The sequence below is a fragment of the Triticum urartu genome, chromosome 3, assembly GCF_003073215.2.
Source record: "Triticum urartu cultivar G1812 chromosome 3, Tu2.1, whole genome shotgun sequence".
Lineage (NCBI taxonomy): Eukaryota > Viridiplantae > Streptophyta > Magnoliopsida > Poales > Poaceae > Triticum > Triticum urartu.
The window spans coordinates 563,056,184-563,127,889 of NC_053024.1; the positions used below are offsets into that span (position 1 = coordinate 563,056,184).

Sequence of the window (71,706 nt, forward strand, 5' to 3'; positions counted from 1 at the left end):
CAGTGAAGAAAGCCGAAAACTTACTGTCACAATAAGCGTAAAGTGGTCAGCAATCCGATGACAGTGTTAAATGACGGGCCATTCATAACAATGGCCGAAGTGTTTACGGCTTGACCTCGACTGTCGCCGAACACTACCGGGGGCTATTAACTGGCCTCCCAAACTAAATCCTCGATATTTTGCTCTTACATTAGAGCTGAGGCTGCATAATCATGCTTAGCATGATAACCCAAAGAAAGGAACCGATAGCGGGACTATTTTTTTGGAAGATATTTCTTATGTTGAACAGTAATATAACATATCTCTCTGCATACCTTTGTTTATAAAACCGTATGGCCAGATTGCCTTGTTTGTCTTGCCCTCATAAAGGCTTTATAAAGTAGGACAAACACTTCTCGGCTACTGGCCGAGGAGGCGGAAGCCGATGGTCGGTCAATAAAGTTTTGTACAATGCGGATCCGAGCATTAATGACGTAAAGTACTTGGATACATAGATTCATTACACATAATTTATGATTTTACTATGGATATCGATCCTTAATTCGTCCACCCATGCCCGCATTAAGGCTCGGGCACTACTGGAGTTCGGGCTTATTATTTACAAATATTAAAGGGGCACATCGATCCCGTGATCTGGTGTTGCCACCCGACCAGTGTCTCGGGGGCTACTGCATTGCCTGTCCAATGCAAAAAAAATTAAGTGTAATACAGTTTCCGAGGAGATTCTGATCCTCAGGTTGGTTGGCCGCACCCAACCCGAGTCTCGAGGACTGAGCACGCCGCTTTTTGTATCCCAAAGTATTCTGACGAGCTAGGACTTGATCCTCAGACCGATTTTGCAAATCAACCTGAGTCTCAGCGGCTACTGGGATCAGCGGTCTTATGTCATCCTTCATGTGCATCTCGGGTTTTAGACCGATACCCACCTTGAGGGCTACTCGCTATATATATCTCGACAGAGAATAAATTGCACCAATCAAAAATATTGACAAAAATCGGCCCACATTCGGGGTGGTGTACCACCTCGGAAGCAGTCGGGCATAAAGCTCGGGTGCTAGTGGCTGGCTCCATAGAGGGCATTTCCGGCATTAAACTCGGCTAAACTCCTTCAAACTTCTTTGAACCAAGGTGATTTACGACACCTCGGATACAGTCCAGCGTTGCAGCTCGGATACAGTCCGGCGTTGGAGCTCGGATACATAGTCCGGCGTTGGGGCTCGGATACAGTCCGGCCTTGGAGCTCGGATACATAGTCCGGCGTTGGAGCTCGAATACATTCCGACGTTAGAGCTGGGAAGCGGTCCGGCGTTGGTGCTCGGCTGCAAAAGATACCTCGAATGCAGTCCGGCGTTGGAGCTCGGACGCAAGAGGACACTGCCTCCCGGGAACAACTTCAAATCCGAGGTGTGTCATAAAAATAACAAGACATTGATAAAGGCCGGAAACTTAAAGGGGCTCCTTGGATACCCGACATGTAAACCTGTCGAATGCATTTTGGCGATCCTCAAGATCAAAGATGAGAAAATTTGTTGAACCAGTTTTCAAGACCGACGACCGAAGATGAAGAACGGTTCGGAAGAATCGAGGAGCGTCCCTAACTTGAAGACCGGTTCAGGGGGCTACTGACGGTTTCCTGGACTAGGGGGTATTCACCACGTCGTCTCCCGATCTGTTAGATTGGGCCGAGAACCCCATGGCCGTATACTCATGGGCCAGTTTGGACAGCTGCCGCATACAAGGAAGATTCCACAAGACTTGGCGATCAAGACAAGGACTCCTCCTCACCAGCGTATTCGGTTAGGACTCTTGTTATCCTAGGCCTCTGGTGCATTATATAAACCGAGGTCAGGCTAGTCCATAGAATATATACATACAATCATACCATAGGCTAGCTTCTAGGGTTTAGCCTCTCTGATCTCGTGGTAGATCTAATCTTGTACTACCTATATCATTGATATTAATCAAGCAGGACGTAGGGTTTTACCTTCATCAAGAGGGCCCGAACCTGGGTAAAACATCGTGTCTCATGCCTCCTGTTACCATCCGGTCTAGACGCACAGTTCGAAACTCCCTATCCGAGATCCGCCGGTTTTGACATCGACAACAATGAATGTTTTAGGACAGAGGACTAGCTGACGGATGGTGCGAGTAATCTCGACCCAAAGACTGCATATAGCTCACCATAACAAGCAATTATTATCAGGCCTCTCAACAAATCTCACCTCACAATCTGAACACACAATACAAATGGACGAGAACAGGGATGTAACACGTCTGATGGTATGATCTACAACCTCGCAAACTCAAATAGCCAGAACGGCGAACCAGAGAGCTACGAGCCCCAGTGCGGCATAGCCCCACTGTGCATGCAACGCGGCAGCTGAGTCCGACGACATCGGCAGAGAGGCAGCTGGCGAGGACATCGGCGCCACCGTCGCGAGCGGGAAGTACGCTTCCGCAGGGTCCACCGTGGGCGCAGCTGGAGGCGGGGAGTGCCTCTTCTTGTGCCTCTTGTGCCCTGCATGCCTCGGCGGCTCAGCCGCGGGTGCCGGAGCCGGTGACCCTGTCCTCGGAACCGGTGACGGCGGCGTAGGTGCCGGTGGCAGCTGGGGCGGCGAGCTGGGTGCCGTGGGCGCAGGGCGGTCGGCGACCTCCACCTCCAGCTTCATTCCGTTCTGGCAGTGGCCCGGCCCGCCGCAGATGAAGTAGCGCTTCCCCGGCGCCGTGAGCGCGATGGTGGTGGTGCCGCTGTTGTCGATGATGACGGGGTTGGCCGTCGAGCAGGCTTCGTAGTCGCCGGCGGTCACTTCAAGGACGTTGTGGTTCGTGTTGTACTTGAATGCTGCACAGTTTTGTCGCAGAAGAACGTTAGCAGGAACTGCAATGCAGAATCACAACCAGTTTACGTCGTGCGTGTTGATGATACTCACTCAGGGTGTCTCCGGGAAGAAAGGTTTGGGCCGAAGCCCAGGACTTGTAGTCCGTCTTTCCCTGCCAGCCGCCGGTTGGGCTGCCGACGATGTAATCGGTGGCGGCCACAACGTGGACCAGTGAAACCACCGTCACCGCGGCGATGCAAACCGCCGCCTTCACCGCCGCCATCTTCATAGCAGAAGGCATGCTCTGGTGTCTGAGGTAGGTAGCCGTAGAGGTGCACCCCGAGCCCTATATATAGGGCAACCGCAACCAGCGTGCAAGAGACAGCTAGAGCTTCGTGTGTCGGCAGACCAGAAGAGGCAAGGGAAGGAGTTGGTACGCGTCACAGAAGAGAACAACCAGTAGAACAGATCCACGTTTTGGAGCATGCGCCATCACCCTGTGCATACGTCCGTTTCCTGCGTGCAGCCGATCATGCATCTCTCGGGCGCGTAGAGGCTGCCGCAACGCGCCCGGGCGCTGGCTGACAAGCGATTCCGGCCGCAGTGGCCTGCCCACTGGCACCGGCGCACGGCAGCGGCATGTTCCGGGCGGTGTAAAGTAACAGGAAAGAATGTTCATACGAGCCGCGGGTGGCGCGTGCGCCGGCCGCACGGCGCCTTTTCACCGCTGCGTGTATGGTGGTCACGCGGGACATTCCCCTCGTGAACGGGCAACGCTACAGTTCGCGCTGGAATCTACGCTGGCGCATGATCCGGCCAAGAGCGTGGGGAGTGGACGGTATGGAACACTCGAGAGCACGGCGCGGTCCTCCAGAGCATGTGCGATCGGGCCGCAGCGGCTGCCGGTGGAGCGAGGACGACGGAGATGGCGCCAACCGATACATCCCAGAGCGTGCGCCCAAGGCGGAGGACGGGTGCGGTGGATGCGCGGCGCGCGCGTCCAAGTTTCTTCAGGCTTGTTTCTTCACGGCGCCAGGTCATGTCAGAGTTTCTTCAGGCTTGTTACTATTTTCAGATTTTCTTTTTCATATTTTACAACGTAGCGAACTCAGCAGTCTGAGGATTTCTTCTTCTTCCTTTGGCAGGGGAGCTTTAAGCCCATGTTACTGCCCGTTCGTGTCCTGCGCCCATACACGATCTAACTGCGCCGGAGCAAACAAGCATGATGGAGCTGATCGCCAAGATGCTAAGAGCATCTCCAGCCGCACCCCCAACAGGTCTCTCCAGGTCACTTTTTCGGCGTCGGCGTCGAAAAAACAGTCCAGTCGCGTCTCCAGGACGCCGAAAATCGTCGGTTCGGCCCTTTTTTCCGCCCGGCGGTGACAGGCCAAATCCGGCGCACTGGGGAGCAGTTGGGGGCTCCGGCGCAAGTAAAAAACGTGGCTGGCCCACACCGTCAGGGGAAAAGTCAAGGTTTTCTTCCCCGACTCGCCTCCCACCCCCCGCGCCTCGGCCACCAGTAGCTATATCCCGGCGCCGCCCGCCGCCCTACACCGCTAGATAGCCATTACCCGCCGGAAAAATAAAAGCGCTTCGCCGCGGCAGCCCCTCCAACAGCAGTTGGGCGTTTCCGGCCGCGGAGGCGCGGTTTAGCGGCGGGTACACGCCCAACGAGCGCAAGGTGTTCGGCGATTTGCCTGCCTCGGCGATGGACTCGAATGACGAGGAAGCGCTCGCCGCGCTGCTGGAGGAGGAAGCCGAGGCCGACGTCCAGAAAGAAGAGCATCTCATGGTGCTCGCCGCCCTCGCTCAGCTGTTGGTGAGCAATGAAAAGCCGCGGCGAGGTGGCTCGGCGCCTGGGCGGGTGAAAGCAAAGAACCGGCATCGTCTCGAAGGCTACCGCATGCTCTACTCTGACTACTTCGCCGATGCTCCACTTCACGGCGAGAAAACATTTCGGCGCCGTTATCGGATGAGCCGAAAGCTCTTCCTCAGGATTGTAAATTCCATCCGGGAGTTCGACAACTACTTCAAGTGCAAGATGGATTGCACCGGCGCTCTTGGATTCACCTCCATCCAGAAGTGCACGACAGCGATGAGGATGCTTGCATATGGAGCTCCCGGTGATTCACTCGACGACTATGAGCGCATGGTCGAGTCCACCAGCATAGAGTGTTTCTACAAGTCCTGTCGGGCAGTGGTGGCAGTGTTTAGACCACAATACTTGAGAACACCCAATGCGGAAGACACTGCTCGGATCCTAGCACAGAATGCAACAAGAGGATTTCCTGGGATGCTTGGAAGCATCGACTGCATGCATTGGAAATGGAATAATTGCCCATTTGCTTGGCAGGGGATGTACAAAGGCGCCAAAGGCGGTTGCAGTGTGGTGCTTGAGGCGGTGGCCACACAGGACCTCTGGATTTGGCACTCCTTCTTTGGTATGCCAGGAACTCACAATGACATCAACGTGCTGCAGTGCTCTCCTGTCTTTGCCAAGCTTGTTGAAGGTCATTCTCCTCCGGTGAACTTCGAGATCGATGGGCGGCACTACAACAAGGGGTACTATCTAGCTGATGGCATCTATCCGAGATGGTCGACATTTGTGAAGACGATCTTAAACCCTGTGCCAGGAAGCAAGAACGCCTGATTTGCGAAGGTTCAGGAGGCTTGCAGGAAGGATGTCGAGCGGGCATTTGGTGTGCTCCAATCTCGATTTGCTGTTGTTCGGTACCCCGCTCAGGCCTGGTCGAAAGATCAAATGTGGGAGATTATGACTTGCTGTGTCATCTTGCACAACATGATCATCGAGAGCGAGCAAGAAGACCCAGTGTTTGACACTGAACAATACTACAGGCAGGGTCCTCTAACCGAAGTTGATCACCAGCTACCGGCAACCTGGACTGCCTATCTCAGTATGCGTTAGGAGATCCGAGACCCACAGGTGCATCATCAACTGCAGCAAGATCTGATAGAGCATCTATGGAGGCTGAAGGGCGACGCCGGGCGCGACGTGTGATGAAATATTAGTTTTTATTTGTTGAACTATATAATTTGTATTGAACTATTTGTTGTAGTACTATTTTGTTGAAGTATTTGATATTTTTGTGATGAAATATGTGATAAAAAAATTTATGTGCATAATTGAACGCCGAACAACGGCGAACCACGCCGAATATGGGCCTATTGTCGCCCATATGGGCCCTTTATTCACCGAAATGGGGCTGAAAAGTGGGCCAATTTCGGCGCCTGGGGGCGACGACTGGGCGCGAAACTGCCCCCAGCGCCGATTGCATCGCCGGCTCGCCCCCAGGGGCGCTTTTTATGCGTCCTGGGGGGCAAACGGCTGGAGATGCTCTAAGGACTAGTATGAGTGAAACCCTGCCCGACTTTCTGATAGCACCCCCGATCAAGAGTTCAAGACTGCTGAAAAAGAATAGCACAATATAGCATGTGAGCAATGTCTCGCTAAATAAATAAATGTATAATGCTTTACTTGCTGGGGAACGTAGCAGAAATTCAAAATTTTCTACGCATCACCAAGATCAATCTATGGAGTAATCTAGCAACGAGGGGAAGGAGAGTGCATCTACATACCCTTGTAGATCGCTAAGCGGAAGCGTTCAAGTGAACGGGGTTGATGGAGTCGTACTCGTCGCGATCCAAATCACCGATGATCCTAGTGCCGAACGGACGGCACCTCCGCGTTCAACACACGTACAGCCCGGTGACGTCTCCTACGCCTTGATCCAGCAAGGGGAGAAGGAGAGGTTGGGGAAGACTCCATCCAGCAGCAGCACAACGGCATGGTGGTGGTGGAGGATCGCGGTTCTCCAGCAGGGCTTCGCCAAGCACTACGAGAGACGAGGAGGAAGAGGGGTAGGGCTGCGCCAACAGGGAGATTGAATCGTGTGTTGGGCTGCCCCTTTGCTCAAGTATATATAGGGGGAGGGGAGGGGCTGCGCCCTCACCTAGGGTTCCCTCCCTAGGGGTGGCGGCAGCCCCCAGATCCCATCTGGGAGGCGGCCAAGGGGGAGAGAGAGGGGGGCGCACCTAGGGTGGGCCTTAGGGCCCATCTGCGCCTAGGGTTTGCCCCCTCTCCTTTTGAGGACGCCTTGGGCCTTGGTGGGAGGCGCCCCAGCCCACATAGGGGCTGGTCCCTTCCCACTATTGGCCCATGTAGGCCTCCGGGGCTGGTGGCCCCTCCCGGTGGACCCCCGGATCCCTTCGGTGGTCCCGGTACACTATCGGTGATGCCCGGAACACTTCCGGTGGCCAAAACCATACTTCATATATATCAATCTTTACCTCTGGACCATTCCGGAACTCCTCGTGACGTCCGGGATCTCATCCGGGACTCCGAACAACATTCGGTAACCGCATACATACTTTCCCTATAACCCTAGCGTCATCGAACCTTAAGTGTGTAGACCCTACGGGTTCGGGAGTCATGTAGACATGGCCGAGACAACTCTCCGGTCAATAAGCAACAGCGGGATCTGGATACCCATGTTGGCTCCCACATGTTCCACGATGATCTCATCGGATGAACCATGATGTCAAGGACTTAATCAATCCCGTATTCAATTCCCTTTGTCCAGCGGTATTGTACTTGCCCGAGATTCGATCGTCGGTATCCGATACCTTGTTCAATCTCATTATTGGCAAGTCTCTTTACTCATTCCGTAGCACATCATCCCGTGATCAACTCCTTGGTCACATTGTGCACATTATGATGATGTCCTACCGAGTGGGCCCAGAGATACCTCTCTGTTACACGGAGTGACAAATCCCAGTCTCGATTCGTGCCAACCCAACAGACACTTTCGGAGATACCTGTAGTGAACCTTTATAGCCACCCAGTTACGTTGTGACGTTTGGCACACCCAAAGCACTCCTACGGTATCCGGGAGTTGCACAATCTCATGGTCTAAGAAAATGATACTTGACATTAGAAAAGCTTTAGCATACGAACTACACGTTGCTAGGCTAGGATTGGGTTTGTCCATCACATTCATTTCTCCTAATGATGTGATCCCGTTATCAAACGACATCCAATGTCCATGGTCTCAGGAAACCGTAAACCATCTATTGATCAACGAGCTTAGTCAACTAGAGGCTTACTAGGGACCATTGGTGTTGTCTATGTATCACACATGTATCTGGGTTTCCTAATCAATACAATTCTAGCATGGGATAATAAACGGATTATCATGAACAAGGAAATATAATAATAACCAATTTATTTGCCCTAGGGCATATTTCCTCCCACTTGCACTAGAGTCAATAATCTAGTTCACATCGCCATGTGATTAACACTCACAGGTCACATCGCCATGTGACCAACATCCAAGAGTCTACTAGACTCAATGATCTAGTTCACATCACTATGTGATAAACACTCTAAGAGTTCTGGGTTTGATCATGTTATGCTTATGAGAGAGGTTGTAGTCAACAGTTCTTGCCATATTCAGATCCCTATGTATTTCGCAAAACTTTATATCGTAGATGCTGCTACCACGTTCCACTTGGAGCTATTCCAAATTGTTGCTCCATTATACGTATCCGGTATCTCTACTCAGAGCTATCCGGATAGGTGTTAAGCTTGCATCGACGTAACTCTTTACATCGAACTCTTTATCACCTCCATAACCGAGAAACATTTCCTTATTCCTCTAAGGATAATTTTGACCGTTATCTGGTGATTCAGTCCTAGATCACCTTTGTACCCTCTTGCCAGACATGTGGCAAGGCACACATCTGGTGCGGTACTTCAGCATGGCATACCGTATAGAGCCTATGACAAAAGCATAGGGGACGACCTTCGTCCTTCCTCTTTCTTCTGCCGTGGTCAATCTTTGAGTCTTACTCAACTTGACACCTTACAACTCAGGTAAGAACCCCTTCTTTGACTGATCTATTTTGAACTCCTTCAAAAACATGTCAAGGTGTGTGTTCTTTGAAAGTATCATCAGGCATTTTGATCTATCTCTATAGATCTTGTAAGCAGCTTTATTCAGGTCTTCTTTTGAAAATCACTCTTCAAACAACCGTTTTTGCTTTCCAGAAATTCTACATTATTTCAGATCAACAATATGTCATCCACATATACTTATCAGAAATGTTGTAGTGCTCCCACTCACTTTCTTGTAAATACAAGTTTCTAGCAAACATTGTATAAACCTAAAAGCTTTGATCACTCCATCAAAACATATATTCCGATTCCGAGATGCTTGCTCTAGTCCATAGAAGGATTGCTGGAGCCAGCATACCTTTTAGCATCCTTAGGATCGACAAAACCTTTTATTGTATCACATACAACTTTTCTTACGAAAACTGGTAAGAAAACTTGTTCTAACATCCATCTGTAAGATTTAATAATCGAAAAAATACAGCTAATGCTATCATGATTCCGACGGACTTAAGCATCGCTACGGGTGAGAAATTCTCATCGTAGTCAACTCCTTGAAGTTGTGAAAAGACTCTTTCCCACAAGTCGAGCTTCATAGACGGTAATAATACCGCCCACGTCTGTCTTCTTCTCAAAGATCCATTTATCTCGATGGCTTGCCGATCAACGGGCAAGTCCACCAAAGTCCATACATGGATCCTATCTCGGATTTCATGGTTTCTAACCATTTGTCGGAATACGGGCCCATCATCGCTTCTCCATAGCTCGTAGGTTCATTGTTGTCTAACAACATGATATCTAAGACAGGATTACCGTACCACTTAGGAGTAGTACATATCCTTGTCGACCTACGAGGTTCGATAGCAACTTGATCCGAAGCTTCATGATCACTATCATTAACTTCCTATTCAACAGATGTAGGTGGCACAGAAAACATCTTTCTGTGTTGCATCACTCTTTGGTTGAAGTAAAGGTTCGACAACCTCATCAAGTTCTATCTTCCTCCCACTCAATTCTTTCGAGAGAAACTCCTTCTCGAGAAAGGACCCGTTCTTAGTGACAAACAATTTGCCCTCGGATCTGAGATAGAAGGTATACCCAACTGTCACCTTTGGGTATCCTATGAAGATGTGTTTGTCTGCTTTGGGTTAGAGCTTCTCCGGCTGTAGCCTTAAGCATCGCAGCCCCAAACATTAAGAAACGACAACTTTGGTTTCTTGCCAAACCAATGTTCATACGACGTCGTCTCAACGGACTTAGATGGTCTCCTATCTAAAGTGAATGCAGTTGTCTTTAACGCATAACCTCAAAATGAAAATGGTAGATCGGTAAGAGACATCATAGATCGCACCATATCTCATAAGGTTCGATTACGACGTCCGGAAACACCATTACCCTGTGGTGTTCCAGGTGGCTTCAACTGTGAAACAATTCCACAATGTCTTAAGTGATTGCCAAACTCATAACTCAGAAAATCCCCTTTTGATCAGATCGTAGGAACATGATCTTATTGTTATGATGATTCTTAACTTCACTCTGAAATCGCTTGAACTTTTCAAACGTTTCAGACTTGTGCTTCATTAAGTAGATATACCTATATCTACCCAAATCGTCAGTGAAGATGAGAAAATAGCGATATCCACCGCACGCTTCAATTCTCATTGGATCACACGCATCAGCATGCATGATTTCCAACAAGTCACTTGCCCGTTTCATTGTACCTGAAAACGGGGTCTTAGTCATCCTGCCCATGAGGCATGGCTCGCATGTGTCAAGCGATTCAAAAACAAGTGACTCCAAACATCCATCGACATGGAGTTTCTTCATGCATCTTACGCCAATGTGACCTAAGCGGCAGTGCCACAAGAAAGTGGTACTATCATTATTAACTCTACACCCTTTGGCGTGAACATGTGTGTTACCACGACCGAGATTCAATGAACCATTCACATAGGGTGCATGACCATGAAAGGTATTATTCATGTAAACAGAATAACCATTATTCTCTAATTTAAATGCATAACCGTATTGCAATGAACATGATCTAATCATATTCATGCTCAACGTAGACACCTGATAACTTTTATCTAGGTTCAATACTAATCCCGAAGGCAGATGGAGCGTGTGATGGTGATCTCGTCAACTTTGGAAACACTTCCAACACACATCGTCACCTCGCCCTTAGCTAGTCTCCGTTTAGTCTGTAGCTTTTGCTTCAAGTCACCAATAATAGCAACTGAACCGGTATCCAATACCCAGGTGCTACCAGGAGTACTAGTGAGGTACACATTAATAACACGTATATACTTTGAAGTTGCCAGCCTTCTTATCTACCATGCATTTGGGGTAATTCCGCTACCAGTGACTGTTCCCCTTACAATAGAAGCACTTAGTCTCGGGTTTGGGTTCAACCATGGGTTCCTTCACTGGAGCGGCAACTGGTTTGCCATCCATGAAGTTTCCCTTCTAGCCCTTGCCCTTCTTGAAACCAGTGGTCTTGTTAAACCATCAACACTTGATGCTCCTTCTTGATTTCTACCTTTTGCGGTCTTAAGCACCGCGAACAGCTCCGGGATCAACTCCATCCCTTGCATGTCATAGTTCATCATGAAGATCTAGTAGCTTAGTGATAGTGGCTAGAGAACTCTATCAATCACTATCTTATCTGGAAGTTTAACTCCCACTTGATTTAAGTGATTGTAGCACCCAGACATTCTGAGCACATGCTCACTAGCTGAGCTATTCTCCTCCATCTTGTTGGCAAAAGAACTTGTCAGAGGTCTCACACCTCTCAACACGGGCATGAGCCTGAAATCCCAATTTCAGCTCTTGGAACATCTCATATGTTCTATGGCGTTCAAAACGTCATTGGAATCCCGATTCTAAGCCGTAAAGTATGGTGCACTAAACTATCAAGTAGTCATCAGGATGTGTCTGTCAGGTGTTCACAACATCCACAGACGATGTTGTAGGGGTTTGCACATCGAGCGGTGCATCAAAGACGGCAGCCTTCTATGTAGCAGTGAGGACACTCCTCGGACTACGGACCCAGTCCGCATCATTGCTTACAATATCTTTCAACTTAATCTTTCTCTAGGAACATATTGAAACAGGGAGCTACAACGTGAGCTATTTATCTACAACATATTTGCAAAGACAATTTAGACTATGTTCATGATAATTGAGTTCATCTAATGAACTCCCACTCAGACAGACATCACTCTAGTCATCTAAGTGAAACATGATCCCAGTCAACTAGGCCGTGTCCGATCATCACGTGAGACGGACTAATCAACATCGGTGAACATCTTCATGTTGATCGTATCTCCTATACGACTCATGCTCGACCTTTCGGTCTTCTATGTTCCGAGGCCATGTCTGTACATGCTAGGCTCGTCAAGTCAACCTAAGTGTTTCTGCTGTGTAAATCTGGCTTACACCCGTTGTATTCGAACGTTAGAATCTATCACACCCGATCATCACGTGGTGCTTCGAAACAACGAACCTTCGCAACGGTGCACAGTTAGGGAGAACACCTTTCTTGAAATTTTAGTGAGGGATCATCTCATTTAAGCTACCGTCGTTCTAAGCAAATAAGATGTAAAACATGATAAACATCACATGCAATCAAATAGTGACATGATATGGCCAATATCATTTTGCTCCTTTTGATCTCCATCTTCGGGGCTCCATGATCATCGTTGTCACCGGCATGACACCATGATCTCCCTCGTCATGATCTCCATCATCGTGTCTTCTTGAAGTTGTCTCGTCATATATTACTTCTACTACTATGGCTAACGCTTTAGCAATAAAGTAAAGTAATTACATGACGTTTAAGTTGACATGCAGGTCATAAATAAATTAAGACAACTCCTATGGCTCCTGCCGGTTGTCATACTCATCGACATGCAAGTCGTGATTCCTATTACAAGAACATGATCAATCTCATACATCACATATATCATTCATCACATCCTTTTGGACATATCACATCACAAGGCATATGCTGCAAAAACAAGTTTGACGTCCTCTAATTGTTGTTGCAAGTTTTTACGTGGCTGCTATAGGTTTCTAGCAAGAACGTTTCTTACCTACGCCAAAACCACAACGTGATATGCCAATTTCTATTTACCCTTCATAAGGACCCTTTTCATCGAATCCGATCCGACTAAACTGGGAGAGACAGACACCCGCTAGCCACCTTATGCAACTAGTGCATGTCAGTCGGTGGAACCAGTCTCACGTAAGAGTACGTGTAAGGTCGGTCCGGGCCGCTTCATCTCACGATGCCGCCGAATCAAGATAAGACTAGTAACGGCAAGCAAATTGACAAAATCGACGCTCACAACAACTTGCGTTCTACTCGTACATAGAAACTACGCATAGACCTAGCTCATGATGCCACTGTTGGGGAACGTAGCAAAAATTCAAAATTTTCTACGCATCACCAAGATCAATCTATGGAGTAATCTAGCAACGAGGGGAAGGAGAGTGCATCTACATACCCTTGTAGATCGCTAAGCGGAAGCGTTCAAGTGAACGGGGTTGATGGAGTCGTACTCGTCGTGATCCAAATCACCGATGATCCTAGTGCCGAACGGACGGCACCTCTGCGTTCAACACACGTACAACCCGGTGACGTCTCCTACGCCTTGATCCAGCAAGGGGAGAAGGAGAGGTTGGGGAAGACTCCATCCAGCAGCAGCACGACGGCGTGGTGGTGGTGGAGGAGCGCGGGACTCCAGCAGGGCTTCGCCAAGCACTACGAGAGACGAGGAGGAAGAGGGGTAGGGCTGCGCCAACAGGGAGATTGAATCATGTGTTGGGTTGCCCCTTTGCTCAAGTATATATAGGGGGAGGGGAGGGGCTGCGCCCTCACCTAGGGTTCCCTCCCTAGGGGTGGCGGCAGCCCCCAGATACCATCTGGGAGGCGGCCAAGGGGGGGAGAGAGGGGGGCGCACCTAGGGTGGGCCTTAGGGCCCATCTGCGCCTAGGGTTTGCCCCCTCTCCTCTTGAGGACGCCTTGGGCCTTGGTGGGAGGCGCCCCAGCCCACATAGGGGCTGGTCCCTTCCCACTATTGGCCCATGTATGCCTCCGGGGCTGGTGGCCCCTTCCGGTGGACCCCCGGACCCCTCCGGTGGTCCCGGTACACTATCGGTGATGCCCGGAACACTTCCGGTGGCCAAAACCATACTTCCTATATATCAATCTTTACCTCCGGACCATTCCGGAACTCCTCGTGACGTCTGGGATCTCATCCGGGACTCCGAACAACATTCGGTAACCGCATACATACTTTCCCTGTAACCCTAGCGTCATCGAACCTTAAGTGTGTAGACCCTACGGGTTCGGGAGTCATACAGACATGGCCGAGACAACTCTCCGGTCAATAACCAACAGCGGGATCTGGATACCCATGTTGGCTCCCACATGTTCCACGATGATCTCATCGGATGAACCACAATGTCAAGGACTTAATCAATCCCGTATTCAATTCCCTTTGTCCAGCGGTATTGTACTTGCCCGAGATTCGATCGTCGGTATCCGATACCTTGTTCAATCTCGTTACCAGCAAGTCTCTTTACTCGTTCCGTAGCACATCATCCCGTGATCAACTCCTTAGTCACATTGTGCATATTATGATGATGTCCTACCGAGTGGGCCCAGAGATACCTCTCCGTTACACGGAGTGACAAATCCCAGTCTCGATTCGTGCCAACCCAACAGACATTTTCGGAGATACCTGTAGTGAACCTTTATAGCCACCCAGTTACGTTGTGACGTTTGGCACACCCCAAAGCACTCCTACGGTATCCGGGAGTTGCACAATCTCATGGTCTAAGGAAATGATACTTGACATTAGAAAAGCTTTAGCATACGAACTACACGATTTTGTGCTAGGCTTAGGATTGGGTCTTGTCCATCACATCATTCTCCTAATGATGTGATCCCGTTATCAACGACATCCAATGTCCATGGTCAGGAAGGAAACCGTAACCATCTATTGATCAACGAGCTAGTCAACTAGAGGCTTACTAGGGACATGGTGTTGTCTATGTATCCACACATGTATCTGAGTTTCCTATCAATACAATTCTAGCATGGATAATAAACGATTATCATGAACAAGGAAATATAATAATAACCAATTTATTATTGCCTCTAGGGCATATTTCCAACAGTCTCCCACTTGCACTAGAGTCAATAATCTAGTTCACATCGCCGGTGGGCGCCCTCGCCGGCCGTCCGCGCTTGCCCGAGATCCGCGCTCGCCATGGATGCAGCTCCGCCGCCCGCGCTCGTCAGAGATCTGCGGTCACCATGGATGCAGCTCCGCCGCCCGCGCTTGCCATGGATGCAACTTCGCCGCCCACGCTCGCCATGGATGGATCCCGCACCTCGCCGCCCGCGCACGCCATGTATGCAGCTCCGCCTTGCTGGTGATTGACTGGTTCCAGCAAATAGAATTGCCCGTTGTAGCATTTTTCGTTGTTTGTTGTAGCAAAATGGAGACACGGTTGCAGCAAAAAAAAGCGTCGCTGTTTTCGCTGGTTGTAGCTCGCCGTTGCAGGTAGCAACATTTGCATAATGGACGGATGTAACAAAACCCGTTGCCGGACGTAGCAAAAGCCTACGACGGTTGCAGCAAAAATGTCGTCGTCGCTGTCGAGCCTCGCAGCTCAGCCATGACGGATGTTGCAAAATGTTATGCCGGTTGCAGCAAAAAGTGATGCTAGTTGTAGCAAAACGCAACGCCGGCTATGTGTTGTAGCAAAACGTGATGCCGGTCGTAGAAAAATGCTATGCCGATTGTAGCAAAATCTATGCTGGTTGAAGCATGTAGCAAAACTGCAGCGTTTTATCATCTTCTTCCACCTTCAGCCGTCGCTGGTTGAAGCTTTCTTATTTTCATAGTGTCTAGTTGTAGCTTTCTCTCTCAATGGTTGGAGCTTTTTCCAGCAACCGTTGAAGCTTTTCTACCAAAAGTTGTAGCTATTTTCTTTTTAGCAGCGCTTGGTCAAGGCTTTTTGTGTCGTTCCGGTTGAAGCTTTTTTCATCAAAGGTTGTAGCATTTCGTGTCAACGGTTGTAACTTTTTGGCGATGGCGCTGACCGCTTGTAGCTTTCTCTACATCAGGTTGAAGCTTTTCATCTAGGGGGATGAGGCTTTTTTTTAAACGGTTGCAACATGAGGGGGTGCGGCGGTTCTGCAGAAGCCTTCGGTGTCGTCCATCGCCGCCCGGCTCGTCGTCGGCGAGCAGAAGCACGAGGCGTGTGGGAGTTGCAATCGACGAGAATGGGATTGGTCACCAGCCTTGCTAATGGCGAGCGGGGTTGCAAGCGTGGCGGGATGAGATCTGCATCCATGGCGGGCGGGGATTCGATTTTCCATGGCCGACGGCGAGCTACTCACGCGCTGCAGTGATGGAGGCAGGAGATGCGGACATCAGCGCTGCGTGCTGCAACGATGGAGGCAGGAGACAGGGATGGGGCGAAATCCGCGGAACTGGGGGACGGATGGGGTGGGATCCGCGGGAGGTTGAAGAAAAGCAACGATTTGGATGGCCTGCATCCTACATGCCGCTTTGTGGATGGCTGGGGCAGAGCGCGCGTAGACGCGACCGGCGCAAAATTCAGCCGGCGCGCCGTTGTCAAACATTTACCATTACACTATCATACAAAGATAACAAAATCTTACCTCCAGTTAAGTCGCAATGCTCTGTCTGCAGGTTTTTCTCGCATGTTACTTTGGTTTTGTTTGTAATGTACCAGCCGCAATGTCCCACTTTTTTCAAAAAGAAATGTAGAATTTTTTCACGGGCATTGTACTATCATACAAAATAACAAAATCTTACCTTTAGTAAAGCCGCAATGATCTGTTTGCAAGGTTATTTTCGGATGTTACTTTTGTTTGTTTGTAGTCTATACCAGTTGTAATATTATTTTTTAATGTTAATAAAATAAAAGTAAGTAAATATTTTAGATTAATTTATTGGTTTTATCTAATATTTGAAAACTTTTGGAATATGTAAACATTTTTTGAGAAGGAGTAAAAGTACTTTCCCTGAAATATTCATTTTGGATTTTCTCTGATTCTTCAGAGTGTTCAAACACAATCTCAATTCATTTAATAATTGGAAGGTTTGAGTATTTATTTGATGCTTTTAAATATATGAACATTCCAATTCAAAATGAAATCAAAGAGCTGGTTTATGCAATATTAAAGAATTGGAAATGATTTAAATATTATATTGATTATTTTATTGATTTTAAAATTATATATGTATACCTTCGAACTATTTTACAAAATTATTAAAATGACTGATATAGCCTTTATTTTGGAAAAAAAAGTTATTTTTGTAATGTATTTGGCCAGGACGTATTTTTCCTAAACTCTAAATATTGTGTGTTATTTGGAAGTTTTTGCGTATTTTTAGGATTTGAAATGGTGTTATTTAGTGGTCATATTCAAATTATTTTAGAATTAGAAAATACCTTTGAACTTTTTGGGACAACCATTACTGTACACATGCGGCCTGTCAAACGTCGCCCACGCTACATATCACAGTGCCGGCCCAGCCCTACTGATGTGACGGCCCTACTCTCTCTCTCTCTTTCTATGAGAGCAACTAGTTAACGAGCGCTCCTTCGGGAGCTTCGCAACGATCAGTGTCACTTGGCGCGTTCTCAGTCATTCATCACGTGTCGCGTTCTGAACGTTTCCTTCGAATTTTTTTCTGCACACGTTTTCAGCTTTTAAACATTTTTTTGTTTTTTTCGACGTTTTGATTTTCCCCCGGTCTTTCATAGCTTTTCGATCAAAACAAATTACGCGAAAAATGCGTTTTTTTTTATTTTATTTTTCGCGAGAGTTGCGGTTTTTCTTTCATGAGAGGTACGATTGTGCTTTAGCGAGAGTCAAGGCCGTGCCTTTCGAAAATGAAAAAAACGCGTTTTTTATTTTATTTCTTTCGCGAGAGTCACGACCGTGCCTCTCAGAAAGAGAAAAACAAAACGCGTTTTTCTGTTCTTTTTTCTTTCGCGAGAGTCACGGTTTTGCTTCTGCGAGAGGCACGGTTGTGCTTTCGCGAGAGTGACGACCGTGCCTCTCGGAAAGGGAAAAAATACGCGTTTTCTGTTGTTTTTTTTTTGCGATAGTCACGGTTTTGCTTCCGCGAGAGGCACGGTTGTACTTTCGCGAGAGTCACGGTCGTGCGTCTCGGAAACGAAAAAAAAGTGTTTTCTGTTTTTTTTCCTTCCACGAGAGTTACGGTTTTGTTTCCACGAGAGGCACGGTTGTATTTTCGCTAGAGGCACAGGCGTGCCTCTTTCGGAAAGGGAAAAAATCCGTGCTCCCGGTTCTGTTTTTTTCGTCCGGTTTTTTTGTCTGGTTTTTTTCGCGAAAAAAAAGTTTGTCAAAACCTATCAAATGAGATCTAGTTTTGAAGATCTCGACGCGAAGAATCCAACGGTGAAAACGGTTCGAGATTTGAACGCACGGTTTAAGAGATAAAACATTTTAAATATACGGATCTACGAAAAAAAACTCTCAGGTTGCGACAAGTGACACGTTGCGTGTGCGCCACTTGTCGTGATCTGGGAAGGTGAAGTATTATTTGCAACGAGTACTCTTTAATTAATGATTTCCTGCTTCTATTTTCTTATTTCTTTATATACTTCATTTCAACTTTTGGGCTGAACCCACTCTTACCTGTTTAGATCTTTTTTTTCTTTCCCAGGTGGCCTCTACCAAAGGCCCCATATTCGCAACGCAAGCCTAGGAGGAGCACGACGACGCGTCCGGGTGCTCTCCATTCCTTCTCCTCGAAATAAAAAAAAGGTGATCTCCATTCCTCTGTGTCTTCTATGTGTCTCAGTATTCTAAACCTAGATCCAAACCTGTATCTCTCTGCTCTCAATACTATTAACTGCTGCTGCTGCCTATCCTCAGTTCTCTGCTTCTACTACTTGTTCTTGTTGCTTTATCCACTCTATTTCGTTGCTGCTCTATCCAGGTCTTTAACAGCTGAGACCTCCCGGAACTTAGAATATGCGAATATGCTGCTAATTAATACAGTAGTATTTCCTCCGTCTCATAATATAAAATCGTTTTGTAAACTAGAGAGCGACAATTTAGTTTTGTCAACTGCTGTACGTATGTATTTAGACGCTTTGTAGGGGTGTGATGTATCACAAACTGAAACGAGATACTCCATATGAGAAGCATTGATCAGTTGGTGCATATAATTCGTACACTTTTTAGTAGAAAGGGTTTCCCCTGATTTCCATAAAAGAAGCAATCATAGTTCTTACAAGCACCAAAAGAAACCTAACAAAAGCAAACCTGAAGTGGAAGACCAAATATTACAGCAGCCAAATGGTTAGGAGATCCAGAACTATGATGGCTAGTACTACTAGTATAATTCTTATACTGCCTATATACTCCTTCCGTTTCTTTGTACTCCGCATATAAAATTTGGTCAAAGTCAAAATACACAAAGTTTGATCAAATTTATATAAAAAATATAAACATCTACAATACTAAAACTATATAGTATAAAAATACGTTTCATGATGCATCTGATAATATTGATTTCATATTATGAATGTTTATATTTTTTAATATAAAATTCGTCAAACTTTATAAAGCTTGATTTTGATCAAGCTTTATATGTGAACTAAAAAAACGAAGGAAGTACAATTATGATGGAGCGTCTATTAATTAGCATCGCTAGTCGTGACCTCTCTAAGCTTTGGAAACTCAAAATGGAAAGCAAAATCAAAATTCATGTGGCTAGTCGTGACCTCTCGTAATAAGGCCACGGGACTTTGTGCTTTTCATGTCGCTATTTTAGCTTTTGGCTTTCTCTTTTCCTGACATACAGCTTGTACTCCCTTCTTTCCGATTTATAAGGTTTATCTCAAAATTTTAGTTTTTTCATTTTATAAGGCTCAGTTTGGTTGTTCCTCATCACATGTTCAGACTTCAAGGTGCATTAAATCATTGCATGCAAGTATTAAGAGAAAACTGACCAATGCATGCACTTTATGTATGCATGCATTGCAATTAATGCATTCGTAAACATAATTTTTTGAGAAAAACAAGAGCATTAATTGGGTGCTTTTACAAACTACAAAAAATATTTTACCACTCATCATCTACCTTGGTTGGTGAGATTTTTGAATTGAGCCTTATAAACCGGAAAGGAGGGAGTATGTTTCTATCCCTGGTCTTTAATGAAAGGGCGTGGCTATAAGTAAGTCGACTGATTTTGAATTGGGGTCAGTTGATTAGTTTAACACATTGGATGCAGATCCAACGGCGTGCAATCCTTCCTCTTCCTCCAGCTCGTCTCCTTTCCCATACCGCCGCACGGCCGGCCGGCCGAACCGCTTGCCACCACCACCCGCGGCCGGCGCCTTCTTCGGAACCTCCTCCCACCGCCATCCTGCTACCAGCCCTGGCCATCACTCCAGACTCGGCGATGACCGATTTCTTTTCCGGCGAACTTGCACCACTGTCGTGCTACCCCCCTAACCCTCCTCCCCCCCCCCCCCCCCCCCCCCCCCCCCACACACACACACTAGATAGATGATGGGGTAACCTGCTAGCGAGCTTCTTCCTGCCCGCTGTTTCTCCATTCAATCCAAAATCGATTGACCCAAATTCAAAAGTCAGGCGACTGACATGTAACTATTGTGTTTAATGAAAAGGCATAGCGGCAGTAACAAATAACACGTGGTGCATACAATTCGTAGCACTTATCAACTATACGCTAGATCACGCAGGCCTAACTAGCTAGTTCCACCACTGTTGGCCTGTTCATGATAGCAGATTCACAGTCTCATGTAAGCTTCTTGTTAGAGTTGTGTCGAATATAGTGTACAAGGTAGGTTACAATTGAACTAGGAGTTGTATTGTGTTTACATAGGATGTGGAGTTGTGTCCTAATAGGACACTTGTATCCTAGGCCTTTCATATATAGCGGGGGGTAGACACACGATGTAATCTATGCCAATATAATAGCACAGGCGCGCAAGGGGGAGCCGGTGGTGTGTGCCGGCGCCCGGGTGGCCGGTGCGCGGTATTGTGACGGCGTCATGGGGAGGAGCGCCCATAGTTAAGCTCCGGGGATGTAGCCATATCGGTGAACCTCATTAACAAATCTCGGTGTCGTGCTCATATGATTGCTTGGTTCTCGGATGATCGACGGCATGCTTCGGACTTATTCTAACAAGTGGTATTATGAGCTAGGTTATTTAAAGATTGATCTAAAGGAAGGAAGAAAGCGTCGACGGAAGTCTGCAGGAAGCAATCGTAATACGGGATAAGTCATCGGCGAGTTACTATGCAAAGCAGATGTATTAGTCGAGTCGTAATCTTCATGGAAGCAATCGGAAGCGGTCTCGGCGTGATAACGTGCAGCAGGCTGGCGGCGCTTGGCACGCGGGTACACAGCAAATCGATTCGATGCGGGCTCCTGTGGCCTTCGGATCGAGGCCGACCGGGCGGCTGTCGCGTGCAGGCGGCAGTCAGCAGATCAGATCGAATCTGACCGGAAGCGACCCGGCGGTAGCTGGCATACCCCGCGTTTGGAGGCCCCAGCGAGGAGCTGGCGTCGTGCGGAGCAACACCGGGCCGGCGGCCCATTGCAGGTGCAGCGGTTGACCAGGGCGTGGCTGACCAGCTCGGGCAGGAGGCCCAGTTGACAGTAGACCGGTGCGGGCTGGCTAGGCAATGGCCGGCTGCTGGTGGGTGTGCTCCATGAGCCACGCGCGTGAGAGCTAGAGGAGTCACGTACAGGGATTTGTTTTGAGACAAAAAAGGAACCGGCCAGGGTCACGTGTGTGTACAAGGTGCACGGAGAAGCTAAAAAACAAATAGAGAAAAGGAAAATTGTGCAGTTGCATGGATTTTTTTTTGAGTCGATTTGTTGTGAAGGCTTGGAACACGTGGACAGGTTACGGAGGCGTGCGGACAAGCACGTCATGAGGATCACGCAAACACAGGGCGTCAATCAATGCACGGAGATGTGCAGGTGGTCATGATGCAAGGTGGAGCATGATTGCAGTCGGTTAATTTCGGCTGGGTTGGACTGGACTGTCTGACGGATCGACTGGGATGTCGGTTGGTACAGAAGACGGTAGTGGGATCGGCGACGGCGACATATGAGCGTGGTGCTGATGGTGACCGTTTTCTGGGCGTGGAAACACGCGGCACGGGCCTGAGTGCTTGTGTGATTTCGACAAGACTATGACGCGGGGTTGATTCAAGACGGTGCACACGGAGCTTGAAGTTGACGGGGCGCGAGGGTGGGCTGATCATCTACCATGGAGTCATGTTGAAGGTGGAGCTGGATTGAGGGGCTACGGTGTAAGGATCCAGGGAATCGAAACCTATTCAGCAAGGAGGAAAAGCGAGTGACATGCAGTTTGGACTGGAGCCCAGTGGTCTGATGGAAGCGTGAAACTCGTCATCGGTCGATGATGATCGGTGGTACTCTACAGTAGGGGTTGAGTGGTGTGGGTTCGCGACCCTTGAGACTCGACCAGGACAGCGGAGGCTCGACGCGGTAATAGCGGCGAGGCGTGCGGTATGCACGGGTCATGGAGACGGGCCAGGGCTCTGGTGGTCATACCTGTGGTGAGACAACTGCGAATTTGACTCGGGATGACTACAAGCAACGGTGAAATTCCTTCAAGTTTCAGACAGGCGGTCAAGAAAGGAGCGGTGATGTTGAGTTCAGGTAACTCTTATGTGTGACACCCAATATGTGAGTTGTTCACTTTCACGCAGGTCAGTGATCAGTGTGTGATGACGTTGGACTGATACTCTGAAAGTTGGGAGCGCAAACTAGAGTAATGTGGAACTTAAAGCTCGAGTGTTGACTGTGGTCATGAAAAGAAGGGACTACAAGTTGCAGGTGGAGTCATATGGAGTCTTTGGAGTAGCAGTGGTACTCACAGGATAAGCTCAAGTCTACTGTACATGAAAGTTTGACGCATTGACGAATTCAAGGTGGTGGAGAATATTCGCCAAGGTAGAGTTTGTTAGAATTGTGTCGAATATAGTATATAAGGTAGGTTACAATTGGACTAGGAGTTGTATTGTGTTTATATAGGACGTGGAGTTGTGTCCTAATAGGACACTTGTATCCTAGGCCTCTCATATATAGCAAGGGTAGACACACGACGTAACCTATGCCAACATAATATCACAGACGCGCAAGGGGGAGCCAGCGGTGTGTGTCAGCGCCCGGGTGGCCGGTGCGCGGTATTGTGACGGCGTCACGGGGAGGAGCGCCCATAGTCAAGCCCCGGGATGTAGCCATATCGGTGAATCTCGTTAACAAATCTCGGTGTCGTGTTTGTGTGATTGCTTGGTTTTCGGATGATCGACGGCATGCCTCGAACTTATTCTAACACTTCTTCCAGAAGCACATATTTATTCACACGGGACTACGCATAGCCCATAAAAAGCCATAGCAACACCAAGAACAAAACCTTTCTTCAGAGAAGACATAAACGCCAAGCCAGAAGAAGCAATTAGTAACTAAGCACGTCTCACCCATGCTCTCATATATGCATGTAGTAGACACTACGTGCTGACGAATGCCAGTCAGCAAGGCAGCTTGAACCCCATGTACGCTCCGCCGGTGTACTGCGTCCAGACATCTAGGGCTCCGAAGCAGGTGACGATGACGGTGCTGAGCGCCATGATGGCGGTGACCAGGAACACGATCATCGACACCCGCCCGGACTTCCTGACGACCCGCTCGATCAGGACCACCCCGGCGATCGAGGCGACGAAGCATATCCCCGCGTAGACCGAGGCCTCCCCGATCCCGTCCATGCCCAGCAGGATGAACTGGGCCATCGACATGGACGCGCAGAACAGCACCATGAACGAAGACGTCGCCGCCGCCGTCTACAGATGAAAAGTAGGCACGTCGAACGTGTGATCATCTAATAGCTTACAAATTACACATGCATGCACTGTCGTAGTTTCTGTATACCTGCGGGGGTATCCCAATCTGAAGGAGTACGGGGTTGAGAAGCAGCCCTCCGCCGATGCCGAAGAGGCCGCTCAGAGATCCGGTCACGAAAGCGGCCAGCGGGAGCGCGAGCGCGGGCAAAGTCTCCGTCTTAGTGTGCACAGAAGAATTTGCCTGCATGAGTACATGAATGTCCAGGGCAAGATTCATTCAGTCTCATTTGTTTTACCATTCAATTTCTACCAATCAGAAGTTGAGAACACGACGAATTAATTGGTCTACGTACTACCTTGCCATCTTCGTGGTGATGTGGAGCCTGCTTCTTCCTCTTTGCGTATATGATATAGGCTGTGAAAGCCACGGCGAAGGGCACCTGGGACACGGTGGCGAGCCAGTATGCTACCCCGCAGGGCTTTATGCTGATCACTCCCTGCACAGACAGCATTACATTGATGAAGTCATCGTCTATGCGTTTCATATTATCGATTGGATCATTGGACGCAAACGTCTACCGTCAGAGGTGCGAGCCTCCAGTGACTCTTTCGATCCTGTGCACAATGAATGTGGACAGGCGCAAAGACCCGATTCCAAGCACAGAAAACAGCTTCCCACCCATGGACGTGACCTTTTAACTACTCGTAGTAGTAATAGAGTAGGTTATCTGCCTTAAACTAATGCTTTGTGCTGTCCATTCGCTGGATAACTTAAGTTTAACAGGCGATCCCTGCCTTGGACAAAGATTGACAGGTATATCCATGCTAGCTTTATTTTGATGCCATGGCTAGGTAGCTAGTTGACTTTAAAAAATACTGTGGGAGACAAATGGCTAGTTGAAGCGTAGAATGAACCTAGACGCTGGCTAGACTCTTGATCATTTCCCATTACCGGCCGATCTATGTGAAGTGCGATGTCTATATAAGTAGTACTCATTCCGTCTCAAGTGTCTCAACTTTGTATTAATTTAATACAAAATTGTATTAAGTTTTGAGACATTTATTTTGAAACGAAGGGAGTATATAACACATGATTGTGAACCGGTGTCAAGCAGATAGAAAAGAAAATGACTGAGATGGATGCTGACAATTTTGCTACAAAGCAAGAAAAATAAATGTTAGTACTCTTAATTTAGAACGTTGGTTCTAGTGTTGCCTCGCTGGTGGACAACCTGGTGCTAGCGCCTGCCGACATGGCCGTGTTGGACGAAGGAGAAGCAGGCTGTGTGTGGCGAGTCGTTTTGCCGAAGGCAACCACAATATTTACTCCCTCCGTCCCAAAATTCTTATTTTAGATTTGTCTAAATACGGATGTATCAAGTCACTTTTTAGTATTAGATATATCCATATCAAGACAAATCTAAGACAAAAATTTTGAAACGGAGGGAATACAATTTGTTTCTTACCGGCTGTCAGGGCCTTCCAGCAGTTTTCAGGGTTTTTTTTTTGTTGACCAGCAGTTTTCACTTAAAATGATAAAGTATGAACAATACTTTTTTTCTCCCTTTGTAAACGTACCCCTCCCCCTCCCCCCCCCCCCCCTCCGGAATTACTTGTCAGAGAAATGTATTGGAACCCGAGCTTGAGTAAACCCTTTAAAAAAATCATATAATATGTCAAAGCCTTATAAGTTCATTGGGAAATGTTTTACTAGGTTAAGCTAAAAAATACAAATTCTTGACATTCATTTTTTACAATCCTCATATTTGTTTTTTTCCGCAAGCATCATAGAAACACATATTATGTGTAAATTTATAGATACATAGATCACTTATATAGGTACGATTTATCAATTTGTTTCAGTATTTACCATTCAAAAGCAGGCTGTGTGTGGCGAGTCGTTTTGCCACAACATTTGCAATTTGTTTGTTACCGGCTGTCAGGGCCTTCCAGCAGTTTTCAGTTTTTCTTTTTTGAGATGACCAGCAGTTTTTCAGTTAAAATGATAAAGTGATAAACAATAAAAAAAATCTCCCTTTTTAAAACGTACCCCCTCGGTCCATTTCTCTGACAAGTAATTTCGGACGGAGAGAGTATTCATCTGAGTGGGCTGTTTTGGAACCCGGGCTCGAGTAAACCCCTTAAAAAAATCAAAATTCATATTTAAATATGTCAAAGCCTTCTGGGAAAAAAGACATATATGTATAGATGTATTCTACGTGTGAGTATAAGTTCATCGGGAAATGTTTTACCAGGTTTAGCTAAAAAATATATAAATTCTTGACATTCATTTTTTAAAATCATTGTATTTGTCTTTTTTGCAAGCATTACAGAAACACATATTACGTGTAAATTTATAGATACATAGATCACTTATATAGGTACATGTCAATTTGTTTTAGTATTTTTTGACATTTCAAACCTTTTTTTTTAATTTTTTGTTAAATGGGCTCGCTGGAGCCTGGGATTCAAAATCATTTTCCTTATTTTATTCAGACTATTGTATTTGGTACCGTTTGTCAAAACTGGTTTTTGTGTGCATCATATGATGCAAAGAGCTACTGGGAAGGGATAGATAGGGCTAGTGGAAGGGAAACAACACTACCCCATCTTTCCTAAAACATAAGCCCCTCACAATTGAGTCTAGCTTTGATCGTGAAGTTATTAACTAAGGTTCGTCTGTAAACAAACGTAAGACGTTTTAAACCTAAAACATCTTACATTTGTTTACAGAGGGAGTAAACTCTAAGTTATATATGTCACAAAAAGTACAGTGTTGGATTTGAATTCGAAAGAAGTTCCACGTGACATAAGTTTTGTGACACTTTGTTAGTCAAATTAGTGGCCGGAGTTAGGTTTAACTTTGAGGGCCTTACATTTTAGGATGAGTATATTTCTAAAAAAGAATATATATACCGCCCGATGGTCGCAAGGGTGGTTCGTGCTCCCTACCTCTCAACGGCCATATAAAGAAATGCGGCTTTGCTATTTCTCAGTCAATTGACAAATAATTAATTATTTATATGTCACCTTGTGAATCTTATGATCCGGTTTCGGGATTATTGCAAGTGCAAAAGGATGGGAATTTTGATCCAACAACTATCAAAACAACTGTTTATAAGTCAACTTGAGTCATAGTCACCACATGAAAAATACTAGAACATTTTCATTCAAAATTGCCCCGGTGAGTGAGCGACAAGCTTTTTGGGACGGAGAGAGAGAGTATATTCACGGAAGTAGCCATATTTTGCTCAGCTGCTGCATGTTTTAGAGAGGACGGACGTGCTAGTGCTACAAAGGCCGGGAAAGCACAGAAAACGAACCTAACCCTCCAAGCGACATGGCAGTGACATTTCGCCAAAGCAGAAAAGGAGAAGAAGGGGCTAGCCACTCCTTTCCGGTGCATCAAAAAAAGAGGAGCATAGTGCCAAGCAAAGAATGACAGGCGATCCCCTATCCCCTAGACGTGATTACGAACGCGCACTGCCGTTGCCGTTGCTTTTGGCTTGGCTTCTCGTCTACGTACTGCCGTTGCCGACCTGGCCTATCGACCTATCCGTTTCCCTTCTCGTGCTTGCACTGTGCCTGTGCGCCCCTATCCTATATGCGCACTGGCGCGGACGCCTTCCTATGGTCTATGGAGCGGGTCCATGGCCTGCACTGCTGCAACGGCAGCTCCAACGGCCTACGCGAGGGAAGCGGAGGAGAGAGCACGCAGGCCATACCTTCCCGTGCTTATCTCCGATGAAGACGTGGAGCAGGAAGAAGCACAGCCACACCACCAGGAGCACCGCCACGTCCTTCCACGGGAACCCGGAGCCGCCATTGCGAGCTGCCTGGCCTCCGTCGTCCTGGACGGGCTGCGGGAGGCCGCCGAGCAGCAGGGGCTCCTTGTGGTCGTGACGCGCGGCGGCGGGGGCGCCGGCGCTCTCGGACCGCCAGATCTTGGCCCCGGCGCGGCACGTCTTGGCGGTGCAGAAGGCGAGGAAGAGCGAGAAGAGCGCGGTGATGAGCCACTCCGGGAACATGACGTTGCACACCACCCCGATGCTGACGCCCAGGAGCAGGCACGGCTGGAACAGCAGCGCGATGTCGTAGTCGATCAGCGCCGGCCGCCCCCGCGCGCGCCAGAGGTTGTAGAGCACGTTCGACGCGGCGCCGCCGGTGACCATAAAGGAGGAGTAGGTGGTGGCGCGCTTCAGGGTCAGCCCCGCCACCAGGTTCAGGATGGGCAGGAACAGCGACCCGCCGCCGACGCCGCCGGCGCTCGACACGGACGCGGCCAGGAACGCCAGGACCCACGCCAGGACGGTGTGCCGGCGCACGCCGCCGGCGTGGTGCGAGGACGGGTCGGACAGGTAGTGCTCCCGCCATTGCGAGAGCCGGGCCAGGAGGTGGTGGCCGGGGCGTGACGAGGTGGAATTGGACGCCGCGGCGGCGGAGAGGAAGCAGACGGAGGTGGCGGCGACGAGGAGAGGGATGACTCGAGTAGTCCACGACATGTTTTGTCTCGCTCGCTCTGCTTGTTGCAGGATGTTTTTGGCGGCTCTGTGTGGGAGGTGAGAGGCGAGATGCTCGTGCCTTGCGGCTGCAGGTTTTATATGCGGGTCGTCTGGGTGTGCGTGACACGAAAAGACTGGGTTATGAAAAGGATTTGAATCGTTACAAATGCAGAAAATTAGCTTCAGATCTAAAGAAAAAAGAAGAAGATGGTATGCCACTTCAAAACGTCCCCTTTTTTCGAATGTCAAAATGTCCCAATTGCAAATGTCCACTCAGTTACATGGAAGTGCATATAACACTAATATGTTCCTGCAAATAAAAATAGTGTATAACAATGGTAGCACTGCAATGTTCCCCGCAGAATTTTAAAAAATAATGACACTTCAATGTGATATAGTACTAGTATTATCTTACCTGGCCCAATTCTAAAGTTCTTTCTTTGTCCGGACTCTGTGAAGATACCAAAACGCTCGTTCTCTTCCTCGTTTTATAGGTTTCTTTGAGACCAGAAGACCATATCCGTACAACTAGATGGCTTGGAGTTGTAAATGACACTGAATAATTGTTTCTCAGTACAACCTTCATCGACCAAGGTTGTCAACGCTTGAAACCCTTTTTTTTCGCTTTGTGGATGAGAACAACTACTACGCAAGTGCGTGTGCAGAATCTGAAAGGGAATGTATACCCAGCGAGCAGAAAAAAGCTAATGGAGAAAAGGAGATAATATTATCTGATCAAAAGGTTCCAAGAAACCAGAAATTGCTAAATGGAGGTCAGATTCTGTGGAGACCGAAATAAATCAAGAATCAACTTTTCAAGTTTCAAAAATTCTGATTTTTTATACATGTACACAGAATCTTTTGAAACTTAAAAGGTTAACCTTCAATTTTTGCAAAAATTAAGGTTCCATTGAGCCAAAAATCCTCACTCCCAAGAATATGAACTCTTTCGGCCTAGAAAAGGCAATATTTCCTTATCTATCTTGTGAATATTTTCTGAAAACAATATTATGCAAAATAATAATTTACTAGCAACTTAGACTTCGTCAGGAAATAATCGTTCCTTGTTTGACTTGGCGAGTATCGACAGCACAACATAATTAAGCGGTGGTATTGGTCCAGTTGCAACACAGTTTACCAGAACTGACAGGAAATCTCTAGTAGCTGCCACCAGTATGGACACATATGCACATAAATATTCACAAATTAAGGGCTATTATTGAAAATGGAATGAACAATCTCGTTATGTACAAGTTCTTGTAAGATAGAAACCCCAACTTCACATCACTAGGGCTCCCATACACGCAGGGCCATAATTCGACCTCCCTTTCATCCTTTCCTTGGTAAACTTATCATGAATGCTTATAAATAGTGGAGTACTACAGAAGAGAGGCCAAGAACTCCAGATGGAGAAATGAAAGAATTAACAGTTACACACGCACGGGAAAGACTTCAGCGATTCAAGGAGCTCCTCCTCCAGGACCATCACCAGTGATCATCTGCAAGGCATGCCAACAACCTATGACCATTACTTCCAAACGAAATGGTTCAGGCAATTTTAGCACCGTAAAACGACACCAGCAACATACAATATATGTTGAGCACCCCTTTTTATTTTTGGAGATGGAGCACCACATATTATTAGTAGTGCAGAAGAAACGCCATGGAATATGTGCTAAGAATTGAGAAGATCCAAAACATCATCCAAGCTCAATTCTTCAGATGCAATGCAACAGACTACCTCAGAAGTTCAAACAACTTAATATGTATGCCTGTGCTTAGAAAAAGTGTTGTGGTGCTTACCTTAGATATCGTCACTGACATAAGTCCGGGAGTAGCTCGCTATCTTCACAATCGTCTTTGCTATTTACAACTCCGAGCTGGGCCTCCGTGTTCAGGCTCTCAGTGTTATTTACAAGCTCGGCTTGGTGGTTAACGTTCAAGTTCTTATTTACAGCAGCAGCAGCAGCACTATCTTCTACTAAATATTGGCCAACACTGTTATCATCAGAACTATTCGGGACTTCAGACATGCAATCCAAAGAACTGCAACTGCTTCTGGAAGAGAGTCTACCATCTGCTGAAAATCCAGACTTATGTCGCTGCAGCAACCCACTTCTGTTACTATCAGGTGTGTTCACCCTAAAGGGAAAAAAGAAGGGAATTAGAAATTAGCACAATGATCAAAATAGAATAACATCAACACACCATCATCATTATACAAGGAAGATTTATCAGACTTTATCAACCTGATGGATGTACTACATGACTAACTTAACACAATCACTAACATAAGGCACCAAGCACAAATGCAAGCTTAGAGCAAACCTTGTCTGTTGAAACCTAGATGTGTGAAGTGAGTCAAAGACCGGTATGAGATTCTTTGACCTTGATTCCACATTATAAGTCTGGACTTTTTCAATTTCGATTTCCCCTGAAATGTTATCAGTGGCATATGCTTCTAAGGTGTCGCTCCCTATTACTTGAAAGTGCACCTGGGCCACCAGTTAACACACAGGTGTTATGAATGCAGAAACATAGAAAACAGAAAAGACAAATGTGGTACTGAACGAAAACAGGTAAAAAGAAGTACCCCGGATCTTGACCAGACTGGAATTTGCACAACATGTGTCTGCAGTTCACTCTCAGAAATATAATAATTATGATTTTCATCAGCGCTAAGCTTCAGCCTTTCAGTAGCAGCACCATTGGACGGATAGATACTAGTTCCTTTCCTGACAACTTTCTGGAAAATTTTATTATTTTCACCACTGTCAAAATCATTATATAAATTACTCTCAGCAGTATCTCTTCTATTTCTCTTTTGACAAACATCCCACTTCTGAAGAGGTTCAATAACAAATCTTGTGTCAGTTTCTCTTTGAGATCCATAAGAAGTGGCATCTGAAGGATAATCAATTCCAGAATCTGGTTCAGCTGAGTGATGGAGAACATACTGTATGATACTCCCAGATGGAGAAAAAACTAGTAAATAATACTTCATACAAAGCAAACTGTCATCTGAATTAACACCACCCTTGCAGTTGTGAAATGTTGAAGCGATAGCACCAGAAATTGGACTGGAAACACCTGTTGCAAATGCTGCAGCACCATGGACAGCACCCTTCAACAAGTTACTCCCATTTCTTATTCTACTAACAACAGATAATGCGACAGGGGGGCCAGATAGAGAAAGCATCTTCTGACTAAGGCTCATAGAGGGGCTTGCGTTCTGAGACCAATGAGTGGCATGCTTAACTGATGAATCCACAACATAATTATTTTCTGCAAGGTTGTTATCACTATAGCGAAAGCTTGTGGATCCACTATATGGAGATATTGCAAAGAAATGACTTGTTCCCCTCGACGAGCTAATCAGTATCCATTCACTGTCGTCGCTAAAGCTGATATCTTTTATGACCTATCATAAAGGTCATATTGTTATAAGTCATCAAATATAAAGGAAATGATTAAGTAATACGAATGCATTTAGCCAGAAAATGAAATATGAATGCCAGCTTACCGCATTGGTGATGCCTCTTTGCAATTTAAACAAATGAACATAGGTACCATTTGGACCATCTTCTGATGCACTCCCATCCACAGAAGGCATAATGCGAAAAACATTGATGTTTCGGCCATGAATAGAAGCTGTCACCAGCAAAGTTCCACTGGGATCAAAACAGAGTGCTGAAATGGGACTTGTATGTGCCCTGAACTGAACTATCATTGCTTTAGATACAATATCTCGAACAATGACCTGCCATTGAAAGGGAACAGCATCTATGTCACATTTCATGAAGTACATAAGACAAACATAGCTGATAGCACATATAATTGTAGAAAGACACATGTTTGAAGATAATCACAATTTAGTAATTCAACTTAATTGAAGAGGGCAAAGTTTTGTCATCCAACGCCCATCCATCTACTCCCTCCGTTCCGAATTACTTGTCTTAGATTTGTCTAGATACGGAGGTATCTAGCACTAAAATGAGTCTAGATACATCCGTATCTAGACAAATCCAAGACAAGTAATTCGGAACGGAGGGAGTACTATCTTTGATTCCCATGCCGACCAAAGGAAGGAGGGATTTACTTCCCACCCGTCCTACTAAACTTACTTTATTTAGGTTATAGTTCGAGAAAAAACGACACATCGCTACAAGGAAACAGAACTTTTCATTATCTTCTGAACAAAGCAAACTAACAAAATCTTTTCGGGGGGTTAGAATGGAGACAGCCATTCTATTATGTTGTCTCTATAGTTTTGCACATCTACACAGGGTTGAATGGAGCAGATGATACTCGTGAAATTACCAACCACATTGTCAGGTTGTTACCCACAGTCACATCGGTTATTAGGTCCCTAACGGTCTTAAAATTCGTCGTTGTATGTATGATTCGCATGTGGAGACAACATAATAGAGTATCCCATATGCCATAACCAATTGGTTTACCACCTTTGGGATAAGAGAGTCCATGAAGAACATATGCGGTGTGATAAATAACGTACCGTTCCAGCATATTCACTGTCAATAGTATGCCCATTTGTTACTCCATTTGCTTTGAAGCCAGCATTCCCTTGCTTTATATTACCATTACCATTTGGAATCATGTCTGAATAATACCTGGACAGCTTCTTATAGCCAACATCACCAAGCGTCACAATGCCAGCAGCCAATTGCTTGCTTGATTCTTTTGCATAGTATGCAACCACACTGCCATTTGAACCAGGAGGCGGAACTATGGGAGACAGGCTAAGAAGCTGAGGGCTAACACGGCCTGTATTTGGAACTGGAACTGGACTCCCAGAATACGCAATCCATCTTGGACCTAACCCAAGTGGGCCATAACCAGAAATCGGTGAAACTATAGGGCTGGTAAGAAGTGTATAGTCCAGCTCCAATGTCGCAGCATCAAAACAATGGATCTGCAAAAGGTTTGTTCCATTAAGATCATCCATGATCCAAATACCGATTTAGAACCAGGAAGTATGCATACCTGAGTAGCCTGAGAAACAGCTACAACTCTAGGACTGCACCTTATGGAATAAACAGCTGATCTGAACTTCATTGAATGAACATAACCATGGTCCTTCAGCGAATAAAAGCGAACGATGGTAGGCAGTTTTTCACTGCCACTATTATGGTAAGTGCCATTAGTTCCATTGAAGCCAGGGCCATTGGCATCATGGCCGTTTGCACTTCCTGTGCTAGTTCCACCACCAGCAAGAGCCAGCAATGGCCGTGCATCTACAAATCTGTCTTCACCTCTCTTAGAGGCAATTGGTTTCTTCAGCAGTTGTATGAAAGAAACAGCACCATCATGTCTTGATTCTATCTGTCTTACATCATCAGCTTGTTCAACATCCCACACTTGGAAGCCAGATCTGTACGCTAGCAGCAAAACCTGTCGCAGCACGTCACCCCCACATTCAAGTTTATCAAACCCAGCCCATTGTACCTGTAAATCACATGAGAGGACATGTATTAGCACATTTTCACAGTGAGATATTATTACTTATGAGGATTATAAGAATCAAATCATATATTCAAGAAGATTACAAGCCTATACACTTTGCATGGAAATGCTAAGTGTCTAAGATACTGACTATAACACAATGATACTTGTCAGTATGAACCACTAATCATCAGTTTCAAGATCAGGAACAACTTTTTTCTTGACATAAAGTATATTTTAATACATAGTACGGTGATATTCAAGGTTAATGACACAGCAAAATTTCCGATTTAGCCCTTTTTACAAGAAAAAATGTCGTGTTACAATGTCAAAAGGTTAAGAAATAAGAATACAACTCACACTCCCATATCCGTTAGTAGATTCAGTGTGCATAATGAATGTATCACTACAACTTTACACGGACAAGGAATGATGTAGAATATGCATTGTCATAGTGTCCTGACCTGGCCCAACAGGAACATTTCGGATCCAGATAATTGCAACCAGAACTCAAAGCTAGCTTGTATATTCATGAATCATGATAACTCTTACGATTCCACATCTGCGGCTTGTCTACTCATCAGACACTTTGCATTTCTGCTAGATATTAGCTACTACAATAACATGCCAAAAGAGCAGTACACGATGCAAACATCAGCAGTTGGGTATATGGTGTTCAGCATAAATGCGTCGACACTAACAATAAATAGTAAAATTGCCACATACGGTTGTGCAGCTCTGGTGAGGAACAAAATTGGCAGTTCCTTCCGGCCACAATTATTTTTTTGCTGGGTTTGCATCGGTTACCCTTATTAATGCACACGTGGGACAACTAAAATCGTGCATACTAGTGTCCAATTATTAGCAATCTAACCAACACTTGCTATGCTTGAGGAGCGACCAGCGGAAAATTTCGAAAGGAAAAAGAGGATCGAAAGAGGGAGGGGGCGGAACCTGGTCGCGGCCCGCATCGTCGTCGTGGCTGGCGATCGAGTTGACCAGCGAGGCGCCGGCGGAGCGCAGCGTGGAGGCGGCCGTGGAGGCCCCCGAGGAGACGATGCGCATGTAGCTGGAGAGCGAGCGCGCAGAGAAGAGCCCCCCGCCGCCGGTGCCGCGAGGAGCCTGCGCGCCGTTCCGCATCAAGCCAAGCCTAGCCCAGCCAGGGACCCGTGCACGCTACCGCCACCGGGCACCGCCGCTCCTCCTCCTCCTCAGATGCGAAACGGAGCCTTGGCCCGCAAGCTAAACCAAACCTAGACGGAACGCGCTTGCTTGGCTTGACCTGGGCGGCGGTGCTGCGGCGATCGAATCGGCGGCTGAGGTCCCCCCGGGCTGTTTCTCTTGTGGCTCGGAGGAGGCTCTTGCAAGAAACAGCCCACCAACCGTATCCTTAGGTGAGCGACATGGCCGCGCGCGGGCGAGCTCGGAGGTGGGGGGAATCGGCACGGGCGGGAGGGGCGAGAGCCTGGATGGGGCGGCGAGGACTGGTGGTGGGGAGGCCGGCGAACTGGTGGTGGTCGGGCGAGCAATTCGATCGGAGAAAGCGAGGGTTTGCGGGTTTGAGCCCTGTTCTTTCTTTTTTCCTTTGGCCGTGTGGGAACGGGGAGGGGAAGGGGACGGAGACGGACGGGGCCCCGGAGATGGGATCGATATCGATTAGGTGAAAAAATATAGAATTGGATTGGAGGAGTATTGAAAAATCAAATCGGTTGCTGCCTTGCTTCCGCTGAGTTTTCGAATCGGATCGGAAAATAATAATGATGCGAAGCCAAGCCGGTTGGCGTTCCCTAGTTTTGCTTGGCTTCGTGTGGAGTTTTGATGCGGCAAGAAAGCGGAAGACGAGGCGGCCAAGGAAGGGAAGGGAGGGAGCCGAGGTTAAGGAGTAGTAACGGGGATCGGTTATCTCGCCTACCCGACTACGTTCGCGTCGTTGCCTCGCCGGCTACGTTTCCCTGCTCTCTCTCTCTCGTGTCGTGTGGTCCTCTCCTTCGCGTCCGACGGATCTGCCTGGCACGGTCGGGTTCGGTGAGTCGATTCACCGTGCTAGGTGGGCTCATTGGCCCGGTCTGTCATGAGTATGCATCTTTTTAATAGTTTGATTGAAATGCTTACTACGTGTGTCATGTGGTGGGGGGAGTATGCATCTGGATCGTTGATGCCATGCGTTTGCCGCCCGATTTATTTGACAATAGAACGATACTAAAACGTTCTATAAATACTTGATGACTAAAAGAAGTATGAAGATAGTGTTATTATTATCGGTGCCACAATTTGTCATCGCATCCGCTTATTATTTAGACGTGGCCAGGCGTCAGGCAAAAAACATACCACACCTTCTCTCTACATCTCCTCATGCACCTCACCCACCATGGCATCCGGCTCCAAGGCCCTGTGGGACAGGCTCTCCGGAGCTAGCGCCACTGCCACCGCCACCGCCACCACCATCGCCACGATGTCCTCGCCAATCCACGTTGGCAACGCCATCTCCCGATAGATCCACTGCGAGCGATGGCGGCAACGCGTCCGGCAGGCGGAGAAAGAAGCCATGCTCATGGAGATTGACGCGGTGGAGGAGGAACTTGACTCGGGCACGGATGAAGACGTCGCCAACTTCGTTGTCGCCGCCGATAGCGAGGAATGGTAGACCATGGGAGGCCGCCGCCGCTTTGATCCCATGAAGGCCACTGCCACCGTCTTGCCGGCCTAAAGCCGGTGAGTTGCGTGCTTCGTGGGGGCGTAGGTCACGATCGTCTTTCCCCACCCCAAAAAACCAACCTTGGTACGTGCTTCACGAAAGCGGAGGTTATTGTCGGTGTCAAAACCGGCTGATCTCGGGTAGGGGGTCCCAAACTGTGCGTCTGAGGATCGAAGGTAACAGGAGGCAGGGGACACGATGTTTACCCAGGTTCGGGCCCTCTTAATGGAGGTAATACCCTACTTCCTGCTTGATTGACTTTGATGAGTATAGGGGTTACAAGAGTTGATCTGCCTCGAGATCGTAATGGCTAAACCCTAGATGTCTAACCTGTATGATTGTGATCGCCTCTACGGACTAACCCCTCCCATTTATACAGACACCGGAGGAGCCTAGGGTTATACAGAGTTGGTTTACAGAGAAAGGAATCTTCATATCCGAATGCCAAGCTTGTCATCCACGCAAAGGAGAGTCCCATCCGGACACGGGGGAAGCCTTCTATCTTGTATATTCACAACCCGCCAGTCTGGCCCACGTCACATAGCCCGGACGCCCAGGGACCCCTAATCCAGGACTCCCTCAGTTACTCTTCCCGTTCCATTGAAGCATATTCCTTCGGGGCTCACGGCGGTCCTATGAGCTTGTTGTCGGGCATGGGGAAAATAAGTCATGGGAATGAGGTTCCTCGGCGGCCGGCGATAGACTAGGTTAGAATAGCCTAGCATTGCCTGCTACAGTTTAGTTGAAATATGACAAAATATAAATGTTTTCGTCTGTTTTAGATGAAAATCATCCGGTTTGTATGTAATTTGTTCAGTTTGTTGAAATCCGGTTTGAAATATATGCTACTACGATTGGATGGTTGGCTTCTTCATCAATGTCTATGGACTGGTCCCCCGGTTCGTGGACAAATACGATGTCCGGTTTGAAAGTCAGTGTGGAGATGCCCCAATAACGCAGAGACACAAAAAGAGGCATCTTGTGCCACATAGCAATGTCAACATGAACACGATTAAGAAAAGATATGTTCACATATGTGCCCATAGTATAAAGCCATGAACAAAGAAAGAAAGTAGAGTTATGTGAAAGAGATGATTACCCCAAGCTTGTGCAATAAAAAAGAAAGCAACATTTTATTTGGATTTTTTGACATTCAACGATAACAAAACACAAGGAAATGATAATGTAGCGGCAACATTCACCGGTTTGCCAACATCAGATTTAAGAGCATATACAGTTGGTTTTGGAAAATCCGCCTTGTTCGAGGAGGACACGTGGCGAGGCAACAGGCGCGGTACGATCGGCGCAATGCTGCTCGCTGCTCCACGTTCGCCAAGTCCGACGGGGCATCGGAATGGGTCTGCAATGAACCTAGCCGCCACGTGGGCCCTCAACCGCCCCGTCACCACCGCGAAGACGTACGCTCAACACCGATGCCGCCTTGATGGCAAGGAGTGGTCGCTTAGATGCGAAGAGTGACTATATAGGGCGACTGATTATGCGCGAGGTGACCCCAATACCTCATGCCGCTTTTACGGGGACGCGCGTGTGTTGGGGAACGCGGTATTTCAAAATTTTCACCTACGAGCACGCAAGATCTATCTAGGAGATGCATAGAAACGAGCGAGGAGAGTGTGTCCACGTACCCTCGTAGACCGAAAGTGGAAGAGTTTAGTAACGCGGTTGATGTAGTCGAACATCTTCATGATCCAACCGATCCTAGCACCGAACGTACGGCACCTCCGTGTTCAGCACACGTTCATCACGATGACGTCCCTCAAGCTCGTGAGCCAGTTGAGGATGAAGGAGAGTTCCGTTAGCACGACGATGTGACGACGGTGATGATGAAGTTACCGGCGCAGGGCTTCGCCTAAGCACTACGATGATATGACCGAGGTGGTAAACTATGGAGGGGGGCACCGCACACGGCTAAGACAATTGATCTTGTGTGTTCTAGGGTGCCCCTTGGCTACGTATATAGAGGAGAGGGGGAGGCCGGCTGGCCCCTGTAGGGCGTGCCAGAGAGAGGAGTCCTACTAGGACTCCAAGTCCTAGTAGGATTCCACTTGGTGGAAGGGGGAAGAAGGAAGGGAGAGGGAGAGGGGAAGGAAAGGGGGGCACCGCCCCCTTTCCCTAGTCCAATTCAGACTGCCAAGGGGGGCGGCCAGCCCTTTGCGACCCTTCACTCTCTCCACTAAGGCCCATGAAGGCCGATACATCTCCGTCGTATCTACTTTTCCAAACACTTTTGCCCTTGTTTTGGACTCTAACTTGTATGATTTGAATGGAACTAACCCGGACTGACGCTGTTTTCAGCAGAATTGCCATGATGTTGTTTTATGTGCAGAAAACAAAAGTTCTCAAAATGACCTAAAACTCCACGGAATATCTTACAATAAATAATAAAAAATCCTCACCAAAGATGAAGACCAGGGGGGCCACACCCTTTCCACGAGGGTGGGGGCGCCCCCCTAGGGCGCGCCCCCCTACCTCGTGGGTCCCCTGGAGACCTCCCGACTCTAACTCCAACTCTATATATCTGCTTTCGGGGAGAAAAAAATAAGAGAGAAGATTTCATCGCGTTTTACGATACAGAGCCGCCGCCAAGCCCTAAAACCTCTCGGGAGGGCTGATCTGGAGTCCGTTCGGGGCTCCGGAGAGGGGAATCTGTCGCCATCGTCATCATCAACCATCCTCCATCACCAATTTCATGATGCTCACTGTCGGTGTCAAAACCGGCAGATCTCGGGTAGGGGGTCCCGAACTGTGCGTCTAGGCCGGATGGTAACAGGAGGCAGGGGACACGATGTTTTACCCAGGTTCGGGCCCTCTTGATGGAGGTAAAACCCTACGTCCTGCTTGATTGATATTGATAATATGGGTAGTACAAGAGTAGATCTACCACGGGATCAGAGAGGCTAAACCCTAGAAGCTAGCCTATGGTATGATTGTATTTTGTGGTTGTTGTGCTACGGACTAAAACCCTTCGGTTTATATAGACACCGGAGAGGGTTAGGGTTACACAAGGTTGGTTACAAAGGAGGAGATATCCATATCCGTATTGCCTAGCTTGCCTTCCACGCCAAGTAGAGTCCCATCCGGACACGAGACGAAGTCTTCAATCTTGTATCTTCATAGTCTAACAGTCCGGCCAATGGAGATAGTCCTGCTATCCGGAGACCCCCTAATCCAGGACTCCCTCAGTAGCCCCTGAACCAGGCTTCAATGACGATGAGTCCGGCGCACAGTATTGTCTTCGGCATTACAAGGCGGGTTCCTTCTCCGAATACATCACAGAAGAATTTGAATACAAGGATAGTGTCCGACCCTGCAAAATAAGTTCCACATTCCACTGTAGAGAGAATAATATTTTCGCAGATCTAATTTGCTGGCTTGTTTTGGCAGCATGACGCTACGTCATGGCCCGGTGATTATTCGAACCGTTTCTTTTAACCAGCCCCGCACATAACGCGAGGCAGTTTTTCGACACGTCTTGTCAAAGCAGAGATCGTGTCCCCTTATTACGGGATTCTCATCAATACGGGCGTGGGTAACCCAACCGCGCCATCAATTGCGACGCTTGGGGGATAAGCGAGTTTTACCAGGCAAGTGGGGACGCTTAGTTTCGTCCGCTCATATAAAGGGATAAGGATTCACCTTTCTATCCACGCCTTCTTCCTCCCTTACCCGTCCGTTTTCGCACACTCGAGCTCTAGCGCCCAAGTCCGCACTTCCCACCTCGACCTTCTCCAATCATGTCCGGAGCGGGAGGCAGGTGGATGGTCTCCTCCGTCACGGAGGGAGACATTAAGAAACTGAGGAGAGCCGGATACCTGCCCGACGACATCGCGCACCGGCTCCCAGATGAGGGGCAGCTCATCCCCACCCCCAGGCCCCATGAGAGGGTAGTATTCCTCACCCATTTCCTCCGCGGACTAGGATTCCCTCTCCACCCCTTCGTCCGGGGGCTCATGTTTTATTACGGCCTGGATTTCCACGATCTGGCCCCCAACTTCATCCTCAACATCTCGGCGTTTATCGTCGTGTGCGAGGCCTTCCTCCGCATCAAGCCCCACTTCGGCTTATGGCTGAAGACCTTCAATGTCAAGCCGAAGGTGGTGGGCGGCCGCCAGGCGGAGTGCGAAGGCGCCATGGTGGGCAAGATGCCCAACGTAACATGGCTCGAGGGCTCCTTTGTGGAAACCATAAAGGGGTGGCAATCGGGGTGGTTCTATATCACCGAGCCACGCGACCCTGCATGGGCAGCGGCCCCCAAGTTGCGATCTGGCATCCCCACGCGGCTCACCTCCTGGAAAGAGAAGAGCCTGTCCTGGGGTAATTTGAAAGAGCTGACCGGACTCCAAACATGTATTCAAAACATGGTGAACAAGAAGCTCAAGCTTGTCAAAATAGTCCAAGTTATGCTCATCCGCCGGATACTCCCGTGCCAACAACGGGAGTTCAACTTGTGGGAGTTCAATCTGGCGCATCACCGAACTCTGAACAAGCTCTTCGACATGACTCATGAAGACGCCTGGAGGGTGCTGTTCAAAAGTGCCGAGGTCCCCCCCTATTACTGAGGATCGCGGATTTAGCGCGAAGCGCCAAGCTAGTGCGATAAGCTGCTTTACCTTTCACAGGATACTTATTTTTTTATATAGATTGACTCTATGCGGGATCTAAACTCCCGTACCTTTGACAGGACTGGCAGAAGATGGCCGGACAGATCGACTGCCCGGCTCCTTTGCCCGAAGGCCCCGCAGACGCTCTTCTGGCGAAGATGTTGACTCCGGCCCCTTATACGGTGCCGGAGAAGACCAAGAAGGCCAAGGGAACCCGAAAGAGTTCCCGACGCCAGGCGTCGTCGGACTCACCGTCCGATGACTCTGCGGCGCACTCTTCCCCCGAAGACAAGGAAGAAGAAGAAGAAGATGCTCCCCCACCGACTGGGGGAGACAAGAAAAGGAAGGCCGCCCCAACTGGGGAGGCCGGAGGGTCCAAGAAGGGAAGGACTCTCCTTCCGACGGTTCCATCGCCGCCGACGAAGGCAAAGATGAGTGGTTGCCTAGGGTCAAGCCCCGGGGGAGATTGTAAGTATTCGGATACCCGAGTAACTCATAGGATTCCTTTGTCGCACTGCTTTCCCTAACGCCGAACGCAATTATGCAGGCCGCCATGAGCCAGTATCGATGTATCATCGGACGGCTCCTTGGGCTTGTCGGACATGGATAGCGATCCAGTCCTGACCGCCACCTCCCCTCATCCTGCCGACGACGCCGAGGTGTTGTCTCAAGAGGCACCGGATCGAGGGGAGACAGTCCCGGAGGCGCCTCAAGGCGACCTTCCGGACTCCGGGAGCCAAGGGGACGGGGCCCCTGAGAGCTCTGAGTTCGGCCCTTAGCTGAACACCGCGCCGGAACCTCCACCGGTTCCAGGCTCGTGCAGGCGGCCTCCTTCTAAGAGGGCAAGACGCCTGTGCCGGTGACCTCTGTCCATCCAGAGGCACCGGACAATCTGCTGGAAGCGCTTCGCAGCGCTTCCATCGACGAGGAGCACCGCACTATCATGAGTGCGGTGATCCAGAAGGTTCAGTCCGCCAAGAGCAGATTGACTGAAGCCTGTGCCAGCCTTCTAACAGGCTTCGAGGTAAGTGTTTTAAAATGTAGTAGAAATATTACCGCATAGACATTAGCCCCTGATGCTTTGTTCGGTGTTCACAAAGAAAAGCCAAACAAAGGATCAAATAATATCGCAAGAGTCTAATATAAGTGTGTCAATATGCATATGCAGGCTTCGCTGCTGGCGTCCGCCGCACTAACTGCGGAGGTCGCCGTACTGAAGCAGGACCTCGAGGGGTCCAGGAAAGAGCTCGGCCTTGCCAAGAGGCAGCTCGAGGAGAACAAGGGTAAGTAGTACCCTGTCTTATGTATATATATAAAAAAGAGGACGCGATTGCAAAATGATAGGATCATCGTATGTTTGCCAGGGGCCACGACCGAGGTGGCAGCCCTGAAGCAAGCGCTAACCAAGGCCGAAGATAAAGCGGCCAAGGAGCGCACCGAGCGAGAAAAGCACGAGGCTCGGGTGGGCGAGGTGCAGCAAGAGCTCCAGGCTCTTGTGGTGAAGCACGAGGCGTTGGAGCTTGGCTCCAAGACGCGGGAGTCTGAGCTTGCCGCGGCCCTCGAGAGTGTAAAAAGTGCCAAGGCCGAAGCCCAAAAGGCCTTCCAAGAGATCGACGCGATGAAGAAGATAGCGGCAGGTAAGGCTTTCTATATGCAAAGCAAGCATGTAAAAGTAAATTACCGACTACTTACCCGGATTCGGAGCTCTTCAGGAGCATTCGCAGATTTGCCCCGCAGTGTGTCCGATGTCGCACAATTTTTTACCAGGCCGAGGACGGAAGCTCGATGGAGAAGCTGTTCTGGTCCCAGTATGCTGAGGCCGAACATCCGGTGCCAATGAGCGACCAGCTAAAGCAGATGGTCGAGCTACATAAGGCGGCCGATCAGGCCATGAAGAGCTTTATAGTCCGGCTGTGGCCTAGCGACGCCCTTCCGAACAGCTTCGGCCTGGTGAGGCGGCTTGCGGATGCCTGCCTGCGGCTGGAGGTCGTCAAGCGATCTGTATGCATTGAAGGTGCACGCCGGGCTTTCGCCCGTGTGAAATTGCAGTGGGTCAAGCTAGACGCCGTGAAGTTGATCAAGGAGGGGCCGCCAAAGGGCAAGGAGCACCGCCACCCCGAGATGTACTATGAGGGTGTTCTGCCGGGTGCCCGTCTCATCGCGGACGAGTGTTCAAAAGATGTAATATTTGAATGAGACTTGCTCGTTTTATCCTGTATGTATGAAAACTTGTTTCATATGCGCTATGCAACGCTTGTTGGAATTTAAAATATTACCTTCTGTTTGGCTGTTAATCCAATCTGAGAGATGGCTAGTCCTCGGCTTCTGCCCCCATGCCACGAGTGCTAGGGTGTTTGGGATAAACCCGAGCACTCTTGTTCCCATGTTTGGATCCTTCGAGGGAGGTGCTCAACACAGCGAACAAGGCAACTGAACTAATGATGCTTTATCACTCTCACTTTGTCATAGAATTCTATAATTTTAAATTTCGGCGAAGCCCCTGGTATTCGGAAGGCCGAATTCGGGGCACGATACACGCCTTTAAGCCGGACAGGGCCAGCCCCTCGCTCTAAGCGGCATAAGTCTTTAGGGACTTGAAAACCTCGTCGAACAGCGACCAGTCTCTCGCCTTATCATGACAGTCAGTTTTAGCTTTCTCTACTGAGGTGCTGAACCCAGCAGAACCGGGGCACAATCGCAGTAGTTCTCCTAGCGCTACCTTAGATGATAGAGTGGAACGTAAGGTACCAAAACATAGGAGCCGGGCAAACCCAACATTTGACCAAAGACATGATTCGGAGCTGATGCATATAATGCTATAAGTTCGGGGTGCCTGTCAAGACCCCGATTCCAAGTCACATCGATCTAGCCGGTAACACCTCATATCACTTTGCGGCCTCACGCATGGTATTTCCACGGTTGTCGCCTTACCATGGCCGGGCCCGTTTGCGCCTTTTGGCTCACGTATATGATAGTGTCGCTAGCATCCATATGACAGAGAACCTGGGCCGACATGACTAGTCGTGAACCCAAAGTGGCACTAACTTACGGGAACAGGCATACATGAATCGACATCGAGCATGTCGGTCAGCAGCGTGTGAATCTGGGCTGTAGCACTAGGCTAACAGGACTCCGGATGTCACTGCGTGACATTTCCCCGAAGGGAACAGACACAGGAACGAAGTGAAACACATGCCGGCCAGTCAAGTGTCTTGAGCAGTAGTGCTGGGCTAGCAGGACTCCAGTGAACCGGGCTATAGCGGACTACTATGGCTCATGGAAGCACAAGACTACATTTCCCCATAAGAGAGGCTACCAAGGATAAACAACTAGGTTGTCGGATCCCACACATACCAAGCATTTCAATCATACACACAATATGCTCAATATGTGCAGTACAACATGGCATCACAACAAGACTCTATGACTCAGAGTATTTATTCATTAGGCTCCGAGGAGCGAGATATTACAAACATGGGTCTCATGACCCAACAATCATAGCATACAATCAGAGCACATGCGGAAGCTTAACATGTCTGAGTATAGACATCTATAAATGGAAAAGGCAGACAAGCCTAACTATCTACCAGATCCTGCCGAGGGCACAAGATCGTAGCTGAGGTATCAAGATAAACGTCGAAGTCCACGCGGAACTACTAGCGAGACTGAAATCTCTCTGCAAAACATAAATTAAGCAAACATGAGTACAAAGGTACTCAGCAAGACTTACATCAGAACTAGCTACATATGCATCGGTATCAACAAGGGGGGGGGGTGGAGTTTAACTGCAGCAAGCCAGCTTTGACTCAGTGGCTAACCTGAACTACGACTGCAAGCAACTCTTTTGAGGTGGCGCACACGAGTCCACATATTCACCATTCAATACACCACTATGGATCCGCTCCCCTCTCCCTACGAGAAGGCCATCCATAGCACTCACACTTATCTTGCGAGTTTTAAAGTATCCACTTTCACTTGTCTATGAACTGTTATAGGCAACCCAGAAGTCCTTTACCGTGGACACGTCTATTCGAATAGATGATGTTAACCCTGCAGGGGTGTACTTCTTCACACACGCTCTCACCACTTACCGCCGTTTACATGACATGTACTCGGCAACCTTCAAGCGGAAACCCAACGAGGGTGTCGGCCATGGCCTACCTAAACACTCAAGTCTCTAGTCCAGGTTTATCACCTATCCAGGTTCCATCCGCAGGGAGTCCGGCCGAGGTTTCCACATACGGCCCCGAACGATGTGAACAGGGTTACCGAGACACCAAACGGGCGCCCGGTACACCGTGCCACGGTGTATCTACCGCATCATAGCCCACCCCTAGGGTCAGCGCTACGCACGGCCGCCAACACATATCCTATAAACACCAAAAACTAGTTGCAACTCCTGGACAGAGGACAAGGGTGATCAAGAAGCCGAGAGGGTCCATTGGTTTCGGGCCCAATGCGTGGTAGTAACTGTTTTATGGATCACAAACACAGAACTCAGTTCCTAAGGACGGCTTCAATGAGACAGCCCACCATGTACTCCTACATGGCCTCTCACCGCTACCTTTACCAAATCGTGTTCACACACTTAGCTCTCAACGGTAGGACATGTTACACACCTCCGATTCATCCCCGATGAATCAGACCTGACTCAACTCTAAGCAGTAGCAGGCATGACAAACAAGCATGAATGAGTAGGCACATCAGGGCTCAAACAACTCCTACTCATGCTAGTGGGTTTCATCTATTTACTGTGGCAATGACATGTCATGCAGAGGATAAGGGGTTCAACTACTGCAGCAAGTAACAGAGGAATCGTGTTGTCCTAATGCAGTAAAAGAGAGCAGGAGCGGGAGAGTGGGATTGTATCGGAATGAACAAGGGGTTTTTGCTTGCCTGGCACTTCTGAAGATATTATAGCTCTTCATCGGTGTCATTGATCACATCGTCGGAACGTCGTCTACTGAAGGGGGACAAACACCGGCAAAAGAGAAGAACACAATCAATGCATATGCGACAATATGATGCATGATCATGACATGGCAATATGTTGTGATTTGAGCTAATGCATCTAGTTATGATTTAAATGAAGTTGGTTTGAATACAAGATTCAAATTCCAACTCCATATATGATTATTTAAATGTCCTTTATTTGTTTTGTCCAAAACAGAGGACAAAAATTGTTCAAACATGCATGAAAATGGTACAGATGGATTCCTTGAATTTTTCTAATAATTTTTCATATATAATTTATTTCATTTGGAGTTAAGGTTGAATTTCTATGATTTTTAGAAGTTTAGGCAATTTTCTGGAATTTTCTGAATTATTTTTAATCTAGAAATGACTTATTGCGTCAGCACTGCGTCATGCCTGCATCAGCAAGTCAACAACAGCGGTCTAGGTCAAACCTGACCAGTGGGGTCCACTGGTCAGTGACACAATGCTGGCATGAATCACTGACGTGTGGGGTCGGTCAACGTTGACTTGACCAAAGTCAAAGCTGACACGTGGGGTCCGCAAGATTAGCACTAATCTAAACAGAAATTAAACTAATTAATTTTGGCACCGGGGCCCCCACGGCAGTGGCACTAGGGTGTTAGTTAAGGCGTCATTAGAGGCTAATGACATCGCCACGTTGGCTTCGCTGGCGTTAGGCCACCGGCGATGGCCAGGCGCGGCGGAGGTTCTCGGAGTCGAGCTGTGGTGCCTCGTTCGAAGCTTGGCTGGGCTCTCTAGAAAGCTGGCGTGACGGTGCGTCGAGTGGTGGTGGTTGTCGGGCCTGGGACAGCCAGAATCGACGCCGGCGACGAGCCTTGCGGCTGCCGGAGTTCGGGCGAGGCCGAACTCGTCGTTGCGGTGGCTCTGGAAGAACGGGGTCAGCTCCTACATGATCTACACGATGCGGTGAGTGGGTTGGACGCGTCGGACGGACCATTTGGTCGCCGGAGTCGCGTCGGCGGCGAGCGCAGGCGGCGGCGGGTTCAGGCGTAGGCGGTCCGGTGGCCACGGAGGCCTACGGGGGAGAAGAGAGGGATGGTCAGGGTCGGAGGCTCACGGCGAGTCGGACGGGGAGGTTAGCGAGCTCGGAGACGGTCCGGAGCAGTCGGGGCAGCAAGGAGGATCTCCGGCGACCGGCGAGGAAGAAGATGACGTTGGCGGCATCACAGGGCTTCCGGCGCCCTCCGCCTTGGTGAGGAGGAAGAGGGGAACGAGGCGGGGCTTCTTGGCGCGTTGGCGAGGCGTGGGGTGGCCGGTGGCCGTGGTAGAGCACGGCGGCGCCCTCTGGTGCGCTCGGGAAGAGAGGGAGAGGGAGCCAGAGGAGGGGAAAGAGGTCCAGGGAGAGAGGGGAGAGGACGAGGGAGTCAGGGGGTGTGCGTGGCAGCGACCAGGCAGTCGAGGGGGGCACGCAGGCAGGGAGGAGCCAGCTGAAAGCACAAGTGCTCCCTAGGTGGTTTTCATAATTGATGACAACATATCTCTTGTTGGACTAACATTTCTATCTAGCATGTTTCAGATAAGTTCAACAATGGAGTGGCATGGACTAAAGGTTGTGGGAACTCCTTCAAGATGCTAAGGACAAAGGATTGGCTAAAGCTTCAAGCTCAAGACTCTTCATTTTACATTTTAGTGATCCAAGATCACATTGAGTCCATAGGAAAATCCAATACTATCAAGGAGGGATGAGGTGTTGCTTAATGAGCCTCTTGCTTCATGTGCTTAGTGATATGCTCCAAAACCCTCAACTACTTTCCCACTTCCACATATGACCTAAACCCTAAGCCAAACTCGGTCCTACTGATTCTTCCTATCCGGTGCCACTGAGTTTCACTTGTCATAAGCCACTGCCAAACCCTAATCATTTAGGTCTCACCGATGGGATCTCGGTCTCATCGAGATGGGCTTGCAAACTCTCTGTTACCCATTGCAATATTCTCGGTCCCACCGAGATATGCAATCGGTTCCACCGAGTTTGCTTGGCCAAATCTCAGTTTCACTTATTACCCAAATTGGTCCCACCGAGTTTGAGTAATCGGTCAAACCGAGTTTTGGATTTACCCTAACCCTAGCACATCGGTCCCACCGAGTTGATCCAGTCGGTCCCACCGAAATCTCTAACGGTCACTAGGTTTACATTTTCGGTCCGACCGAGTTTGTTGATTCGGTCCCACCGAGATTGGAAAACTGTGTGTAACGGTTGGATTTTGTGTGGAGGCTATATATACCCCTCCACCTCCTTCTCATTCGAGGAGAGAGCCATCAGAACGCATACACCATTCCAACTCATATGTTCTGAGAGAGAACCACCTACTCATGTGTTGAGACCAAGATATTCCATTCCTACCATATGAATCTTGATCTCTAGCCTTTCCCAAGTAGCTTTCCACTCAAATCTTCTTTCCACCAAATCCAAATCCTATGAGAGAGAGTTGAGTGTTGGGGAGACTATCATTTGAAGCACAAGAGCAAGGAGTTCATTACCTACACACCATTTGTTACTTCTTGGAGAGTGGTGTCTCCTAGATTGGCTAGGTGTCACTTGGGAGCCTCCGACAAGATTGTGGAGTTGAACCAAGGAGTTTGTAAGGGCAAGGAGATCGCCTACTTCGTGAAGATCTACCGCTAGTGAGGCAAGTCCTGTGTGGGCGATGGCCATGGTGGGATAGACAAGGTTGCTTCTTCGTGGACCCTTTGTGGGTGGTTGCTTCTTCGTGGACCCTTCGTGGGTGGAGCCCTGTGTGGACTCGCGCAACCGTTACCCTTGGGTGGAGCCCTGTGTGGACTCGCGCAACCGTTACCCTTCGTGGGTTGAAGTCTCCATCAACGTGGATGTAGGATAGCACCACCTATCCGAACCACGGGAAAAACATCCGTGTCTCCAATTGCGTTTGAATTCTCCAAACCCTTCCCTTTACATTCTTGCAAGTTGCATGCTTTACATTCCGCTGCTCATATACTCTTTGCATGCTTGCTTGATATGTATTGTGTGTGTTGAAATTGTGCCTAAACTCCACTTAAACCGAAAAAGCTTAAAAATTGCAACTTTAGCATTAAGTGTCTAATCCCCCCCCTCTAGACACATCTACTTCTAGATCCTACAAGTGGTATCAGAGCTTTGGTCTCCATTGCCTTGGTTTAATCACCATTGGAGGAAGATGGATGTGTCTACATTAGGGAGTCTTAGACATAGAGTGCCTATTCTTGATGGAGAGTATTTTCATGAGTGGAAAAATGAGATGCTTGTAATCTTCAATCAATATCATTTGAACAAGTATATTGCTAGCCCTTGTGCACCTCATATTGATCCTCTTGCATCCTACCCTAGATGAAGATATTGACATGATTCGCAATCTTAGAACTATTGAGCTCATCATTAGAGGATTGCCCAAAAATTTGATTGCTAGTTTGCCTACTCACAATTGTGCCTATACCATATGGAAATTTCTTGAGGAACGATTTCCCGATTATTCCTTGAAAACTTTGGATGAAATTCTCCATAAATCTATTGCCTTGAGTAAGATGAACTCTAGTGATCCTAGTTTTGGTAAATGTCTTTTTGAACTTGCCAATCTTAAGCATGCTAAAGGAGATGTTGGAATCATTAATGATATCATATTCAAAGCTATAAGAATTCATAAAAGTGACCACTTTGATGATCATTTATCTAATGAATTACCCTCTCTAGGAAATGATGAGTCACAAGATCATGATGAACATGAATATTATGATGATGATGATAGTGACTTCGATCTTGATGATGCAATGAGACATTTTGGTCTTATGGCAAATCTTCGGGGATATGAATCAGGAGGAAAGGAATGGGTTCTTGATAGTGGATGTACTGATCATATGACCGGAGATGAAGAGATGTTTCGTGAGCTTGCTGAAAATGACGGCCCTCGAAAATATGTCACCTTTGGTGATAATTCAAAGGGTAAAGTGGTTGGCCTTGGTAAGGTGGCCATCTCACATGATAGTTCCATTCAAAATGTCATGCTCGTTGAATCTCTTGGCTACAACTTACTTTCAGTATCTAGACTTGCTGATTTCGGTTTGAATGTCCTATTTACTGAAGTAGATTGCCAAGTATTTCGTCGAGACAATCATAAAATGGTCTTTACCGGTATGCGTAGAGGTGATCTTTACATTGTCGATTTCTCTAAAAAGGCACAACCTAAAACTTGCTTTGTTGCTAAATCCTCAAAAGGTTGGTTGTGGCATAGACGACTAGGTCACGTTGGCATGAGAAACCTTGACAAGCTTATTAAAGGAAATCATATCCTTGGAGTTAACGATGTCATATTTGATAAGGATAGACTTTGCAGTGCTTGTCAAGCAGGTAAACAGGTTGGAGGAAGACATCCCGTGAAGAACATCATGACCACAAGGAGGCCACTCGAGCTACTTCACATGGATCTTTTTGGTCCCAACGCCTACAAGAGTCTCGGTGGAAATTCTTTTGGTCTAGTTATAGTTGATGATTTTTCAAGATTTACGTGGGTGTTCTTTCTTAATGACAAGTCGCAGGTCCAGAAGATCTTCAGAAACTTCGCTAGGAAGGCCCAAAATCAGTTTGATGTGAAGATCAAGAAGGTTCGGAGTGACAACGGAACGGAGTTCAAGAACGCAAATGTGGACACCTTTCTTGACGAAGAAGGGATTTCACACGAGTTCTCGGCTACGTACACACCTCAACAAAATGGAGTTGTTGAGAGGAAGAACCGGACGCTCATCGAAATGGCAAGAACGATGCTTGATGAATACAAGACGCCAAAGCACTTTTGGGCAGAAGCGGTTGAGACAGCTTGTCACGCAACAAATCGCTTGTATCTTCACAAGCTACTCGGCAAGACGGCATACGAGCTCCTCACCGGTAACAAACCCCAAGTTGGATACTTTCGAGTATTCGGCTCAAAGTGCTACATTCTTGATAAGCATCGTCGTTCAAAGTTTGCTCCTAAATCTCATGAAGGTTTTCTACTTGGTTATGGCTCAAACTCTCACACTTATCGTGTCTACAACAATTTCACCCTGAAAGGTTGAAGAGACGGTAGATGTGAAGTTTGATGAATCTAATGGCTCGCAAGTATGAGCAACTTGCCAATTGATGTAGGAGACAAAGACCCTTCATGAAGCAATCCAAGACTTGTCCATTGGCACAAAAGTTCGTCCAACGGAGGTGAAGGAGAGTACTTCATCCGTCCAAGTGGAAGCTTCTACTTCATAGCAAGGTGAACCAAGAATTCGACACGGAAGCATCCACAAGTGGGACACGCCAAGATGAAGAAAACGAGGAAATACATCAAGACAAACATCAACACCTCCTTCTCCACCACGACAAGAGAACGACGACGTCAACAATGAAGAAGGCCAGGAAGAAGAACAAGATGAAGAAGATGTTCAACGAAGACCCAAGCAAAAGCTCTCACGAGTTCGAGCAAGAATTGCCAAAGATCATCCCGTCGAGCAAATCCTCAATGATATACAAACCGGGAGAATCACTCGCTCAAAAACTCGTTTAGCTAACTTTTGTGAAAACTATTCATTCATCTCTAGCATTGAACCTATGAAGGTTGAAGAAGCATTGGAAGATCCGGATTGGATAAACGCTATGCATGAAGAGCTACACAATTTTGAGAGAAACCAAGTTTGGACAATTGGTTGAGAAGCCCGACAACAACCACAACATCATTGGTACCAAATGGGTGTTCCGCAACAAGCAAGATGAAGATGGACAAGTGGTTCGCAACAAAGCACGTCTCGTCGCCCAAGGGTACACACAAGTCGAAGGTATGGACTATGGTGAGACGTATGCTCCCGTTGCTAGACTTGAGTCCATCCGCATCTTACTTGCCTATGCTAATCACCATAATATCACCTTGTACCAAATGGACATTAAAAGTGCTTTTCTAAATGGTGAAATAGAGGAGGAAGTTTATGTCAAACAACCTCCTGGCTTTATCAATCCTAAGAAACCAAATCATGTTTACAAACTTCACAAAGCTCTTTATGGTCTTAAACAAGCTCCTAGAGCATGGTATAAATGCTTGACCAAGTTCCTTACTACAAGTGGTTTTGAAATTGGTAAAATTGATTCTACTCTTTTTATTAAAAGGGTTAATGGAGAACTATTTGTATGCCAAATTTATGTTGATGATATCATATTTGGTTCAACTAACCCTCTCTTTAGTGAAAAGTTTGGAAAGCTAATGTCAGAGAAGTTTGTGATTGGCTGGCTTGTCTGGGGTGCCGTGTATTTGACACGAGCAATCTAGTATACGGTCCAAGCTGGACGGACCCGACGTACTTTGTTTGAATGGCTTTTTCCGCTGACCGGGTTTAGAGCCTTTGAATCCGGCCTTAACTGCCGTATCCTCAGTATTTTCGCTGTTGATGCAACACTTATGTTTGTTGCGACGTGACCTGCTATTGCCGTCCTTGGTATCTGAGGTACCATGGTTCTTTGATATGTTATTACTGCGAGCCAGCCAGCTGTCTTCTCCCGCACAAAAGCGGGTCATGAGCGTCGTGAGGGCTGCCATAGATTTTGGCTTTTCCTGACCAAGGTGTCGGGCTAGCCATTCGTCTCGGATATTGTGTTTGAAATCCGCTAAGGCCTCTGCATCCGGACAGTCGACGATCTGATTTTTCTTTGTAAGGAACCGAGTCCAGAATTGCCTGGCCGACTCTTCTGGCTGCTGAATTATGTGGCTCAAGTCATCGGCGTCTGGTGGTCGCACATAAGTGCCCTGAAAGTTGTCGAGGAATGCGGCTTCCAGATCTTCCCAACAGCTAATGGAGTCCGTTGGCAAGCTGTTAAGCCAATGCCGCGCTGGTCCTTTGAGCTTTAGTGGGAGGTATTTGATGGCGTGTAAGTCATCACCGCGGGCCATGTGGATGTGGAGGAGGAAATCATCAATCCATACTGCGGGATCTGTTGTGCCGTCATACGATTCAATATTCACAGGTTTGAAACCTTCTGGGAATTGATGTTCCATTACTTCATCTGTGAAGCATAAGGGGTGTGCGGCGCCTCTGTATTGGGCTATGTCGCGACGCAGCTCGAATGGGTCTTGCCCGCTGTGTTCGGCCCGGCCGGATTTGCTTTTACTGTATCCGGCGTGACGTTTATCATCTCACAGAGTAGTGCGTCCTCGTGATCCATAGATCGATCTTGCATGCTTTGCTTTATCCTCCAATATGTCTCGCAGGTCTGGCGTATCTCCCCATGCCTTTTTATTTGAATGACGTCGGGGTGGAGGCTGAGCTTTTGGCTGGAATGCCTCTCTATCGCGGCCACGAGGTGGCCGATCAGCCATAGCATATGCTTCTTCCTCCAGTCGGGGTAGTAACCTGCACTTTGGGTAACTCTTGGAGGGGCGCTCGAGTTTATATTCCTCGGCCGCGAGGACTTCAGTCCATCTGTCAGCTAGCAGATCTTGATCAGCTTGAAGCTGTTGCTGCTTTTTCTTCAGGCTATTTGCTGTGGCCATAAGCCGGCGCTTGAAGTGCTCTTGTTCGATGGGATCCTCTGGTACGGCGAATTCATCGTCGTCGAGGCTTGCCTCGTCTTCGGAGGGGGGTATGTGATTGTCATCCTCCTCCTCTCCGTCTGCCGCTCTCTCAGGAGAGCTGGTTCCTCCATCCTCCTGCTCTAAATCTTGCTGGAGGGGTTTGTTGTTGTCTTCGGCACTATCCGGAGTGTTATCATCTCCTGTGCCGGTATCACCACTTTTGCTTTGGTGGGACTTAGAGCGGCGCCGCTGACGTCGGTGTTTGGGTTGCTTCTTGGAGGGGTCATCCTCCGCTATCCCGTCGCCATTGCCTTCTTTGGGTGTATCCACCTTGTATATGTCATATGATGAGGTGGCTTTCCAGTGCCCTATAGGTGATGGTTCGTGTTCGTCTCCTACATCGTCGTCCATACCGTCGATGTCTTCGGAGTCAAAGTCGAGCATGTCGGTTAAATCATCGACAGTGGCTACGAAGTGGGTGGTGGGTGGGTGTCGAATTTCTTCGTCGTCCGCATCCCAATCCTGTTGGCCATAATCCGGCCAGGGCTCTCCTGACAAAGAGAGAGACCTTAGTGAATTCAGAATGTCCCCGAAGGGCGAGTGCTGAAAGATATCCGCGGCGGTGAATTCCATGATCATCGCCCAATCGGATTCGATTGGCAGGGGCGCGGATGGTTCGGAGTCCGGAAAAGAGTCCGGCACCTTGGAGTCACGGGCTGCGTAGAGGGTTAGGCTGGTGTTCGGCTCGATCGCCGTTGAGACTGCAGCCCCTGAGGCGGTGTCTAACCACCCGTCCTCGACTAGCGCAGTTGGCTCCGAGCTAAGGGTCGGAGCTGATGCGGGCGCGGCCTCTGGGGTACTGTTCGGCGGCAGAGCTAGGTCATACCCATCGTGACAGTGCAGCGCGCCCGGCTGTGGCTCGAATCCGTCGAAGATCAAGTCTCCGCGGATGTCGGCCGTGTAGTTCAAACTTCCAAATCTGACCTTATGGCCAGGGGCGTAGCTTTCAATCTGCTCCAGATGGCCACGCGAATTAGCCCGCAGTGCAAAGACGCCGAATACGAAGATCTGTCCGGGGAGAAAAGTCTCACCCTGGACCGCATCGCTATCGATGATAGTAGGAGCCATCAAGCCTAACGGCGACGACACAGAGGAACTCTCAATGAAAGCACCAATGTCGGTGTCAAAACCGGCGGATCTCGGGTAGGGGGTCCCGAACTGTGCGTCTAGGCCGGATGGTAACAGGAGGCAGGGGACACGATGTTTTACCCAGGTTCGGGCCCTCTTGATGGAGGTAAAACCCAACATCCTGCTTGATTGATATTGATAATATGGATAGTACAAGAGTAGATCTACCACGAGATCAGAGAGGCTAAACCCTAGAAGCTAGCCTATGGTATGATTGTATTTTGTGGTTGTTGTGCTACGGACTAAAACCCTTCGGTTTATATAGACACCGGAGAGGGTTAGGGTTACACAAGGTCGGTTACAAAGGAGGATATATCCATATCCGTATTGCCTAGCTTGCCTTCCACGCCAAGTAGAGTCCCATCCGGACACGAGACGAAGTCTTCAATCTTGTATCTTCATAGTCTAACAGTCCGGCCAATGGAGATAGTCCGGCTGTCCGGAGACCCCCTAATCCAGGACTCCCTCACTCACCGCCGTGCGTGAGTAATTCCATCGTAGTCTTGCTGGACGGTGATGGGTTGGATGAGATTTATCATGTAATCGAGTTAGTTTTGTTAGGGTTTGATCCCTAGTATCCACTATGTTCTGAGATTGATGTTGCTATGACTTTGCTATGCTTAATGCTTGTCACTAGGGCCCGAGTGCCATGATTTCAGATCTGAACCTATTATGTTTTCATCAATATATGAGAGTTCTTGATCCTATCTTGCAAGTCTATGGTCACGTATTATGTGTTATGATCCGTTAACCCCGAAGTGACAATAATCAGGGATACTCACCGGTGATTTTGAGGAGTTCATGTATTCACTATGTGCTAATGCTTTGTTCCGGTTCTCTATTAAAAGGAGGACTTAATATCCCTTAGTTTCCATTAGGACCCCGCTGCCACGGGAGGGTAGGACAAAAGATGTCATGCAAGTTCTTTTCCATAAGCACGTATGACTATATTCGGAATACATGCCTACATTACATTGACGAATTGGAGCTAGTTCTGTGTCACCCTATGTTATGACTGTTACATGATGAACCACATCCGGCATAATTATCCATCATTGATCCGATGCCTACGAGCTTTCCATATACTGGTTTACGCTTATTTACTTTCCCGTTGCTATTGTTACAATCACTACAAAATACCAAAAACATTACTTTGCTTTCGTTACTCTTTTGTTACCGTTACCATCACTATCATATTACTTTGCTACTAAAAACTTGAGCTCAAGGAGCAGTTTCACCAGAAACGCCAGGAAGCAAAAGGTTCAAGAGAGAAAATGAAGTACTTTGCAGAGAAAAGTGTTCAAGCTCACAATGAAGCAGAAAAGCGCAAGGCTCTGGGGTGCCCTGGTATCGACCCCAGAGTAGCTGCCAAGAAGAAGAAGAAGCATGTTGTGGCCCAAGCTGAAGCATCAAGGCAGGAAGCTCCAAGCATTGTCTTCCCTGCCAGTATGGCAGGCATGAAGCCTAAGGTCCCCACAGCTGCTTCAGAACTAAAGAAAACAAGGGCAGCTGAAGCCGAAGCCCGAAAGCGCAAGAGCAAGAACACCACTGACGATGCTCCACCGACCAAGAAGAGAAAGACAAAGAAGAAAGATCGGGCTGCTCCCACAGAGCCCCTTGTCGTCGAGCCAATCCCATTTGCTCGTCCTGAGTCCTAACACCGAGAGCGTCAGTTAATAGTTCATGATTCTGCTTCCACAGAGGCTCTTGAAGCTGAAGACGTTCCAGCTCCTGAAGCTGAAGACATTGGTCATCACGACAATGTAGAAGATGATGAAGTCCTTCCTCAGATTGAGCACCAAATGGTATCATCGCCTGTTCTGACGAACAACGAACTCATCAGCATTGGTCGTCCTCTGACGCCAATTGATCAGGATGAGTCTTGGGTTGATCGCCCTCAAGACTCCCCCCGTCAAGAATCACCAAGTACTCCCCCACCTCAAGCCACCACTCCGGTGCCTCAAGATGATGACTTTGTGGTCCAGCCGACTCCCTCTCCAAAGGCGTCGCCCGCACTCCGCAGGCTTCGCAAAGGACCAAGGCCACAAGTCACTCTATCGAGCGTTCTAGAAGGAGAAGAGCAACACAACTCAGTGGCACGACAAGTGTTCCTTGACACCACTCCAACTGTGAATATCTCTGAGTCTAAAGCAAAAGCTGTTGAAGACATTCCGACTGCATCAGCCGATGATCAACAAGAACCACCAGAATCCCGTCAAGAAGAAGAGCGAGTTGCAACACCCCCTACCAAGCAAGAAACTCTTCTCGAGGAGAACGAGTATGTGCCCGACCCTCCAGCTACTCAAGTGGAGGCTGAAAACACCGAGGCGGCCACCCACAACACTACTGAAGCCAATGATGTTGTCATGGCTGAAGCTAATGTGGCACCTAAAGCGAATACGGTGCCTGAAGCCAATGTTGCACCTGAAGAAAATCTGCAGCTCGAAGACAATGCCTCTGCTCCTGTACCACCTCCAAGACCTCACACCATTGAGCAAGCATACGATCGTGGTCAGCTTGTTACCGTCCGCTGGCCCATTCTGGTTCCTCCGCCTGCTGCTGGTCCGCAATTTGACTATCATGTAGAGCACAGGCCTCAGGTCCAGAAGCCGAAGCCAAGGCTGCCAAGGTTTCCAGGTACTGCAACTTCACCAGGATCTTTCAATGCAAATGGCTTCATTGCACACAACACTTTCTTTGATAGTGACAAGAACCCCTACTCCAAACCAATAATTTCATCTGACCAGTTCTGGAGCTATCAGCAGCGCAATTACTATTATTGTGTTCTCTATGATCAAGGGCGCATCTTTCCCCATATGCGTCTAGACAGTGAAGCTATTGCTGGACTGCCCTGCTTAGAAGAAGCTGAAAGTGCTAATGGCACTTATGCTATGTTTTGGTGTGATGACAATGTGGTTAGTTGAACTAATATCGGTTGCTAAAGTTTATCTCAGGTTATCGGTTCTAAGTGCCCGCGATGGAGATGTGCGACCCCCCCATTTCAAAAAGGACAAAGGCGTGGTCTTTCGACGCTTCGAAGGTTTACTTTTGGTTTGCTTCGAGTCGTAGGAAAGACCGCACTATTAAGAGGGGTTTGTGTGGATAAATGTCATGTGGGAATGCCTTTGCCGAGCCTTACTCTCTTACCCTTCGCACTCCGACCACCTAAAAAGAACCTAGTGTGTGTGCTGTGGTACTCAGAAAGTTGCAATAGAAAGTTACTGGGTAACCCGTGCGCACGGGGTACCGCGTAACTCTCTGGGTACCCCTTGTGCACGGGGTCTCTTGACCCCCGTGCACACGGGGTCCTATGTAAACTCTCTGAGTACCCCGTGCGCACGGGGTCTTTTGACCCCTGTGCGCACAGGGCGGTGTGTTTGTCTCTGAGTACCCCGTGCGCACGGGGCTGACTTAGCCCGTGCGCACGGGGTCCAACAGGCAGAAATCCCCACCAACCCATGAACACTATTTAAGGCCCTTCTTCCACCTCCAACCTCTAACCCTAATGTCTTGTTGAGCTCCACCATTGCTACACCCCATTTTGCTCAATACTCTCAATCCCTCCACCCAAACTTGTTGAAACTTTGGGGATTGGGAGAGCAAGACCCGATCTACAACTTGACCAAACCAAATCGCGTTCCTCGCAACATTTCTTCCCCATTGACTTGTTACTCTTGGAGCTTGGGCTCCTAGGCGGTTAGAGGTTCCTCCGGAAGCTTCCTTGCTTGTGATGTGCTCCGGAGAAGTTTGTAAAGGTGTGGTGGTCGCCATCAAGACCAACCCCGAGTGTTTCGAGGCTCATCCGTTGGGGGTGACTCGAAGGAGAATACGGTGAGCCTTTGGTGGCGTTCCGCAAGCTTTGGCTCCGGCACCGCTCCAAACGGAGATTAGCTCTTCCCCAAGGAAGAGTGAACTTAGGTTTAAAATCCGCGTCCTCGTCTCACTTGTGGTTAATCCTTTCCCACGCCTTTCTTTGTTGTTGTATGCTTGTTGGCTTGCTAAGTAGTTTGTTGCCCAGCATATCTATTGTGACGCCCCGAGGCCGATGTGCCAGGTGTCTTCCAGTTATTCGCCGTTGTTGCCGTGTCATTTGTTGGTGTGTTGCATTCTTGTCATGTCATCATGTGCATTGCATCATCATGTTTTCAAAACTCGCATCCGTCCGGGTTCCCCCAGTTCCGTACGTTGTCCGCTCTGAGTCCAGACACACTCGCCCGCGCCCGCGGCATGTCCGTAATTTTATTTTATAAGTGGCCAGAAAATGTTCTCGGTTTGGGTTGAAAGTTGGTGTGTGGTCTTATTATAGTGTAGATAGACCGCCTGCCAAGTTTCATCGCATTCGGAGTCCGTTTGCTGCCCCAACGAATAACTATAGCGAATATAGTCGGTCAAACGTCGGACGTTTTCGGTCTCAGTCGCCGGGCCTCCCTCTCTTCTCTTCTCTCAGCTCGAGACCGTCTACACATCCTACTACCTACCGCCAGGTCCAACCTAACCTCTCTCGTCAGCCCGCGGCCCTCCTCTCGCGCGCGTCCGGAAGTTGTCCCGAACCCGACCCGGGGAGTCGTCGCCGTTGGGTCCGGATCATCCCCAAACATCTACAAAATATCACCGTTTTCTTATTTGGCCTCCCTAGCCTATTTTTCCTGACCATCCGATTTTGATCGGAGGGACGAGTTAGCCCCTAACCTAAACTCTTTTGATATAAATATCAGACCAAACCCTAGTCCTAGCCTGTCCCATCCTCCCTTCCCTCGCGCCGCCGCCACTTTGTTTTCCTTGGGATCCCTCCCGATCCAGCCAAGTCGACCATCTCCCTCGTTTTCAGCAAGGGCCAACCATCTCCTCCCCTCGATCCACCCGATCCAGCCACTCCTCTCCATCCACCACCCGCAGCACATGCAACCTCCTCCCCGCCTTCGACGCTGGAGCTCCCGCTAGTCATCCCCGATGCTGGTCCTTATCCGCAGCACCTCGACCTCGCGTGCCTCCCCGCGCTCCATTCCCGCCGTTCCTGGCTTTCCCCGCGACCTCCTCGCCTCGCCAAGTCCCTGCCCAGCCATTCCAGGGCCAGGCACAGTAGAAGGGGCGTCTCCCCGTGCGTGGCGTCGCCGAAAACTACCCCTACCAGGCCCCTGCCTCTCCTCTTTCCTTCCCTGCGTGACTCCCTCTCCCTCACCCTCTCTCTCTCCCACAGGTACCCAACCTCCACCATGGCACTGTCCCGTCCACCTCCTGACGCCGGCCATGTGAGGCCCAGCACCTCGCCCGTCGCCAGATCCGGGGACCCCGCGCCCGGATCCCTCCATCCCCGACGAGCTCCGCCTTCCTCCATCGCCGGAGCTCCGCTGGATGCCTCGCCGTTGACCCCGCACTCTGCTTCGATCACCTGGGCCAGCGCCCAGTCTCTGCTTCACCCCGCATGCCCCTGTCGCTCGCGTTGAGCGAGCCAATTCAGCACCAGGCCACAACCGCCGCATGCATCAGGCCCAGAGGCCTCCCCTCCAACTCATGGGCAAAGCCCATGGTGAGGCCACCCTGAGCCCCTTTTTTCCATTGTTGGGCCAGCAAGATTCGGCCCAACGCATGTTTTTTTCCTGAACGTTTTTCCTTTTTTTTTCAGAGAACGCTGTTTTGCAAATAGGTCCCTAAACTTCATGCATATAATAACTTAATAACCGTGCATCAGATTGAAACAATTTATATATGAAACTTGCTTAGAATTTTGTCTAGTTTTATAATATGTCATTTTCATCCATGTTTAAAATGTTTAAAATGCTGTTTGTTTAAATTTGCTCCTATGCCATGTTAAAATGCTTTAATTCATAACTAAATAACCGTAGCTCCAAACCTAACAAACTTTATATGTAAATGGGGTAGAATTTTGCCTAGTTTAACATGGTGGCTTTACTTTGAATGTTTAACAACTCTAAAATTGTGTTTAGGGCAGAACAGTACCATAACCAAAATATGCACATGAGGATTTTTCCGGACTTGTTGCTTGTTGTTCCGGCCTCATTTAAACTTGCCTAGATAGGTAGTTTTCATTTGCTTCACCCTCTTGACATGTTTAACAACATTTAATATTGTTGGGTACATAAACAAGATCGAACTAAATAAGTCACGTGGTGTTTCGTCAATATGCAATGGAGTTGCATATTGAGCTCCACTTAATTTGTAGGGTTGTTTCGCCATGCCATGCTTCATTAAACCAGACATGCATCATACTTGATTGTGCATCATGCCATGATTATGTGATGGTTGATTACCATGATTGTTTGCTTCTTTCCGGTGTTGCTTCTTCGGTTGGTTCCGATAACGTCGCGTTTGTGAGGATCCGTTCGACTTCGCCCATGTGTCTTCTTCATGGACTCGTTCTTCTTCCTTGTGGGATCTCAGGCAAGATGACCATACCCTCGAAATCACTTCTATCTTTGCTTGCTAGATGCTCGCTCTTTTGCTATGCCTATGCTACGATACCTACCACTTGCTTATCATGCCTCCCAAATTGCCATGTCAAGCCTCTAACCCACCTTGTCCTAGCAAACCGTTGTTTGGCTATGTTACCGCTTTGCTCAGCCCCTCTTATAGCGTTGTTAGTTGCAGGTGAAGATTGGAGTTTGTTCCATGTTGGAACATGGATATTTTGTTGGGATATCACAATATATCTTATTTATATTAATGCATCTATATACTTGGTAAAGGGTGGAAGGCTCGGCCTTATGCCTGGTGTTTTGTTCCACTCTTGCCGCCCTAGTTTTCGTCATATCGATGTTATGTTCCCGGATTTTGTGTTCCTTACACAGTTGGGTTATAATGGGAACCCCTTGACAGTTCTCCTTGAATAAAACTCCTCCAGCAAGGCCCAACATTGGTTTTACCATTTGCCACCTAGCCTTTTCTTTCCCTTGGGTAGGCCTGCCCAAGGGTCATCTTTATTTAAACCCCCCCGGGGCCAGTGCTCCTCTAAGTGTTGGTCCGAACTGAGTAGACTGCGGGGCCACCTCGGGGCAACTTGAGGGTTGGTTTTACTCGTAGGATGTCTCATCTGAGTGTGCCCTAAGAATGAGATATGTGCAGCTCCTATCGGGATTTGTCAGCACATTCGGGCGGCTTTGCTGGTCTTGTTTTACCATTGTCGAAATGTCTTGTAACCGGGATGCCGAGTCTGATCGGATTGTCTTGGGAGAAGGAATATCCTTCGTTGACCGTGAGAGCTTGTGATGGGCTAAGTTGGGACATCCCTGCAGGGATTTGAACTTTCGAAAACCGTGCCCACGGTTATGGGCAGATGGGAATTTGTTAATGTCCGGTTGTAGAAAACCTGAAACTTAACTTAATTAAAATGCATCAACCGCGTGTGTAACCGTGATGGTCTCTTCTCGGCAGAGTCCGGGAAGTGAACACGGTGTTGGAGTTATGCTTGATGTAGGTTGTTCTAGGATCACTTCTTGATCATAGTTTCTTGACCGTGCTTTTGCCTTCTCTTCTCGCTCTCATTTGCATATGTTAGCCACCAAATATGCTAGTCGCTTGTTGCAGCTCCACCTCATACCTTGTACCCTTCCTATAAGCTTAAATAGTCTTGATCGCGAGGGTGTGAGATTGTTGAGTCCCCGTGACTCACAGATACTTCCAAGACCAGTTTGTAGGTGCCGATGTTACCGAGCAGGTGACGCAACCAAGCTCAAGGAGGAGCTCGATGAAGATCTTGTCCTTTGTGTTGTTTCGTTCTAGTTGTTTAGTAGTGGAGCCCAGTTGGGGTCGATCGGGGTTCTGTGTAGCATTTGGGGTAGTCTTCTTTTATTTTGGGTTCCGTAGTCGGACCTTGTGTGTATCTGGTTGATGTAATGCTTTATTCATGTAATTGTGTGAAGTGGTGATTGTAAGCCAATTGTGTATCTCTTTCCCTTATGTATTACATGGGTTGTGTGAAGATTACCTCACTTGCGACATTGCTTTCAATGCGGTTATGCCTCTAAGTCGTGCTTCGACACGTGGGAGATATAGCCGCATCGAGGGCGTTACATCTATCTTGGAGCTTGCTTGTCATATAGGTTGCATTCACCTAGTTGCATATCTAGTGAACTCTTTTATCCACTAAACCTTAAAATCTACAAGAAAGATTAAAATTTGTAGTCTCCTATTCACCCCCCCTCTAGTCTACTGTATCGATCCTTTCAATTGGTATCGGAGCCTCGTGCTCTAATATAAGATTTTACAACCTTAGAGGATATGGTCGATCTAGGGAATGAGGGAGGTGGCCTACCCGTTGCGGGGGATGGTCAAAACCAACCCCTCGCCGCGACCGAGACACTTGGTGCTCCTGTCATTGCTCCCGCCGCTCCTACTAACCCTAATGTCCCCTTGACCACGGCCGATCTTCTTTCAATGTTTGCGGACCTCAAAGTCTCTATGTTGAAAGAGGTTCGGGCCTCAGTCAAGGAGGAAATTGATGCTCGCTTAAAGCCATCAACGTCCGCATCAAACTCGTTTAATCCAAATGAGGTTCATGATGCGGATGACTCGAGGGAACCTCTTGCTTCTCTGGCTCGTACTCAAGTTCCCCAGTACAATGCTGTGGAACCCTTTTACTCTCCTCAACCCTTGCAACATCCCCGCATTAATCTTGTTGGGCCTCCGCCCCCTTTGAAAGCTAATGCATTTGCTAAGTGGAAGCTAGATATGGAGTCTCACATGCGCAGTGCTTCAACCCAATTGTGGTGGATTGTGGTCAATGGATTCAACCCCAAGGACCCAATGAATCTCACTCCAAGGGAAGCAGTTGACGATCAACTCAATGCTACCGCGCACAACATGCTTCGCAACGCTGTGACTGAAGACTATAGTGATTCCATTGCTCTTCACAAAACCGCAAAGGAAATTTGGGGTTGCCTCGAGGAGGCTCTTGAAGGAGATGAAGCAATTCGAAGATCTCAGTTGGCCTTTCTCAAACAAGAAGTCAATCTCTTTGTGAGGAATGAGGGTGAGTCCGCAGAAGAGGTTTACCGAAGGTTGAAGTCCCTTGTGCTCAACTTGAGAACCTTTGGGTGTACTTGGGCAAATGATGATTTCATCAAGGACAAGTTCATAGATGCTATGGTTCTCACGGAACATACCATGGTCATGATGGTTCATCAACGTCCGGACTATCACAAGTTGACTTCGGCTCAAGTTGTTTCCACCTTCTCTATCCATGTTCTTTTGGAAACCAAGTCCAAGAAAACATTTGCAATAGCTCAAGCAACCAAGAACTCCAATCTTGCCTTGAAGGTCAAGAAAGTGATGAGCCAATCCTCAAGGGAGGAAGAAGTGAGTGAAGAGATATGTGAGGAGGATAATGATACCTCGTGCCCAGCAAATGATTTTGCAGAAGACTTGGCTCTCTTAGTCAAGAAGTACTCCGGGACCATGGCAAACAAAGGAAGAAATCTTCAAGGAAGATCGTTTAGACGAAGGAAATGCTACAATTGTGATAGCCCAAGACACTTTGTTCATGATTGTCCATACGAGAGACGTGAAGACAAGTCCGAGAAGCTTGTGCTTAAGAAGAAGTTCACCAAGTTTGCAAAGAGGAAGGATGACAAGGCTCTTGTTCATGAAGAATACATGTCTGGAGATGAAGATGACGGTGATGATGATCAAGTGGGCACGGCCGCCTTTGCCATGCATGCCACTACCTCCTCCTCCACCACCGGCCTCTTCGACTCTCCAAACAAGGACAAGCCATTCACTCATCGGTGCCTCATGGCCAAAGAGGTAAAAACAAAGTCCAAACCCAAGAAACCCTACGCCTACAATCCCAATGTCTCATGTGAGATAGTGGAGGATGAGTGTGAGGAGGGTGTGGATAATGATGAGGAATCCTTAATGGCTTTCATGAAAACTCTTCATGGTGAAGCTCGTGCTCGTTTTGGCGATCTCCTTAAGTCACTTGCCGAACGCGATGACTTTATTGAGAACGTTGAGAACCTCCTTATAGAGGAAAAAGAGAGAGTTGATCTCATCGAGCACGAACTTAATGAAGAGAGTGCCATGAGAGCATCACTTGAGGAAGCCTTATCTGCTCATCAAATTGACTTTGTTAAAACCAATGATGCTTTGCAACTTGCTCTTAAGAATAAAGATGCTCTTAACGTTAGAGTTGAAAAGCTTCTAGTTGACCATACAAGACTTGTTGAGGAGCATGAGTTCCTTGTGATTAGTTCCAAGGTTGTCAAAGGTGACCTCATTGCCCTCACCGAGTCTTATGCTCAACTAAAAGCTACAACCATTAAGGCTCTCACTTCCGTACCTCATATAGATTTAAATGATGATGCTTGTACGGCTAACTTTGCTCATGATTGCACCTCCCTTCAAGAGGAAAATAAGAAGTTGAAAGCTCAAATTGAGAAAGGGCTTGTATCATGCATCCAAGGGGAGAAAAACCTAAACGATCTCTTGAGCAACCAAAAGGAGTGTGTTGCCAAGGAGGGAGTTGGGTTTAATCCCGCATCTAAGAGTGGTAAGAAAAAGAAGAAGAACAACAACAAGAAGATCGGTCCGACTCCTTCCCCTCCCCAAAAGGTAGTGTTTGTGCAAGAAGGGCACAAGGAGAAGGAAATGAAGGATGTTGGGAATCGAAAGGTCATTAGGGACAAGGCCATTCCCAAGAATTTTGCCGGCAAGAACAATCCATCATATGTTCTCATTAGAGGAGATGATGGCTATACCTTTGCAAAATTTGTTGGAACTAACTATGATGATTATGCTTGGACTATTTGGGTTCCCAAGACCCTCGTTGCTAACTCACCAGGACCCATGGCAAAATGGGTACCTATAACCAAAGCTTGATTATTGTAGGACTATGTCTCCGGTGGAACTCAATGGGTGATCGATAGTGGATGCACCAATCATATGACCGGAGAAAGGGAGATGCTTGTGGAGTTCGTTGATTCACTCAAGGCCTCTTCGAACATCTCCTTCGGTGACAATAGCAAGGGCAAGGTATTGGGTTTGGGCAAGGTGGTAATCTCTAATGATTCATCTCTTTCAAATGCCATGCTTGTCCAATCCCTTCACTACAACTTACTTTCTACTATTCAATTGGCTCATGCCGGTTATGATTCACATTTTGGTGAATTCCATGTGACCGTCTTTAAGAGAAGCAATCTCAAAGTGGTCTTCGTTGGGCATGTTGAAGACAACCTTTCTGTGGTTGATTTCTCGAAAGAGAAAACTCATCTTGCAACATGCCTAATGGACAAGGCCGACGTGGGGTGGCTATGGCACCGTAGGCTAGCCCACGTGGGCATGAGAAGTTTACAAGCTCTCTTAAAGGGGGAGCACATTCTTGGACTAGCCAATGTGTCTTTTGCCAAAGATCGTCCTTGTAGTGCTTGCATTGCCGGAAAGCTTCATGAAAAAGCTCATAAAGTAAAGACTATCATCACCACCTTGAGGCCCCTCGAGCTCATCCATTTGGATCTATTTGGGCCTCCAACATATGATAGTTTGGGAGGAAGGAGATATTGCCTTGTCATTGTTGATGACTTCACAAGATATTATTGGGTGTTCTTTCTCAAGACTAAAGATGAAACTCAAGAAACCTTCATCAACTTTGCCAAAGAAGCTCAACGTCAACATAACTATGAGATCAAGGCAATCCGAAGTGACAATGGCACCAAGTTCAAAAACTATACAATGGATGAATTCTTGAGTGAAGAGGGGATAAAGCACCAATATGCCGCACCATATACTCCCCAACAAAATGGTGTTGCGGAGAGGAAGAATCGGACTCTTATTGAGATGACGAGGACCATGCTTGATGAGTACAAATCACCATACAAGCTTTGGGCAGAAGCCATCAACACCGCGTGCCATGCTTCAAACCGGCTTTATCTTCGCAAGCTCAAGAACAAGACCCCTTATGAGCTCCTAATCGGGAGAAAGCCCAACGTCAAATACTTTCGGGTATTCAGTTGTAAGTGTTTCATTTTAAACAAAAAATCCTGGTTAGCTAAATTTGAGTCTAGAACTTATGAGGGCATATTTGTTGGATATGCATCAAACCCTCATGCTTACCGAGTTCTCAATAAATCCACCGAATGCATTGAGGAAACGGTAAATATGGAGTTTGATGAAGATAACGGCTCCCGTATGGAGCAAATCGTTCCTAGTGTTGTAGGTGATGATGCTCCTTCACAAGCTATAAGGACAATGGGGATAGGCCACATTCTTCCAAAAGAAACACCCCATGTCCAAGTAGAAGAAGAAGGAGTAAGAGCCCCTCTTGAGGATTTTCCACAAGGGAAGTCATCACCGACACCACTTGTACAAGATGCTTCGGGAAATAATGAACCTATCCAAGAACAAGATCAAGACCCTCATATTCCCGAGCAAGATCAAGACCAAACTCTTCCGTATAATGAATATTCAATCGCCGAGGCTCAAGATCAAGCTCAAAGTCATGATCAAGATCAAGATCAACCCCAACCACAAGTGTCTTCATCGTCATCACTTCCTACTGAGCAAGAACCTGTGGTTGCAAAGAGAAGAGTGTCTCCAAGGCTAAAGCAATCTCAAGGGCAAGCTTCTTCATCAAGTCCAAAACCCAGTGAAGAAGAGCTTGACCGCAAAGAGCAAAAAGTGGCCGCCAAGCTGAAACATCTTAAACACCTCACCGAGAACATCTACGGAAGCATAAAAAATGGGGTAACTACTCGTAGACGTTTGGCAAACTTTTGTGAACATCACTCATTTGTCTCTTGTCTTGAACCCCTTAAGGTGGAAGATGCACTTGATGATCCGGATTGGATAGATGCCATGCATGAAGAACTCAACAACTTCACACGCAACAAAGTGTGGACCCTTGTAGAAAGACCCAAGGAATTTCATAATGTCATTGGAACAAAGTGGATTTTCAAGAACAAACAAGATGAATATGGACAAGTAATAAGGAACAAGGCAAGGTTAGTGGCACAAGGTTTCACCCAAGTTTAAGGTTTGGACTTTGGTGAAACTTTTGCCCTCGTTGCCCGTCTCGAATCCATTAGCATCTTGCTTGCTTATGCCTCTCATCATGATTTCAAATTATATCAAATGGATGTTAAGATCGCATTTCTTAATGGTCCTCTTAAGGAGTTGGTGTATGTCAAGCAACCTCCTGGTTTTGAAGACCCCGATTATCCCTCTCACGTTTATGAACTCCATAAGGCACTCTATGGACTCTAACAAGCACCTCGTGCTTGGTATGATCACCTTACGGCGTTCCTAAGCGAGAAGGGGTTCCAGATTGGGGTAATAGATTCCACTCTCTTTACGAAGAGGGTAAAAGGAGAGTTGTTTGTCTGCCAAAATATGTTGATGATATTATCTTTGGGTCAACTAACCATGCTATTAACGTTGAGTTTGAGAATCTTATGACTAAGGAATTTGCGATGAGCGTGATGGGAGAGTTGAAGTTCTTTCTCGGTTTTCAAGTGAAGCAATTGAGAGGCGGAACCTTCATCAATCAATCTCGTTATATCCAAGACATGCTCAAGAGATTCAAAATGCAAGATGTCAAGCCAATGAAGACACCCATGGCCACAAATGGTCAACTTCATCTTGATCCAAATGGTAAAGAAGTGGATCAAAAGGTATATCGCTCTATGATCGGTTCCTCGCTTTACCTTTGTGCATCTAGGCCAGATATTATGTTGAGTGTGTGTATGTGTGCAAGATTTCAATCCGCTCCTAAGGAGAGCCACTATTCGGCAGTGAAAAGGATCCTTCGGTATTTGGTTCATACCCCAAACTTGGGCCTTTGGTATCCCAAGAGATCATCATTTGAGTTAATGGGTTACTCGGATTCGGATTGGGCCGGAGACAAGGTTGATCGCAAGTCCACATCCGGTTCATGTCAATTCCTAGGGAGATCGTTGGTAAGTTGGTCTTCAAAGAAGCAAAATTGTATATCTCTCTCCACAACCGAAGTCGAGTATATTGCTTCCGGAAGTTGTTGTGCCCAATTGTTATGGATGAGGCAAACTTTGATGGATTACGGTGTCAAATGTGACAAAGTGCCTCTTTGGTGTGACAATGAAAGTGCCATCAAGATCACCGAGAATCCGGTTCAACATAGCAAGACCAAGCATATTGAGATTCGTCATCATTTCATTAGAGATCATGTGGCCAAGGGAATGAAGGAAATATGCCCTAGAGGCAATAATAAAGTTATTATTTATTTCCTTATAATCATGATAAATGTTTATTATTCATGCTAGAATTGTATTAACCGGAAACATAATACATGTGTGAATACATAGACAAACAAAGTGTCACTAGTATGCCTCTACTTGACTAGCTCGTTAATCAAAGATGGTTATGTTTCCTAACCATGAACAATGAGTTGTTATTTGATTAACGAGGTCACATCATTAGTTGAATGATCTGATTGACATGACCCATTCCATTATCTTAGCACCCGATCGTTTAGTATGTTGCTATTGCTTTCTTCATGACTTATACATGTTCCTATAACTATGAGATTATGCAACTCCCGTTTACCGGAGGAACACTTTGGGTACTACCAAACGTCACAACGTAACTGGGTGATTATAAAGGAGTACTACAGGTGTCTCTGATGGTACATGTTGGGTTGACGTATTTCGAGATTAGGTTTTGTCACTCCGATTGTCGGAGAGGTATCTCTGGGCCCTCTCGGTAATGCACATCACATAAGCCTTGCAAGCATTACAACTAAAATAGTAGTTGTGAGATGATGTATTACGTAACGAGTAAAGAGACTTGCCGGTAACGAGATTGAACTAGGTATTGGATACCGATGATCGAATCTCGGGCAAGTAACATACCGATGACAAAGGGAACAACGTATGTTGTTATGCGGTCTGACCGATAAAGATCTTCGTAGAATATGTAGGAGCCAATATGGGCATCCAGGTCCCGCTATTGGTTATTGACCGGAGACGTGTCTCGGTCATGTCTACATTGTTCTCGAACCGTAGGGTCCGCACGCTTAACGTTACGATGACAGTTATTATGAGTTTATGCATTTTGATGTACCGAAGGTTGTTCGGAGTCGCGGATGTGATCACGGACATGACGAGGAGTCTCGAAATGGTCGAGACATAAAGATTGATATATTGGAAGCCTATGTTTGGACATCGGAAGTGTTCCGGGTGAAATCGGGATTTTACCGGAGTACCGGGAGGTTACCGGAACCCCCCGGGAATCATATGGGCCTTAGTGGGCCTTAGTGGAAAGGTGAAAGGGCTGCCCATAAGGGCTGCGTGCCTCCCCCCTTCCCCTAGTCCTATTAGGACTAGGAGAGGTGGCCGGCCACCCCTCTCCCTCTTTCCCCCTTGGGAATCCTAGTTGGAATAGGATTGGGGGGGGGGGAGTCCTACTCCCAGTAGGAGTAGGACTCCTCCTGCGCCCTCCTCCTTGGCCGGCCAGCCCTCCCCCTTGGCTCCTTTATATACAGAGGCAGGGGGCACCCCAAGACACACAAGTTGATCATTGAGATCGTTCCTTAGCCATGTGCGGTGCCCCTCGCCACCATATTCCACCTCGATCATATCGTTGTAGTGCTTAGGCGAAGCCCTGCGTCGGTAGAACATCAAGATCGTCACCACGCCGTCGTGCTGACGGAACTCCTCCCCGAAGCTTTGCTAGATCGGAGCCCGGGGATCGTCATCGAGCTGTACGTGTGCTAAGAACTCGGAGGTGTCAGAGTAACGGTGCTTGGATTGGTTGGATCGGGAAGAAGACGTACGACTACTTCCTCTACGTTGTGTCAAACGCTTCCGTTGCGATCTACAAGGGTACGTAGATCATACTCTCCCCTCGTTGTTATGCATCACCATGATCTTGTGTGTGCGTAGGAAAATTTTGAAATTACTACGTTCCCCAACAGTGGTATCAGAGCCTAGGTTTTATGGTTTGATGTTATTTGCACGAGTAGAACACAAGTGAGTTGTGGACGATACAAGTCATACTGCCTACCAGCATGTCATACTTTGGTTTGGCGGTATTGTTGGACGAGACGACCCGGACCAACCTTACGCGTATGCTTACGCGATACCGGTTCCCTCGACGTGCTTTGCACATAGATGGCTTGCGGGCGACTGTCTCTCCAACTTTAGTTGAACCAAGTGTGGCTACGCCCGGTCCTTGCGAAGGTTAAAACGGAGTCTATTTGACAAACTATCGTTGTGGTTTTGATGCGTAGGTGAGATTGGTTCTTGCTTAAGCCCGTAGCAGCCACGTAAAACTTGCAACAACAAAGTAGAGGACGTCTAACTTGTTTTTGCAGGGCATGTTGTGATGTGATATGGTCAAGACATGATGCTAAATTTTATTGTATGAGATGACCATGTTTTGTAACCAAGTTATCGGCAACTGGCAGGAGCCATATGGTTGTCGCTTTATTGTATGCAATGCAATCGCGATGTAATGCTTTACTTTATCACTAAGCGGTAGCGATAGTCGTGGAAGCATAAGATTGGCGAAACGACAACGATGCTTCGATGGAGATCAAGGTGTCGCACCGGTGACGATGGTGATCACGACGGTGCTTCGGAGATGGAGATCACAAGCACAAGATGATGGTGGCCATATCATATCACTTATATTGATTGCATGTGATGTTTATCTTTTATGCATCTTATCTTGCTTTGATTGACGGTAGCATTATAAGATGATCTCTCACTAAATTATCAAGAAGTGTTCTCCCTGAGTATGCACCATTGCGAAAGTTCTTCGTGTTGAGACACCACGTGATGATCGGGTGTGATAGGCTCTACGTTCAAATACAACGGGTGCAAAACAGTTGCACACGCGGAATACTCAGGTTATACTTGACGAGCCAAGCATATACAGATATGGCCTCGGAACACGGAGACCGAAAGGTCGAGCGTGAATCATATAGTAGATATGATCAACATAATGATGTTCACCGATGAAACTATTCCATCTCACGTGATGATCGGACATGGTTTAGTTGATTTGGATCACGTGATCACTTAGAGGATTAGAGGGATGTCTATCTAAGTGGGAGTTATTAAGTAATATGATTAAT

At 47.7% G+C, this 71,706-nt stretch overlaps 3 protein-coding genes across 4 annotated transcripts; all 3 read right to left on the reverse strand.

The window, feature by feature from the left end:
• Positions 1-2,149: 2,149 nt before the first annotated feature.
• LOC125545014 (blue copper protein-like) lies at positions 2,150-3,148 on the reverse strand. Its single transcript, XM_048708847.1, has 2 exons — positions 2,931-3,148; positions 2,150-2,842 (listed from the first exon to the last, which is right to left on the reverse strand). The coding sequence occupies exons 1-2, from the start codon at positions 3,118-3,120 to the stop codon at positions 2,304-2,306; spliced, it is 729 nt and encodes a 242-aa protein (XP_048564804.1). The 5' UTR covers positions 3,121-3,148; the 3' UTR covers positions 2,150-2,303.
• Positions 3,149-23,148: 20,000 nt separating this feature from the next.
• On the reverse strand, positions 23,149-28,334 carry LOC125545016 (sulfite exporter TauE/SafE family protein 5-like). Its single transcript, XM_048708850.1, has 4 exons — positions 27,388-28,334; positions 24,019-24,159; positions 23,751-23,903; positions 23,149-23,662 (listed from the first exon to the last, which is right to left on the reverse strand). Exons 1-4 carry the CDS (start codon positions 28,162-28,164, stop codon positions 23,354-23,356), a joined length of 1,380 nt encoding a protein of 459 aa, XP_048564807.1. The 5' UTR covers positions 28,165-28,334; the 3' UTR covers positions 23,149-23,353.
• Positions 28,335-29,360: 1,026 nt separating this feature from the next.
• LOC125545015 (autophagy-related protein 18f-like) lies at positions 29,361-35,419 on the reverse strand. Of its 2 annotated transcripts, none has more exons than XM_048708849.1 (8): positions 34,582-35,419; positions 33,169-33,630; positions 32,681-33,097; positions 31,688-31,924; positions 30,758-31,585; positions 30,493-30,659; positions 29,968-30,306; positions 29,361-29,683 (listed from the first exon to the last, which is right to left on the reverse strand). In XM_048708849.1, the coding sequence occupies exons 1-7, from the start codon at positions 34,765-34,767 to the stop codon at positions 29,979-29,981; spliced, it is 2,625 nt and encodes an 874-aa protein (XP_048564806.1). In that variant the 5' UTR covers positions 34,768-35,419; the 3' UTR covers positions 29,361-29,683; positions 29,968-29,978. The 2 variants fall into 2 exon arrangements, with proteins under 2 accessions (XP_048564806.1, XP_048564805.1); XM_048708848.1 differs by having other exon boundaries at positions 29,361-29,663; positions 34,582-35,414.
• Positions 35,420-71,706: the final 36,287 nt, after the last annotated feature.

Bases quoted from the DNA above. Each gene is read 5' to 3' on its own strand.
- LOC125545014 (XM_048708847.1), bottom strand. From the start codon at position 3,120: ATGCCTTCTGCTATGAAGATGGCGGCGGTGAAGGCGGCGGTTTGCATC. The intron at 2,843-2,930 runs GTGAGTATCATC...AAAACTGTGCAG, and splicing joins TCTTCCCGGAGACACCCTGA to CATTCAAGTACAACACGAAC.
- LOC125545016 (XM_048708850.1), bottom strand. From the start codon at position 28,164: ATGTCGTGGACTACTCGAGTCATCCCTCTCCTCGTCGCCGCCACCTCC. The intron at 23,904-24,018 runs GTAGTACGTAGA...GTACTCATGCAG, and splicing joins ATCACCACGAAGATGGCAAG to GCAAATTCTTCTGTGCACAC. The intron at 23,663-23,750 runs GTATACAGAAAC...TTTCATCTGTAG, and splicing joins AGATTGGGATACCCCCGCAG to ACGGCGGCGGCGACGTCTTC.
- LOC125545015 (XM_048708849.1), bottom strand. From the start codon at position 34,767: ATGCGGAACGGCGCGCAGGCTCCTCGCGGCACCGGCGGCGGGGGGCTC. The intron at 31,586-31,687 runs GTAAGCTGGCAT...CCTTTATGATAG, and splicing joins AAAGAGGCATCACCAATGCG to GTCATAAAAGATATCAGCTT. The intron at 30,660-30,757 runs GTACTTCTTTTT...CTGGTGGCCCAG, and splicing joins CAGTCTGGTCAAGATCCGGG to GTGCACTTTCAAGTAATAGG.